We start from the raw sequence: 65,214 nt of genomic DNA, 5'->3' as shown, positions 1-65,214 counted from the left end.
TGTCTGTGATATAAGCTTGTATGACTTTCTGATCAATTATCAACTTTTTCTGTCTCAGAATCTATCTTAGAATTTTGATAATGTATTATGATAAATATCTGTTACCCATTTTATTTATTTATTTATTTATTTTAATTAATTTATTTTTGGCTGCGTTGGGTCTTTGTTGCTGTGTGTGGACTTTCTCTAGTTGCAGTGAGCAGGGGCTACTCTTTGCTGCGGTGCATGGGCTTTTCATTGCAGTGGCTTCTCTTGTTGCGGAGCACAGGTTCTAGGTGCATGGACTTCAGTAGTTGTGGCTTGCGGGCTCTAGAGCACAGGCTCAGTAGTTGTGGCACACGGGCTTAGTTGCTCCGCGGCATGTGGGATCTTCCCCAACCAGGGCTTGAACCTGTGTCCCCTACATTGGCAGGCGGATTCTTAACCACTGTGCTACCAGGGAAGTCCCCCTGTTACCCATTTTAAACTTAGTAGACTACACAGAAGTGTCTAAGAATGCTTTTGAGTCATCGCAGGGACGTGACTGCTAATAAGGACTAAAACATTGAGACACAGCAGCTTCTGTGGCTATCTCATGAGTTTGATCATTGAACTCATTAGGTGCTCTATCTTCAAAGAACAGCGTTGTTAATTGTGCTTTTAATGACATAGGAATAAAACAAGATGCATTTTAACAGCTATTGATACCTGCTAGAAGAAACGTATGTTAGGCAAGGAAGTGCAGGTAATAATAAAATGTCCGTGTCAATGAATACTAAAATTGCATACAGATTAATGAAATAAGACTTTGTATCTTCTGATGTTAATCTAAAATTCTGATGATGGAAAATGCTATATTTAGGTGAGTTCAAAAGTGCATAGTCACTGACAGTCATTCTAATAAACAATATCATTTGGGGTATAGTACTGGAGTTAATACCTAGAACATTTACTCATCTTTGAAGTTTTGAAAAATATATTGGTGTTCCAAGTAAAATCAACAGATTAATCAGGAGGGAGGGGAATTTGCTGAGTTCTTTTTTTTAGCAGCAAAATAGTACAGACTCATGAAAGACTATGAGGAGTAGGGAATGTCCTTAGTGAAGTAGGATCCAAGGTGTTGGAAGCAGCTGAAAATGCCCCGTTTGGGATTGGTCTGTGTCAGTATATGACTGAGGACAGGAAACCTGGGAATCACAGCTCACTGAAGCTCCTTGGCCTCAAGCTCCTTATCACAAGGGAAGGAACTTAGTTTGAAGTGGTTTCTGATGGTGTCTCTCCTAAATCTGGGTCTGTATTTCAAGAAAGGGGTCTAGATCTCTTCAAAGAACCAGTTACTGTCAGCCTCTATATCTCAGTGTCACTCAGATATTTTGTAACAGGGCACCTTACTGTTCCATTGCAGGTATGAATTTTAAAATGTTCAAAAGTGAGAAGTAAATCTCTCTCTCATGCACTCTCTGAGTCTGTGTCTGGGCTGTCTCTCATACTTCTCTTTTACGTTTGGAGCTAAAATCCATATGGAATTGATTTTTGCTTATAGTGTGAGATGGCGGGGTGTCTCTTTTCTTTCCCTTTTCATAGAAAAATCTAATTAATCCAGCACCACTTTTGTAATGACACCTTTATCATAAACCAGGTGTCTATATAAGGACTCTACTCCATTCCATTGGTCTATTTGTCAATATTTTCACCAATATCATACTGTATTAATTACTGTAGATTTATATCTTAATATTTAGTAGAGTATGTCCTCACATATTTTTCTTTCTCAGGAGTGTCATGGTTATTCTTGACCCTTGACATATTCTTTACTCTTCCACTTTAGAATCTACCTGTCAGGGACTTCCCTGGCGGCGCCGTGGTTAAGAATCTGCCTGCCAACGCAGGGGGCATGGGTTCGATCCCTGGTCCGGGAAGATCCCACATGCCGTGTAGCAACTAAACCCGTGCACCTCAACTACTGAGCCTGTGCTTTAGAGGCAGCGAGCCACAACTACTGAGCCCATGTGCCACAACTACTGAAGCCCACGCACCTAGAGCCCGTGCTTTGCAATGAGAAGCCACTGCAGCGAGAAGCTTGCAAACCGCAACGAAGAGTAGCCCCTGCTTGCCGCAACTAGAGAAAGCCCGTGCACAGCAACAAAGACCCAACGCAGCCAAAAATAAATAAATAAATAAATAAAAGAATCCATCTGTCAATTCCACAAAAATTAACTCACTGCAATTTTGATTGGGATTACATTGACTCTATAGATAAACCCAGAGAGTAATGACATCTTTACTATTTTGAGTCCTCTAATACATTGACATAGTATATCCCTCCATTTATTTACGTCATTTTCAATTTCTCTAGAAATGTTTTTAGGTTTTCTGTATAGAGATATTGCACATCTTTCTTTAGATTTATTACTAGGTGTTTGGTATGTTTTGATGCTATTGTAAACAGTATCTTTAAATTTCATTTTTTAATGGTTTGATGCTCAACAAGGGAAGTTCCATTGATTTTTGCATACTAATCTGTATCCTGTAAACTTGTTAAACTCATCTAATAATTCTAATATCAATCTGTGGATTTTATTTTCTAAGAATGCAAAGAATTCAATTTTTTTAATATAATTGTCCCCTTTTATTCTTTTAAATTTATTTATTTATATTTTGGCTATACTGGGTCTTCGTTGCTGCGGGCGGGCTTTCTCTAGTTGCGTCAAGCAGGGGCTGCTCTTTGTGGTGGTGTGCAGGCTTCTCATCGCGGTGGCTTCTCTTGTTGCAGAGCATGGGCTCTAGGCGCATGGACTCTGTAGTTTGCAGCAGGTGGGCTCTAGAGTGCAGGCTCAGTAGTTGTGGTGCATGGGCTTAGTTGCTCCATGGCATGTGGGATCTTCCTGGACCGGGGCTCAAACCTGTGTCCCCTGTGTTGGCAGGCAGATTCTTAACCACTGAGCCACCAGAGAAGTCCCAAGAATTCAATTTTATTTCCTCTATCTTTAACACTGTTTTCTATTTTTCTTGCCTTATTGTATTGGCTAGGATCTCCAGTGTGTTCCTGATTTCAGAGTGAACAGTTTTAACATTTCACCATTAAGTACCATGTTTCCTGTAGTTTTGTTTTCCGTAGATACCCTATAACAATTTATAGATGTTTCCTTCTATCTATAGTTTGCTAAGAGGTTTTTTTCATGACTACATGTAGAATTTTATCAATACTTACATCATTAAGATAATCATGATTTTTCCTCATTTCTTCTGTTACTGTAGTGAATTGCACTGATTAATTTTTATATGTTGAAACAATCATATTCCTGAAATAAACTCAACTTGGTTGTGATGTATCCTTTTATATTTTGCTGGATTCGTTTGTTTAATGAAAACCTTAACTTCTCGGTAGGATATATTAATTTGCAGTATTCCAATGTTTTTGTTGCAACAACTAGAAAATAACATGGATAAATTGCAAATTTATATTTGTAAAGATATCAGAGAGTCGTGGAACAAAGAGGAATGGGTGAACTAAAATTCCAGAACAGTAAGAACCCATCCTAGGTAAGCTAATGATTGTTTTCTTCCCTGGTGGGCTTGACTTAAACAGGGAGACTGTACTAGAAGAAAAAGAAGCCAGAAGAATTTTTGACAATCACACAGAGCTGTTGTGACCTATTAGAAACTGGAAGAGCCCAAATGCAAGGCTGGTTTTCCCCATGAGACATTTCCTGAGGGTGATGTGAGGCTGGGTGCTGGCCAGAAAGGCAGATTGTGATCTCCCATTGTCTTGTGGTGCTTGGGGAAAAAAAATCCTTCTAGGGAAAGGAGGCTTTCACAAATTCACAACTAGTCTCTCCCTCAGGTATACATACATGGGTGAATAAGCTTGCTAGGGCTGCCATAACAGAGTACCACAGACTGGGTAGCCTAGAAAAGTTTATTTTCTCACAATTCCTGAAGCTATATGTCCAAGATCAAAGTGTCAGCAGGGTTGGTTTTTTCTGAGGCCTATTTCCTTGGCTTTTGGGTTATGGTGGTCTCCCTGTGTCTTCACATGGTCTTCTTTCTATATATGTGTCTGTGTCCTAATTCTTCTTATAAGGACATCCATCATATTGGATTAGGGCCCTCCCTAATGAACTCATTTTAACTGAATTACCTCTTTAAAGACCCTATCTCCAAATACAGTTACATGCTGATTACTGGGGGTTAGGACTTCAACATGTGAATTTGGAGCTGAGAGGGGATGGGGGATACAATTTAGCCCGTAACAATGGGGTTGTATGCAAAGAGCTAAGCTCAAACCTCTGAAGGACAGAACTACAGGGCTAAAGAATCAGAGACTATAAACTCTCAATTAAAAGCCCTGACCCAACTCAATCACTGATTGGATTGAGGTGATCTGTCCTTCAGTCTATCTGTCTAACTGAGGAAAGGGGGACCCTCCACTAATGGAAGATATCAGCTGGAGCCTTCTTCTTTTACACATAAAGTCTGTCATATAATAAAAGATTATTAGACGTGTAAAGAAGGAAAAGGTGACCAATGACAAAGACAAAATACTAATAATAGAAGCAAACCCTTCCTTTCATTGAGAAGGCTTTAAATTACAGATTCAATTTAGTTAAGAGTTACTGAATTATCTGGTTTTCTCTTTCTTCTTGTGTCAATTTTGGAGAATTGGGTCTTGCTAGAAATCTCTTTCATCTAATTTTTCAAAATTATAAAGTTTGTTTATAATATCCTTTTGTGATCTTTTAATATCTAAACGATTTGTAATAATGGTAAGCACATGTAAAACGCCAGAAAGTTCAGTTCACAGCTGATCCAGGCTGAGGTAAGGTAAGATATTTTCTCTTTTTTCCTGATCAGTCTCACAAGAAGTTTATTATGTTCCTTAGCTTTTTTCAAAGAACTATCTTTTAGCTGTGTTGATTTTCTCCATTATATGTATGTTTTTATTGCATGAATTTCTACGTTTATCTTTATTTTTTCCTTTCTTCCACTTTCTTTGGGTTTTATTTCTGCTCTTTTTCTTTCTTTTTTTTCCCCAGATGCTCAAACTTTTAATTCTTACAAAATATTATAGAAATGAACCCAAACTAAACAGATATGTAAGTAATTACAAAATTTTACTTCTGAAAAAACACTATAAAAGTAGACAGTTAAAAAAACCAAAAAGATTTAAAACCAGTACTATGAAATTGATTTTCTCAAAGTAAAGTAAAAATAATTTTAAATGGCTGATTGTAGTTGGTTTTCTAGGCTTATTTACATAATTTATTGTGGTCAGATGTATAAAGGAGCTTTTTTTTTTAAGAATATCTTTGGTTTCATTTTATTTCATCAAATAATCCTGAATTTTTTCCCTTTGCAAATCTTTCAACATGAGGACATAGCATTTAAGGTACAAATCAACTTTGGTCTTCTTGCTATTGAGTCACAGGTTAAAGGGCAATGTGATTTGTCCTCTTTCAGGATCAGACATTCAAAGAATTCTAATCAGTTTACTTGACAGAAGTGAGCTCGTGCTTTGAGGGGTAAGCAAGATAAATTGACTGAAACATTGGGAGTCTGCTGTCTTGAGTCTCATGTTCATTGCAGTTCTTTGGTTAACCATATCATGTAGACATCAAACTCATCCAGGCATCTGAGAGGAGATTCAGTAGTGGACCACAGGGAAAGAATGAAGCAAGCCATGGAAAAAACAAAACACCACCACCAACAACAACATTCGCCTCTGGAGAAGGCCCTCATGTTATTGAAAGGAGCTTTGTTTCCCTCTCCAGGCTGAACTGATATAGTAACAGTTTCATTCTTGTGGTCAAAATTCATTTTTCCACAAATAGGCTGGCTGAGATAATAAGTTGTCAAAGTACAATTTGCATTGTAAAGTCAAAGACCTTCTAAATTGTTGATATGTTTCATATCTATGGGTTCTTATTTTCTCCAGTAATTTAATAAACCTTTCAAAAGTCCTTACTTTATTATCCAGATCAAGACACCTTTCTTTTGCTTCTTAGTACTGCCTCATTATTTCCTCTTGATCTCCATGACTAGCATGTTCTGCCTATATCTTTTGTCTTAATCTATTAATTTCTTTATCTAGAATCGATGCAGAATTTTTTTTCTTCTATCTGCTCTGGGCAGATTTATCTTCCTTTTTTGTGACATTTTCTCTTCTAGTTCTTTTTCTTTCATATCTAGCTCTTATTTCTTTTTAGTTAAAGTATCCAAGTGTTCTTTTTGTTTTTCTTCAAAATGCCATTTCTCTTGTTTTTGGTTATCCACTTCAGAATCATCAGGGTTTGATTCATCCTTAAGTGGATCTGCTAGCTGATTAATTTTCAGTTTAATTGCATCATCATACTTGTTTTCTGCTTCTATTTTCAGATTTTAAGATGCTCCATGTTTTCTTTTTGTTGTTCCATATTTTTCTCAACTATTTTCATTTTCATTTTATTTTCTTGAGGCTCATCTTCCAAAGTTGCAACATCTGTAGACTGGAGTTCTTCTATATTCTCAAGTTCCCACATTTTAGAAATACTTTTTCTTATTTTTATCTTAACTCTTTATAATGTAGTTGGCACCTTCTAAGAAAATTTTCATTGTGTTTAATATCCTTTCCAAGGATAGACAAATGTTGCTGAAGATTTAATATCTGGGCTTACTTATTTTCATCCTCCTCCAAGTCAGTTTGAAATAAATCCACATCTCTGCTTAGAAACTTAGGTCTTATATTTTCAGATAAATAATAATGTCCCACAAAAACCTGATCACCATCAGCAGTAAAAGCTACAGTTCTTGGCTAGCTTTGGGACTGCATTACTGCACAAGCTACACAATTATTTTTGACTAGTAGCACTGTCTCTATGCCTCTCATGTCAGGCTGTTTGCAACAACTGCATTTTCTATTTCTAAATCTGTCAGAACTGTTGGAAACTGGATGATAAGCAGCTCTGTGTCTAACATCATACGTCTTATTCCAAAACTCAGAAAATATTATCTGTGGCTTGGTGAATAAAACCTTTTCATCAGTGCCTGAAGCATTCTTTCATCAGCATGATTATGGCAACAATAGCTTTGCAGAAGTCCTTTTAAGCAAGGTTCAGTAGCCAGAGCAAGCTCAGGGTCCCAAAGATGAATGCAAGCTCCTGAAGAGCCTATGGGTTTATAGGTAAAATGTCCACATCTATAAGCATCATCTCTGGCTTTGAGAAGAGTTGGACCATGAGGGTCAAATCCTTTTAGTCGATCAGTATTACTTTCAGTTCTTTCAGTTGTTGCTGATTATAGTTCAGCATATACTTCACATCTAATTCTTCTCTCAATTCTGGTATGTTCCTCTTTGTTCTTTTCTATGGCTAAAACTGTTCAATCTCTTGATTGAACTTTCTTGATCCTGTAAGGCCTTTACACTCTCTCCTTTTTAATATATATAATTTTTATTTGATTATAGTTGATTTAAAATGTTGTGTTTCTGCTGTACAGCAAAGTGAATCAGTTATACATATATCCACTCTTTTTTAGATTCTTTTCCCATATAGATCATTACAGAGTATTGAGAAGTGTTCTCTGTGCTATATAGTAGGTCCTTATTAGTTATCTATTTTATATATCAATCCCAATCTCCCAATTTATCCCTCCCCCTCTTCCCCCCAGTAAGCATAAGTTTGTTTTCTACACCTGTGACTATTTCTGTTTCGCAAATAAGTTCACTTGTACCATTTTTTTAGATTTCACATATAAGTGATAGCATATGATATTTGTCTTTGTCTGACTTACTACACTCAGTATGACAATCTCTAGGTTACACTAGGTTACACTCTCTCTTTTTTTTTTTTTTTTTTTTTCGGTACGCGGGCCTCTCACTGTTGTGGCCTCTCCTGTCGTGGAGCACAGGCTCCGGACGCGCAGGCCCAGCGGCCATGGCTCACGGGCCCAGCTGCTCCGCGGCATGTGGGATCTTCCCGGGCCGCGGCACGAACCCGCGTCCCCTGCATCGGCAGGCGGACTCTCAACCACTGCGCCACCAGGGAAGCCCTACACTCTCTTTTAACTAAGATAATTTTTTTGCCTTTTCAGCTGCTCCAGTTCCAAAGGTTGATTAGTACTTTTTTTAGTTCTTCAATTCTTTTGCAAAGCTACTCATCATCTTTCTTTAATGTTCAACATGCATTTAGGGAATGGTTATATAAAACTTCAGCTTCATTATAGGCCCTTTTCTTAGGAGTAACATCTCTTTTCAATACCATACGTTTTGGTGTTCAGGCAGTTGTCTCTTGACTAATCTTTTCTATTTTATCTTGAATATCCTTGTATTTTTTCTGCTTCATTAAGTCTGACCTGCTGTTTTTCCATTTTCCTGTCAAGTCTAGCAGCACGATCTTCTCCAATTTTTATATTATCTCTGATAGCACTCACTTGCTTTTCAGTTTCATTGACCACTGCCCAAGGCATTTCACATTTCAAGTACGTTAAATTAGCCTTCATTGTACTTACACTAGCAATACTTTGTACACGTCTTCTCTCTCTAAACACTGGCACTTTAGTTCAGTAAATTACTCTTCCTTGATTTATCTACTCCTTTGTTCTTTGTTTCCATAATGTATAAATAATCTTCCTTCATCTGTTCAAGTGGGGTTGCTTTCATGAAGAATTTGTATTTGTCTCCCTCAATTTTAGACAGCTATAACTGGTTGCTCATCTCTTGTGTTAAAACAGAAACTGGATTAACAGTCCTAATCACTAGGATGTAAGCTAGGATTAACTGCAATTAGCTCTTCTTTCCTAGTAGAAACCACGTTTCCATTTCACTTTTTAGTTTATAAGATCAACTTCCGTCCATGCTGATGAGACCTCGCACAGCTGTAGAGTCACCATACGCATTTGTTTTATAGGCATCATCTCCACTGTTCCTTAATGTTATTGAGACAGCTGCTGAGTTCCATTGTTGCCAGCAACAAAGTTGATATTAGAACCAAATTTAAAGGGTGTAAGCATGGAATGAAGTTTCTTAGCTGAATACTCTCAATTATCCCAACTTCTCCTGCAAAGTAGAAGTATCATTAATGAAAGAAACTGTACATTCATCTTCCTCACTTTATCAGAATCTTCCAGCTCTTGTCTCAGTCTTTTGGCATTTTTAGGAGAGAAGTTTTCTTCCTCTCTTTTGGCCATCAGGTCTCAAACAAGACGAAGTCTCCTCAAGGAACCAATCAGTGGGACTGTCGCGGTGCAACCCTATGCTAAGGCTACTCTGGGAGCGTCCTGGCCTCGCCTGGCCGCCATTGGCCCCCTGGAACCGCGTGCTGCCCGGTGCTCTGCACCTGCCTCTGCTGTTTTTCTAATTTCATGAGACATATTTTTAGATCATAAGTTTTTCCATCTTCCTTCTTTCCTAATATGTGCATTTTATATGCTGTAAATTTCCCTCTCAGCATGGCTTTTACTGCATCTCCCAACTTGTGACAGGTTGTACTTTCAAGTGTTAATCTGCTTAAAATATTTTCTAATATCCTTAATGATTTCAATGTTTGAACAATGCACTATGTAGAAATATATTTCTTAATTTACAAATGTGTGAATTTTCTACTTAAAATTTTATTTATTTCTAGCTTAATTCCACGGTGGTCAGAGAATATGCTCAGTATCATTTCAGTTCTTTGAAACTTGTTGAGACTTGCTTTGTGGTTCAGCATTTGGTCAGTTTTGCTTAATTTTCCATTTACACTTGAAAAGTTCTACTTTCCCCTAGAATTTGCCTGTTCATTCCTGGCACTCTCTTGTGGCTTGTTTATCTTAGTAGTGATTTCCTTTACTTCCTTTTTTGAAAGGTTAAACTGTGAAGTATAACATGCATCGTGGAAAAAAACATAATTCAAAAAATAACCAGAAAACAACAAAACCCATCCTCCAGGTCAAGATATAGAATATTATTAGCACTCGAGAAACCACATGTGTGTGCCTTTCTGCTCACAATTGTATCTCTCCCCAGGATGTAACCATTATCCTGATTAATTTCCTTGCTTTTCTTTATAAATGTACTACCTCTGTGTGCATTTCGAAACAAAAGGGCTTACTTTTGCCTCTTGTTGAACTTTAAGTATATAATCACATCGTATATACTCTTCTGTGTTCTGCTTTTTTACTCAACACTAGGTATATAAGATTCATTTATGTATCTCCAGCTTGTTCCTTTTGTTGCATTTCAGTTGATTTTTATTACTGTATAACGTTCAGGTGTGTCAAAATTTACTTACCCATTCTACTGTTGATGGGCTTTGGGGTGATTTCCAGTTTAGGCCAATTAATAACAATACTGCTGCGAACATTCTTGTACATACATCCAGATGCACATCTGCATGTATTTCTCTAAGGTATAGATCTTGGATTTAAATTGTTGGGTCGGGGGTACATATATGTTCAGCTTTATTGGATGCCACATGATATTTTCAGGAAGAGTATACCAGTTAACAATCTCACCAGCATTGTTTGGATGTTCCTGTTGTTCTGTTTTTCTCTCCAACACTTAATGTTGTCAGACTTTTAACTTTCTTCCCAATCTGATAGGTGTGTATCCCATTTTAGTTTTAATGTGTACTTCCCTAATTACTAAGGAGGATGTCTGTTTATTGATCATTTGGATATCACCTTTTGTATAGTACCTGTTAAAGTCTTACCCATTTTTCTGTTTGATTTGTGCTATCAGTTTGTAATAGTAATGCTTACTAGGCTTTGCTGCTTATATGTATTGCAAATACCTTCTCCTATATTTTCTTTTTCTTTTTCCTCTAATACCTAATAATAATGGAGTCTTTTGAGGAACAGAAGTTCTTAATTTTAATGTGGTTAAATTTATCAATCTTTATTTTATAGTTGTTACTGTTTGCATCTTCTTTTATAAATTCTTTACTGTCCTGGGGCTATGAAGATACTCTCCTCGATTCTTTTCTAAGAGCATTATAGTTTTGCCTTTCTTATCTAGGCTTTAATCTATCTGTAACTGATTTTTGTGTAGCCAAAGAAGCCATCATTCTGGGATCACTTCAGGGTCTTGGCTCAGTTCATCCTTCCCAACCTTGTGTTGGCCAAAGCCTCAGTATCCTGATAGCAGTGTTACCACTATCCTCATTTACCTCAGAACAACTCTGGTTTTATTTTGATTTTTGGAGTGAGAGGGCCTTCAGAGACCTCCCCTATCTCTTGAGAGACCAACAATGCCTCAAAGAGACAGGTCCTATCCAAGGTCTAGTTGTTCCTTAGCAGAAGGGCGCCTCTGTGAACCTAATCAGTCACCACACCATTTGGAAATCCTTCACAATATATTTTGCATATTGGTCCAGGTCAGTACATACAGAGCATTTTCATTCTTTTAAAAGGCTGCATAATGATCTATTGTATGAAATTTATTTAACCAGTCCCCAATGGTGGACCTTTATATTCTATCCAATTATTTATTTTTACAATACTGCAGTGTCATTTCACACCTGAGTATATCTGTATTATAAATTCCTAGAGATAGACCTACTAGATCCTGTACCCTCCCTCAACCCCCAGCATAGAGTTTGTATCAATTTAAACTCCAGAAATGTAGGAGCATGCCTATATTTCCACATTCTTATCAAATGCATTGTAAACCTTTTATACTTATCCATCTGATAGTTGAAAATAATATCTCATAATTTCAATTTGTATCTTTTACTGTTGGTGAGATTGAGTGCCTTTTTATACAGCTAAGAGAAATTTGTGTTTCCTTTTCTTGGAACTATAATGTTCCTAGTCTTTGCCTTTTTTTTTTCTGTTGCGTTTTCCAGGTAGTTTTTAAGAATCCAAAAGTTTGCAAGGTCTTGTACTGAAATGTACATAGAATATTTGCTTTATGCAACTTTAAGGAAATATACCACAATGTTCTTTGACAAAGTATATAGATGCAGTGTTGCAATTTAGATATTTTACTGAACTCATTAAAAAGAAGATTTTATGGGGTTTGGAGAAAAAGTAGAACTTTGTAAGTACACGGGGAATATTAAGCAAAACTGTTCAGTGCTGTACCATAAAGCAAGTCTGAACTGCCCCAAGCGTTATTCTTTACATATGAAAGATTATCTTGTTTTTCTTTCTCTATGAAGAACCAAGCTTTACAAAGATTTATTACTGCTGAAATTTTAATCTACTTAATTAATTTGTGAATTTGTAAATTAATTTAAATAAGTATGCAAATCTGAAGTCCTTTAATAGATTAGATGTCACGGAATTGAAGGTCCACAGCTAAAATGGGCAACAGATTCCGTTATCTTATTTCCTCTGCACGTAAAGCTAATTGCACTTTCAATGACATTTTTATGATATAATATTAGCCCAGCTAATAGCATTCATAAACTTTAATATAGCTGAAACTTAAAAATATAAACACTAATCATTAACTTAGTACACTGTTAATTGAAACTGAACTCTGTTCTTGTTTTCGAATAATAGTAGTAAATTCCTTTGGAAGCAAACAAGGGAAAAGGATTTTCATGTCATCCAGTTTTTCTGATTTAGGACGCTAGCATATCTAATGCAAAGTATCTTCAAAGTAAAGCAAGTTCACACTCTCACATTACTTCAAAGACTTTTGGTGTCTTTGGCAACTTGATAATTTATGTGTATTTGACCACTTCCTATTTTTGAGCCACTGATTAAATTATATTTAATTAAACTGCACAAGCATTTAACAATTCTCCTGTAGAGTATATCCAAACTAAGCATATAGCCTTAACACTATGGTTAAAAAATCTGACAGTTAATCTAAAATTATTGACTTTGCAATATATGTACTCCTTAGCACTTGCCCTTGGAAAACACTAACAGACATTTTAAACATTTGGGCCACAGGTAAATACCATTTTTTAAAGATGAAGTTATTTTAAGATTGGAGGAATTGCAAAGAATACCTGGTTTATTCCCCTACTTCATCCTAGATAAAAAGTGAGGCACAGAAAGACTGTGGCTTGCCCAACAGATAAAAGCAGCTCAAATGTACAAAACTTTCTGATTAAGTCTGCTTCCCGGATATTAGTAGAATTATCATTCTGTTCTAAGTTTCACTTTTGATGTATGAAAGATGCAAGTGATGGAGACCATCCAAAGAAACTAGCCCCTCATTCTTTGGAGCTAGATTTTAGTAATAAAGAGGACATTCCGAATAACTATAATAGTCATTCTAGTGCTTACAGGGAAGCATCACTTAAAAGGTTCCCACCAAAAATTTAAGTTTGATGGCAAATATCCTTGCCCTCCAAACCATACCACTCTAGAATCAATGTATACTGTTCTAAGTTTAATCTTGGAAAACTACTGAGGGACAGAGTAAATGGAGTTATTCTTCTCAGTTTTAATGTCTATGTCAAACTAGAGAGCTAAGGCTGGACTTCCAGATCCTTATATATTTCCATAAAACACCTTCCCATGAGTTTAGCCTGGGTGAATCATGCAAATTAAAAGAAAATTATTAGTACCTAATTGCCCCCCCCCCAATAAAGACTGTTCCCACACAGACAGATATGGGCAAAATTTGAGTCAGAGCAAACATGAGAAACATGAAAAAGAAATACCATACTCATTTCATCGTTGGCAGGTACTGTCTTTGCCAGAAATTGCTGTTATAGTGGAGATTGCCCAAATCAAAGTCCTCAAACCCAGTGGCTTTTATGACTCTGTACATAAGCAAGGAAAGCCTTTATGATGTCACAGGAGGGGAGCCAGGAAATTACTAGAATCTTGTTTTAGCACTTTAGACTTAAGTAATCGTCTTGATGTACCTCAAATGCAAATTTATTACCTAAGAGATGGGTTTGGAGGAGCTTCTAGAAGCTAAGTTTGTTGCAGCTTGGAACACAGCTGGACCTGGAGTGGCCTGGTCCACGATGGTCTGGGATGCACTGATTTTTATAGTTGCTGATTCCTAGAGTTAATCTGCCTTCCTAGCTGGGGAAACACTGAGGGAACTGACCTGATGATGGCTATGGGTGGATGTCCAGCCAGCAGACAGAACATGTTATCCAAAAGCTATGGCCACAAACTACAGAAAGATCAAGTCAGCAACAGGCAGATGCAACCTGGGGTAACGTAAAACTCATGAATATAGCTGTTCAGATCATGCACTGTATAAACCTAGATGATACCATTTGCATCGATAGTATGTCCCAGCAGGTGGACCAAACATAGATATTGGTAATGCAGGAAAAATAAATAAATGGTTGTCCAAATAGGTATATGGAGACAGTTGGAACAGGCAAAGTCTACCAATGGTTAAGGATTCAGAGACAGGACTCCAGCCTAAGAAGATAAACCATAAAGGAAATTGTCATGTCTTTAATGAAAAAGAGAATCTTAAAGGTTTTGTCACCTTGGGGTGTCATCAGGAGGTGATTCAGCAAGTGGGTCTGGCCACCTCCTTCTGAATTTCACCTCCTCTGGATTCTTGCTACTGCCATGGGCACTGTAGCCCACTGGTCCAGTGCTTTGCCATTAAAGTTCTGGTACAAGTGTGGACAAAAATACCTTATTTTGAGTCTTCCCAATAAAGTAGAAACAAGCTAGAATTTTTCCAAAAAAGATTTCACTAAATAAAAAACATGAACCAAAAAAATATTTAAGGAACATAAAAAGAACTATCTCCACCCGGCTTTTGCACTTCTAGGAATTTATCCAAAAGAAATAGTTATGAATGAGTGTCAATTAGGGTTTGATCAGAGAAGCAGAACCACTTATGAGTGACATAGTGAGATCTGTATAGAGATTAGACCTTATACAGTTGTGGAAGCTGATTGTGCAGTCTGTGCAAGACTGCGGCTCTTCACCTGGTGCCAAGCCTGAAGTCGGCAGGGCAGCAATTAGGACAGGAAGATGCATGTAAAGTAGGAGAGAGTGGGGACAAACTGGAAGCCACAGGATGAGCTAAAATCAAAAGGCTGGAACCAGAACTTGCACCTGCCTCTCACTGCTTCCAAACATCCAACTTCAGTGATGTGGAAGACTTCTAGAAGATTGAGTGCACTTTACCACAGGGCTGCACATGTGCCTGGGCCAAGATTTGGAGAGGTTGAAAGAGGAGATCTGGTGGGAGCTGGATCTGTGAGGCCCAGGTACTATCCCATGAAGAACTAGCTGGAGTTGCCACAGGCCTGGCTGCTGGCCCCTCTAACAAGATGATCCACGATGATGTACATGAGCTCTGACAGTGCCTGACCCTACACCAGTCTTCCAGGTATAAGTATGACAGCTGCTTCATTTCCACCATCTAAATCTCATGCAAAAAAAATTTATGGCTCTCATTAACTCAGAACCATGCAGGGCAGGGGGTTCTGGGAAATGTAAGTCCAGATTACTTGACACAGTACAAAGTCATCATAGAATATGTGCCAAAAATTAACTACATAGATTTTCACTGCAGTGTTATTTATAACGATAAAGAATAGACTATGACCTAACTGTCTAACAGTACAGAAATGGTTAAAATTTTATGGTATATCTACACATTAGAATATATTACAAAGGATGTAAAAGAATATTTATGTCCATAAACCTATGTTCACAACACAATTATCATTGTACCCGGTTGTATAAATACAAAGTTTTGATTAAAACACTATGGTGGGGGCTTCCATGGTGGCACAGTGGTTAAGAGTCCACCTGCCGATGCAGGGGACGCGGGTTTGTGCCCCGGTCTGGGAAGATCCCACATGCCACAGAGCAACGAAGCCCGTGTGCCACAACTACTGAGCCTGCGTGCCACAACTAGTGAGCCCGAGTGCCACAACTACTGAAGCCTGTGCACCTAGAGCCCATGCTCCGCAACAAGAGAAGCCACCGCAATGAGAAGCCCGCACACCACAACAAAGAGTAGCCCCCACTCGCCGCAACTAGAGAAAGCCCGTGCACAGCAATGAAGACCCAATGCAGCCAACAAATAAATAAATTAATTAAATTAAAACTGTGGAAAGAAAGCAAGAAAAAGAAATCACCTGAGTTTATACAATAATGATCCTACCTACCTTCTGAGTTCACAAGCCTCGTCCCTATCACATTCTGTGAGAAGGCCTGAGCCCAAAAGGATGGGTATAACTTGCTAGCGACCTGGCCCAGATTCCTCACTCTCTGGTCTCTACTCTGTACCCACATGGAGGGTGCTGTCTTGTGACCTGCCAGATGGGAGCTGGACTCCAATATAAAACTCAAGAATCTATATCTTTGAATATGACATTGTCTGCTTGGGACTGCCTTACAGCACTAACCCTGGCTTTCATCCAAGAGACTGACCTCTCTCGAGGTATTTGGCAGGAACCTGGAGATTAACATAACATATTTCACTCTTCAGGGGAAACCTGCACTCCCTCAATCCTAGTCACTAGGATGTAAGCTAGGATGTAAACTTTAAAAGGGCACTGGACTGGTTTTGGTTTTGTTTTGCTTTGTTTTTTTGGTTCACAGATGTGGTCCCTAGGTCCTGGCACATAATAGACTCTTAGAACATTGAACTAATTTTTTTCTGTATAGCAAATGGCTTAGTCTTTTATTTATTTTTTTATTTTTATTTTTTTTTTGCGTCATGCGGGCCTCTCACTCCTGTGGCCTCTCCCGTTGCGGAGCACAGGCTCCGGACGCGCAGGCCCAGTGGCCACGGCCCACGGGCCCAGCCGCTCCGCGGCATGCGGGATCCTCCCGGACCGGGGTACAAACCCAGGGTCCCTGCATCGGCAGGCGGACTCCCAACCACTGCGCCACCAGGGAAGCCCTGTCTTAGACTTTTATAGACAATACAGCAATCTCTTATTTTTAAATTCTAGACAAGGACGTCTCCTATGCTTTCTCCCTCAATCTCCATCTTTATCTCATCCCCTAGGAGTTGCTGATTGGTTAGTCAGAAACCTGGACAATGACTGGGCTGAGTTTTCTAGGGATAGAGGTTTCATGTGTTTAAAGCTCAGTAAAAGGTCAGTTCTTGAGGAATGACCCTTGCCCGAATATCTCCCTTCCACATTCTCTCTCACTCTGTGGCTCCATTCCCCTGCTGCTAGAAGCAGGCACTGGATCTACTTTTCCTCACAGCTGAGATGATTTCAGGTCCAGAATTCAAGTTTAGTATTTGGAGAGGACTGTGAGTTCCATGAGGACAGAGACCTTTGTCAATTTTTGCTCAGTTATATTCTCAGCACCTACCATAGTGTCTGGCATCTCTCTCTTAGATAGATAGATAGATAGGTAGATAATAAATAGATGATAGAGACAGGTCGATGTAGATAGGTAGGTATAGACAGATATACAGAGAGAGAATCTCTAAATCTTTCTATAGAGAGAGGTTATTTTGATTGAATGAATGTGGAAAGAGCTCAAAGCATACTTTAGGAAAAAGGAGACTTTCACATGATTCTAGCTCAGCATACCAGATTTCTACTTTGAGGTGTTGGGTCATAATCAGCTTATTGTAAAACGCCATTTTACCTTCTATGTGTTGGTCATCGTCCTGTGCATACATTTTCACTAAGAACCTTAAAGTTTTACCAGGTTCTCCAGTGATGATAAAACCATTTAAGAACCCCAAATCTCACCCTGTTTTCCAACATGAGTCAATTTTTTTAAAAAAGCCATAGCATTTATACAAGAAATATAGTCAGACTTCTTAAAGGAAGCCTATCAGGATAGCTGCTAGCCTTCCTAAAATCTCACTGATTTGAGATACAGATCCTTAGAGAAACACAGACCCCTGTCCCTGGCATTAGATAAGCATCTGGGAGAGTCACAGCTGGCCAGGCTGTGGTCATTAGGTTGTGATTGTCAGGTGTTAAGCATCTTGAGGTAGTGCTTTTGTCCTAGGATAATGCTTCTCAAACTTAAATTTCTTACTAACCACCTAAGAAGCTTATTAATACGCAGATTATGATTCAGGAAGACTGCAGTAGAGTCTGAAGTTCTGCATTTCTAACAAGCTGGTCCAAAGACCACATTTTAAGTAGCAAGGACCTAGAACACTGACCTCTCTTCTTTCCACATGCAGGAGGTGCTTTTGTCCCATGATAGTGGAGAAAAAGTAATTTTTGAAAATGGTAAACTATTTAAACATTCTGCGCCTCTGTTTAATCACTTTTTTGATAAAAATAATATTACAGGTAAAATCCTTTTCTTCAGGAGGAAATGAGTCTTCCAAATGTCTCAATAGCTTATCTACATAAGGTACTTTTCTCCACCCTATGTGGTAAACAGAAATCACAAAAGGAAACGGTAGGAATCAGTCTAATATATCAATAATCACAATAAATATAAATAGATTAACTCACCTATTAAGAGATAAAGGCTAGCAGAGTGACTTTTTCCCTAACATTTTATTATGAAAATTTTCAAACGTGCAGAAAAGTTGAAAGACTTTTACAGTATACACCCATAGACCCAGCACCTAGATTCTGCAATTAATATTTGCTGTAATTGCTTCATCACTTGTCTCTCCACAAACTGACTTTTTAAAAAAAATCCAGTTATATGCTGCTTACAAAAGACACATCTAAAAACAACAGAAATTTGCAACTATGTGTGGTGATGGATATTAACTAAACTTGTGGTAATCATTTTGTAATTATATACATATATCAAATCATTCTATTATATACTTAAACTAATACAATGTTACATATCAATAGTAAATGAATAAAAAATAAACTATAAATAAATAAATAAAATATAGAACAGAAAAGTTTAAAAAATGGGATGCAAAAGTCATTTGCTGGAAGGCTAATGATGCTACCCATCTTGTGAAGTCCTATCCACGTGATCAGCTGGATATACTAATTGATCAAGGAAAAGATGACCAGTTCCTTTCAGATGGACAGTTACTACCTGAAAACTTCATAGCTGCCTGTACAGAAAAGAAAATCCCTGTTGTTTTCAGATTGCAAGAGGGTTATGATCATAGCTACTACCTCATTGCAAAGTAGCTTCATTGCATAGCTACTACTTTATTACCAGTCACATCAGATATCATGCAAAATATGTGAATTCCTGAAAAACTTCAGATAAGTGAATCTCTTCAGGATTACAAAATTGTAATAAACAGAATTGCAAGGAAAAAAGATTTTAAAACATTGGATTTCTTAATGCTAAAAATGCTTTATTCTGTAGTTGATTCACCCTTTGGATAAATATAACAAAGCTGAAAAAAAAGTCATTTGCAATACCATATGATATCACATATGTGGAAATCTAAAATATGACACAAATGAATCTATCTATGAAACAGAAACAGACTCACAGACATAGAGAACAGACCTGTGGTTGCCAAGCAGGAGGGGAGGTGGGGGAGGGATTGACTGGGAGTTTGGGATTAGCAGATGCAAACTATTATATATAGAATGGATAAACAACAAGTTCCTACCGTATAGCACAGAGAACTATATTCAATATCCTGAGATAAACCATAATGGAAAAGAATATGAAACAGAATGTATACGTATTTATAACTGAATCACTCTGCTATACAGCAGAAATTAATACAACAATGTAAATCAACTATACTTCAGTTTTTAAAAAGTCATTTGCACATCATTTTATCTTTATCAGGAGTTCTAGTTCTATGTGTTCAAAATAATGGGGAAATACTGAAAAATAAAAAAGTATTAGGTTTATAGTAAATAATTTGAAGATTCTTCCTTACAGTATCCATTGTCACTACTGGCCTTCTCAATCTTCTTTAAAACATGGGATTACAAAGAAACCAGCTATACTGAAGAGTTATCAAAATTTTAAAAAAGAACAATTTGTGGTACAATGGTATATGTGCTTCATTCTTGTTGCATTACAAGATCTAGCTGCAGGCTTAATAACTGTTGTTACTCTGAAGAGGTGCTGAGCACAAATGGAAAGTTGAGATACCTGCAACAGCTCTCCATGGGACATGAGAATATCAGTGATTTTATTGGTGACAAAATCACAGCCACTGCGAATAGTAGTGGAGCTTGTCTGCATTCATAATTATAGAAATTGCTAAATTTCAGTTACAAAGTTAATGAAAATAGAGGTGCAGTTTTTCTCCCATTCAGGTTTTATCCATAGACATCCGGTTAAGAACCCCAGACTAGTCTGAAGCCGTCCTGTCACAGATCAGCAAACTGCCTCCCAGTTTTGGGCCCATGTAAATTGTCTGATTACACAGCAGATTGAAATCCTGGAACAATGTATGTTCACTAATTCCAAACTGCTTCGTGTTGACTGGAATCTCAAGGCTCTAGGCTTGGAGCAACATATAAATGACAGAAGCCATGCTAAATTTATTTTGGTACAAAAGTAAAATTTGGACTTATATCATTTGGGTTTTCTCTTTAAAAAAGAGCTTTACCTGCTACCAGAAATTATAATCAAGGTTTTGCAAGATTTTTGAGGTCTAAGAATGTTTGAGGTCTGTCTAAGCTGTTTGCAGATAAAATTTGTTTAGTGAAATATTTGGCCAATTAAGAAAGCCTCTCTGGTCTGCTTTCAGAGTTCTTTTTTGGACACGATCCCTTCATACTTTAATAAAATCCTGACATCTGTGAGCCAAAATTCTGGAAATATATTTCTGAGACACTCCGTCTGTGAACACCCTTTAAAAAAAATGCATCAGTGACAGAGAAGACTGTAATTAGAGCACTTATTCCTATTATTACACAGCCAAACAAGGAAGCATCCCATAAAAGTTCTCCAAAAGTAAACAATGTTTTTGGCTACTCGTTAATAATAGTATAACCCAGTTCTTCACGTACTATAAAGTCCCATCCAAATAGTCCAATGTGCTTGTAAAATTTGATTTATGTGGAAGAAAGCTTGGTTACAAGAAAAGTGTTCCAGAGCATTCTTTCCTTTGCTAATTCTCTGACTTGATTTTAGGCTCTCTATTCTAACCTTGTCAGTCTGTCAGTCAGTCCAGGAGTGTGTTTTGTTTTTGTTTTTGTTTTTGTTTTTGGTACGCGGGCCTCTCACTGTTGTGGCCTCTCCAGTTGCGGAGCACAGGCTCCGGACGCGCAGGCTCAGCGCCCATGGCTCATGGGCCCAGCCGCTCCTCGGCATGTGGGATCTTCCCAGACCGGGGCACGAACCCGTGTCCCCTGCATCGGCAGGCAGACTCTCAACCACTGCGCCACCAGGGAAGCCCCCCACTTAATTTTTGAAATCGCTTCCATCATCATCCCATTTGAGTTTGGAGAAACAGGAAGCACTTAGGAAAGAGATTCGTATCTCTTCCTAATCACCTTGCATCTCTCTAATCATCTGGCAAGATAAAATTACAATGGCCCTATCTCCTCAGCCCAGACATTAGGAGTGGCATTTAGCTCAGGCATTCATCCAGACAGAAGAGAAATAGGATAAATTCCTCAATTCCCCAATTTTCATCTACCACCTTTATTCCATAGGTTAGCAGGAAATAACCAGGTGAAGAAGAAAGGAAAGGGGCTTGATCCCACCTAGGTTCTCTTTATTCTAGAGCACTCCTCCCCATGCAAATTTATAAAGCCAAGGTTAGAACATAAACTCCTTCAGGGTGAGGATTTGGTCTTATTTGTTGCTGTTCTTCCAAGGTCTGTGTTCTAAAAATGTGCTGGGATTTGTTTTGAGCAGGTGTAGCAGGACACACAGACACAAAAATGACTGCCACGAAGGAAGAAGTTATTTTCTTGTATTCACAGTGCCCTAGGAGCAAGAGGCACAGTGCGCCATACAGGGCCACACAGGGCCACACAGGGAAGCACCACAGCAAGATGAGCAGGCAGAGAAGGGAACTGCGGTCAGTTTTTGTTGTGGTTTTCAAGGGAAAGAATGGGCGAAGCAAGACAAGCAGGTGGAACAAACTTACCGTTGGATAGTTTGAATAATGTCGGCGGGCTCTGCTTGTAGGGGTGTCCTCAGTTGGCTGGCACCTGGCCCTGTAGTGATGGGGCAGGGGATGGTGTCCCTAGTCTGGTAAAGTCTGGAAGAGAGTTACTTCCTGCCTCTTCTCACACTGGGGCTCCTCAGGCTGTGCCAAATACAGATGAAATCTTTCCTTGCTGCCCTCTTAGGGCGGCTGGACTCTGGGACCTTCAGGTGAGGGAAGTGGTAGAGGCGGGTTCCACCGCCAGAGCGGGGGGCCAATCTCCTCAGCAGTTCCCTCGGAGGAGAAACACCTCAGCAAAGCCGACATTTGGTTTTTGCCCTGAAGACAACACAGGAGGAAAGAATATTCCTCCCATTAACGTGGAGTTGTGTTCTTTTCAAAACTGTAACCCTTGTTTTCTTTCCCTAAGGAGCCTTTGAGCACTGCCTGGGCTTGGATTACAGCATGAGTCCCGGCGTGAGCTGTGAGTCACTTTATCTTAGTCATCTGAGAGCGCTTTCTGATCCCCAAATCTCTGGTCTAGTAGAAGAGAAAAGAGGAAGATGTGTGAGCTCACTTCTCCTGCTTGTGATTTTTTTCTTGCTTCATATATTCCTCCTTTCATAGTATGTCCTAAGAAGGCACAGACAAGGCTGGGGAAACAGTAGTATTAGGCAAGAGTATTTTTCCACTTGTCTCTGTCACGGTCCTGCAGGAAACAGCTGGTTTGCACAAAGTCTTTCATTCAAGAGCGTTTAATAAGGGGACTATTTACAGGGGTGCAAACAGACTCTTCTGTCTGTTTGGGTTACGAACCCCACAAGGAATGGTGAGGACCAAGGACAAGTACGAGCCGGCAGCCGATACCACGCGCAGGCCTGTAGAAGGGAGTGCGCATGGTGTTACTGGTCCCAGGGGGAGCTGTAGCTGGGGAAGAGGGGACACTAAAAAGTCCCCATGTGTTCCTCCAAAAGAGGAACACAACCACTGTAAAATCCATGGTCTGGCAGGGCTTCCCTGGTGGCGCAGTGGTTGAGAGTCCGCCTGCTGATGCAGGGGACACGGGTTCGTGCTCCGGTCCGGGAAAATCCCACATGCCGCGGAGGGGCCGGGCCCGTGAGCCACGGCCGCTGAGCCTGCACGTCTGGAGCCTGTGCTCCGCAACGGGAGAGGCCACAACAGTGAGAGGCCCGCGTACCGCAAAAAAACAAAACAAAACAAAAACCATGGTCTGGCAAGGGGGCATGGTGGGATAAATAGATCGATGACTCCTCTTTCTTCCTGCTCTCTGACCTTCCAGCACCACCCATTGACCAAAGTCAATTGGAAGCCAGAGGACTAGAGTCTGTCAGGGCACAGGGCAAGACCAAGAAGGGTGGAGAGTAGAGGGGCAAACAGAGTAACCAACACACAGTCAACATTTGAATATTTAAAAAATGGTCCACTTACTCCAGACAGCAAACACTAAGTACAACTTATTAGACTTTACATTAGAATACTGGACTTCTGTACGTGCCAAAGAAATGCAACACTGCCTCGTGGAAGATCAGCAGATAAATGGCAAACAGGGCCCCTGGTTCCTGATCTCTTGATGAGTGGGGTTTAGATTTTCTCTCCCTGGCCCTTCACAACCCTCCTCACTCTGCATTTTGTGTCTGTCAGGGACAATAAAAATCTGTGCCAATACATACATGTTTCTAGAATCATAGGTTTTTCGGAAGGCTATCTTGTTCAATGCCCTACCCCATCCCCACACATCAGGCAGCCCTTTGATAGCATTGATGTAAAAAGTACTTGAGTAAAGTAACTTTGTAAACTTTACAAAGTACTTCACAAAGTATCTGAGTAAGTACTTTGGTGGCAAATTATTTACCACCCCCTGAGGGAAACTTATATAACAAATCTGTTTTTAAAAGTTGTTAATACCAAGCCACAACAAACTTTATTAAAAAGTTTCCTCTTTCAAGTGACAAGTTTTATCAAAGTTAGGTCCTTAAAGGACAACTTAAAAGTTGAAATTTTTCTCAGTTTAGCTGGTAACTTCAGGATGATTCAACATCATCCATACTATTTGGCCATGTTTTCATTCTCCTGAGATGTTTTGTTAAATGGAGTCTGGAATCCCACAGATTCTTCTTTGCTGCTGCTGCAGAGTAAAATCAACTCGAGAGTGGAGTGAAGGTGTTGGGCTAAGGGGGTGAAGAAGTTACCTGGGGACAAGAACTAGATACTTTTAGGGAGAAGAATAGGGACACAATGATATTGTTGTTAAAGAATTACTAGTTAAAGGTCGAAGAGGAAGAGAAACAGCATAAAATTAAACAGGGAATCTTTGTAGCACTCAGGAACCCAAAAGGTCTGAAAAAATAAAACTGGAAGATTCAGTGATAGTGTCTGTTTATTCCTATGGATCTATTCTCACCCTTCTCCACTCTGCTGTGTCCTGGAGGCTGACCTATATGGGCTACATCATCTTCCCTCTGGGTTTCAGATTAGCTTCAGCCATTTGGGACCAGGCAGGAGATTGGAGGGGAAGAGAGTAAGGCTGGAATATTCATGCTGCCTCCCATTCTTCCTCCCTGTGGGGTCCCTGCCGGCTGACTGCATCCCTCAAACTCAAGGCCATAGCCTCAGTCAGCCTGCCCTTTTTACACTGTTCTCTCTCTCTCTCTCTCTCTCTCTCTCTCTCTGTCTCTCTTTCTCTCTCTGGATTTCAGTAACCCTCTCCCATTCAGGCCTGGGCACTGCAAAACCCTTGTGGTTTCCCACACCCTGCCCACAACTTTGTAAGTAGCCCTGTTCGTTATAAAATTGCCCAACTGGAATGAGCCATCTGTTTCCTGCCAGCACCCTGACTGACACACTCAGTCCCATTCTTCTCCCAATAGTTACTGAGTAGCTACTATATTTCAAGGAAGAATAAAATGATAAATTAGACAGTTACTAATCTCAAGGAGGCTGTCTGGGGAGTGGAGACAGCCACAGGAACAGATGGTTATATCACATCTTGATAAGTGATGCAGAGAGGCACTGGATGGGGAGGTGGGTAGAAGTGTAAAATAGGGGCATAGGCAGACTCAGGGAAGGTTTCTTGGTGGAGATGGGGTTGGACAGTTTTAGAGGCAGGGACATGGGTAGGGAGTGGTGAGGAGTTGGGAGAGAAGCCATGGACATCAGGGCCAGACCGTAGAAAGCCTTATACTGTGGGTAGGGGTCCTTCTTTTCCACTTGTTTACTCTCTTTCTTTTTCTCCCTTTCTTTTTACCAACAAGGGAAAAATAGTGACATCAGTGAAGTCTGCAGCCCCTTACTCTTAGACCTCAATCTTGCCCCACTACCAGTGCTTGACACTCCTACTTCCTTGCCTAAAACCTGTCTTTTCCATTGAAAATCACTCCCATACATCTCCTGCATATTCTAAGGCCTTTCAAAATGGCAGGATGATAATTTGGTAAACTAGTCCTTGGAGGTGAGCTACAGGAGAGAGCTAGAAGTGAACGTTCCCAAGTGCATTCTAGGAGCCCTAACAGCCAGAGCCCCATTTTCTTTAACAGCAGTTGATAACACTGACACTTTTCTTGTCCAATGGAGAAGGGTAAACTTAATGTTGGAAAGAAGGCAGGGAGTGAGTGAGCTTCACTCCACCAAGGTGGGGCTTTAGTTCAAATAGGTTTGAGCAGGTGGCACTTTTAAGATCCATTTTTATCACATACGGACAAGTCCAGGGTCCAGGAGGTATCTGCCTTCTCTCTCTTAGGTGCACACTGCCAGTAGTTTCCTTGCTAGGTAAGGCCAGGTCCACACAGTCCCACAGTTGCCTCCTTGGCATCAAAGACAGCCAGTCCTCTAGAACTGCGGCTCATGAGGCTTCGTTAGTCAAAATCACACACACACAAAGCCACCCAAAGGACCCCTCTCTTCTGTTAACCGAGAGTGCGCACCACTGCCTCCCCTCATATAAGGAAAGAGACTCGGGAAGAGCTAAAAGAAAGTGGTGGGTATGGAACCCCAGCACTCTCGCTCTCAACAAGTAACCGGATCGGTTATTCGAGCTCTCCGCAAGCACGGACGCCGGGCCAGGGTCAGCCACCCCGCAGCGAGAGCTCTGGGCGGCCACTAGAGCCCGAGGGTGGGGCTAGTCTCTGAGCACCGGCCAGCTGCCCGCCCCCTGGAGGCCCCGCCTCCCAGACAGGCATGCGAGAAAGCCCCTCCCCCGGGCGCTCCTAGAAGTCGACGCCGCGTCCCGCTGCTGTGCCAGTACCTAGAGGCCTCCGCCGCCGCTTCGCGGGGTTCCTGTGGCTACCACCGCGCGGAGTATGGGGCGCTGATGGCCATGGAGGGCTACAGGGGCTTCCTGGGGCTGCTGGTGTCGGCGCTGCTCGTCGGCTTCCTGTCTGTGATCTTCACCCTCATTTGGGTCCTCCACTACCGGGAGGGGCTCGGCTGGGACGGGACCGCGCTCGAGTTTAACTGGCACCCTGTACTCGTGGTCACCGGCTTCGTCTTCATCCAGGGCATCGGTACTGGCACCTCCTGGGAGGAGGCGGGGAGGCAGGGGCCGGGAGTTCCCGACCGAGTTCCAACCGAGTGGGGTTGGGCGAGGGAGGGGGTGAGGGAGCAGCGCGCGGCGGCCCGGGAGCGGAGTCGGCGGGGCGCGGCGCTGGAGGGAGGTGGGCGGGCTCCGAGGCCCGGGGGCCGCGGGCCGGGCCGACTTGGGCGAGCGCTGGGGCGGAGCGCGCGGGGCCGGGGTTCGCGGTGAGACGCGTGGCGGGGTCGGCTGGGCACTGACGCGACGCGGAGGGCTGGCTGGGCGCGCTAGCCCGGCTTGGTTAGTAACTCTTTGCTGCGAGTGGTTGCGACGCGACACCAGACGACACCAAACGCGGGAGCGTGGTGCGGCCCGGCAGCCCACAAGCCCCCGAAAATCGCCCCCTGTGGACCGAGCCTGCGCCATCACAGGCGCGGAGATCTCTTTAGGAGACGCCTTTCGTTGAACTTGCTTCAAGGCTGCGGGTTAGGAGAGGAAGGCAACGGGGGCGGGGGGGTGGCAGTGGGAATGGAGGGGCGAGAATTTGCTGCTTCTTGTCTCATCCTCAGCCCTGAGCGAAGGGGCCCGTCAGCGGGTAGCCGGGGTGAGTGAAGGAAGCATCAGCTCTGGTTTCACTCCTAGAGCGTTAAACGCAGTCGAGCCGAGAAGCTGCCAAGACTCTGAAGGGTGTTTCGCTGCCCTGCCTGGTTATTGGACAGTCTGGAGCCCGACTTGTTTTTGTGGCTGCTGCCCAGAGAAAGTTCCCCTGCGGGGCTTCCTGTTGGGCGCTAGCCCGGAATGCGGGACCAGAGATGCCCGAGGGGGCCTCGCGGCTGCTGGGCTGGGAGAGATGCTTCTGCTTGGAACATCTTTGGGGTTTGCTGCCTCGGCCTGCAGCCTCTGGGATGAGGCTGGCACGGAGGGAGCGCTCAGCGGATGGCAGTTTTTGTTCTTGTTTTTGAGATATAATTGATATATTAGTTTCCATCACCTCACGTAGTTACAATTTTTTCCCCCCTTGGGATGAGAACTTTTAAGATCTGGTCTCTTTAGCAATGTTCAAATCTACAGTATAGTACTATTAACTGCCGCCATCATTCTGTGCATTACATCCCCAGAACTTATAACTGGAAGGTTGTACCTTTTGACCACCTTCACCCATTTCCCCCCTTACCTCCTCTCTCCGTCAGTGTCCGGTTTTGTTGTCTTTGTCTAGTGCTGCTCACAATGTCCTGACAGCTTCCTTTCCTTCAGCTGCTGTTGAGCTGGAGGAACCTCTAGCGAGTGGTGCAAGCGCCATTTGTTTGTAACCACTTTCCAAAAAGTGAAGTCAAGGCCTTGGCAGAGAAAGTATTTAGAACAAGGCAGAAAGTAGCGGACTGGAGTTATGTCGTAGAAAGTAATGGAGAGGAGTGGAAAGGACTTGGGAAGGAGGTGTCCACCAGCCGAAACCTCTAGCCTTGCCTCTGAGCAAGCTGCCTTTTCTCCACCAGTATTTAACTTTCCACAAACAAAGAAGAGAACAAAAAAGCGCCCACCTCCTTTCTAAAGAAAAGATTTTTGTTTCCATTTAAAACGTGGGCAGCAGCCTTGGCCAGTGTGGCTGGCGTGGCTGGCATCCTCCCACTCTGGGAGGTACTGGAAGCTGTTGCCAAGGCCCAGCTGTGGTTCTGAGGCTTCCCTGGTGTGAGATGGCACCCGGGTGTGAGTACCACTGGCTGGCTAAGTTATTCGTTGCGTATTTTGCCGCTAAACTAAAATGAGAAAAACACACTCAAGTTCCAAAGTCGCTGTTGGCAGAAGCACTCTTTCCTTTGTGGTGGAGCCCTTAAGTTTGGCCGGAGCTGTCAACACCTTTTGTTTGCTCACAGCAGTAGGAACAGTCTCTTCATCTCTTCAAACCAACTCCTCAGAGCAGCTTCTAATACTAAGAAACTTTCCGGAGGGGCTAGAATATCTCCTTACCATGGAGGGTAAGGGAAACACAGGTGATAATACTTGTTTCTTGACTTCTAAAGAGGAGACGCTCTAACATTTACTTAGTGCACTAAGTGCACTATTTCACAGATATATAAGGGTAAACTGGGCTTCCCTGGCGGGGCAGTGGTTGAGAGTCCGCCTGCCGATGCAGGGGACACGGGTTCGTGCCCCGGTCCGGGAAGATCCCACATGCCGCGGAGCAGCTGGGCCCGTGAGCCATGGACGCTGGGCCTGCGCGTCCGGAGCCTGTGCTCCGCACAACGGGAGAGGCCACAGCAGTGAGAGGCCCGCGTACCACAACAAAAAAAAAAAAAAAAAAAAGAGTAAACTGAGGCACAGAGCAGGTGCTACTTCTGTGTAGCACTACTACACAGAAGTAGTGTGTTTTCAGGGGCTTTATTTTCAAGGTTCATTTCTCTGCTTTTATGGCAATACGCTTATTTTCTGTAAGATATTCTGTTTGAGAAGCAAAAAGCTTCATGTAAAATACACTTTGAAACTTTTCCTTCATGTTAGAGTCCATTACAGTTTTCCTAAAATAATTTATAATTTGTCTAAACCTTGGACTTTTCTTAATCTGTTTATATTCACTTTGGAGCAAAAATATGTACATGGATATTTTGGAAATTTTCATCTGCTGCTTTTATTTAAGCTTAACTCCTATATTTGTATTAGTTTTGGAATGTTTGTCCTGTCAACATTACCCATCCTGTTTACTATTTGGATTCCAGATATGAAAAGCACTTTAATCAGATAACACACTTATTTTTAAAATTTATTTTATTGAAGTATAGTTGATTTACAATGTTGTGTTAATTTCTGCTGTACAGCAAAGTGATTCAGGAATACATGTGTACATTCTTCTTCATATTCTTTTCTATTATGGTTTATCACAGGATATCGAATATAGTTCACAGTAGGACCTTGTTGTTTATCCATTCTATATGTAATAGTTTGCGTCCGCTAACCCCAAACTCCCAATCCGTCCCTCCCCCACCTCCCCTCCCCCTTGGCAACCACAAGTCTGTTCTCTATGTAGGTGACACATTTAATTGACATGCACGTAAGCTTTCTCATACATACAGGCACATGCATAGCACTCATGAGTTCTTGCAAGTCTTGGCCCACCTGCATGTCCTCACATCCAGCAGTAGGAAGCCTCCAGTAGAAGGACTAGGAATAAATAGTTGACTTCATAGGCCGGGGGAAACACACATGTTACAGACCAGCCATGTTATAAAAGCTTTTTTACTGTGTATAATTGCTTCAGGGAGCAAATTTTTAGGCTATGTTATTTCAGATCTCTAATAGTGAACGTGATGTAATTGAGCTCTGTGATACACAAATGTTCAGCGATGAGGAGGGAAGGCCAAAGTACAGTTTTTACTCTAAGCATAAAATGCTTTACAAATGCAAACAGTAAATGATATTTAAAACTATGTGAGAATAAATATGTGTCCTTTGAAACACCTTTAAGAAGTAAGCTCTGAAGAAAGCAAGGGTAACATAGAAGTTACAAAATAAATATCTATGTGTCTTTTGGAAAATATATGTGTTCTAAAATAAAGTGTAAGAGACTACAGGATAGTTAAAACTGAAATAAAATTTTAAACTAGTAGGAAATCCAGCAAACATGAATGAGGAAGTTTCAAAGAGAACTTTTAGAAGAGCTTTGTGCTTCTCTGAAGGGACTGTTTCCCATGAAATAAGTATACTGCCAGGAAATCAGAGAAACAAAACTTGAAAAGGCCACAGAAAAGACTGAAACAAATAAATGCTCTCAAAGTGGCTGTTGATCTTTTAAAAGGTTCAGCAAGGTGGAATGTGTTCTTTAGTAAAAGGTAGAAAATTCAAGTATATAAATTTAGTGAAAAGAAGCCTCAGCAATTATATACGCCTTACTTTTCCACGTGTAGAACTCTTTTGACTGTATAAACTGAAGGAAGAGAAATTCAATAGTATAATGATCTCAGGTTGGTTTTGTGAGAGAATATAACTTCATTTAAGTCACATTTAAAAGAATAACAAAAAGAAATTAAGGGTAGTTCTTAAAAGGCAGATGGGATATCCTATTAATGTATCTAAAAGTGACCAAATTCGAAGACCACTTAAATATATTTGGAAAGGCTCTTGGGGTAAAACCTGGCAAAGAATAGAATGGAGAAAGTGCTCCAAATACCTACTCCAAAACCAGCCTTTGGGACACCATAGATAATTAAATTTATGTCATTCATAAAGAAATGTAATTAAACCTGTCATTCATAAAGAAACGGGGTTTTTTAAAAGTATAAAGACACAATTCAAGACAACAATTCAAGACAACCACAAGCACATTTCAAGACACAATTCAAGACAACCACAAGCACATTTTTTTTTGTTATAAATAAATACATGCAGATCTCTTTGTAATACATCTAATAAAAATGTTTTAGACATGATTATTTTGCTCACTATTGCATCCCCAGCATCTAGAATAACACCTGGAACTGGCACAAAGTAGGCCAGTAAATAGTTGTTGAATGAATGAGTGATTATTTCAGTACCATCGCCAATTGTTAGTAACAAAATGCAATTTTACAGCCACTCATTTGTGGTGATAATAGTAGCATCCAAAGAAAAAGTGCCCTCCCTTCCCCTCAGTGATTCTGCTGTTTACAGCCCGTTTGGAAGCACTGCTTTAGTCAGCCTCAGGGGAGAATGGGCATCATGTTATATTGGAAGCGCATCTCTACTCTAAAGGCCTCAAGCTCATTAGAATGTTACTGCCTCATTAGAATTGCCTACCACCTGTGCCTTCTCACTCCATCAATTCTCCCCTTTTCCTTGTGCATCAAGTTTCTCCCCCATTGGATTATTTTCAATGTGTTACAATTTCTGTCATCTTTTTAAAAAGATTAATTAATTAATTTATTTTTGGCTGCGTTGGGTCTTCGTTGCTGCGCACGGGCTTTCTCTAGTTGTGGTGAGCAGGGGCCACTCCTCGTTGCGGTGCATGGGATTTTCATTGCGGTGGCTTCTCTTCTTGCAGAGCACAGGCTCTAGGTGTGTGGGCTTCAGTAGTTGAGGCATGTGGGCTCAGTAGTTGTGGCTCATGGGCCCTAGAGCACAGGCTCAGTAGCTGTGACGCACAAGCTTACTTGTGTATCTCTTGCAAATACTCTATGGACCTGGTTTTCTTATTCCTGAAAAAGATATATAGTGAGTTGAACAGTGGCTCCCAAAAGATATGTTCAAGTCCTAATCGCAATGACCTGTGAATAGGGCCTTAGCGTCTTTGCCGATGTAATTAAGGATCTCAAGATGAGATCAGCCTGGATTCAGGATGGGCCCTAAGTCCAATAACTGGTGTCCTTATAAGAGAAAAGAGAAGGAGATTTGAGGCACAGACACACAGAGGGGAGGCCATGTGAAGATGGAGGCAGAGATTGGAGTGATCTGTCTACAAGTCAAGGAATACCAAGTATTGTTGGCAGCTACCAGAAGCGAGGAGAGAGGTATGGGATGGATTCTCGCTCAGAGCCTCCTGAAGGAACCAGTCTTGCCAATACCTTGATTTTAGACTTCTGGTCTCCAGAATTGTGAGAGAATACATTTCTGTTGTTTTAAGTCACTCAGTTTTGGGTACTTTGTTATGGTAGCCCTAGGAAACCAATACAGGATATAACAGTTACCACTGCTCTCTGGGAAGCCCAAAGTATGGTATTTTCATAAGGTTTTTACAGACTTTTTGTTGTTCTTCCCAGTCCGGACACAGTTTACCAATCAGAGGCCAATTTTATTATAAGCAGTGTTGCGCAATAACATTGGTGAGAAACCTCTCTGTTTACTAGCGCATATGACCAAAGGTCAGATCCTCGTGCAGCAGGATATAGGTAGAGAATCGGAGATTGCCTACTCCTGGCAAAATAGGAACCTCTTAGCTCCAGCAGATTGTGGCTATCTGGGGATGCCCACAGTGACCAGAGTTTCTCATTATCCAGGAGAATCTAGATTTTAAAAAACTGGTTCAGTCTAAAAGTAAACAAGCCACAAAACCAAAATATAACCCCCAAATCATGCTGATCAAACAAAACACATCTGTGGACCAAATCCAGTATATATCTTCCAGTGACTTCTAGAGTTTTCTATCTTGACTTGGTGGGGTTTTAAACTTTTCCCTTAAAGAGTAGAACAATCTTCCCTTTTAAGAAAGATAAACCAGAAATATTTGTTATAACTGTTTTTCTTCCTATAGAAACTTTCTTAAAAGATCAAAACAGGCTTTGAAATGACTGCAGACTTCAGCTGTACTTTTCTTTTAATTAATTAATTAATTATTTTTGGCTGTGTTGGGTCTTCGTTGCTGGGCATGGGCTTTCTCTAGTTGCGGTGAGCAGTGGCTACTCTTCGCTGCGGTGCTTCTCTTGTTGTGGAGCATGGGCTCTAGGTGCGTGGGCTTCAGTAGTTGTGGCATGCGGGCTCAGTAGTTGTGGCATGCGGGCTCAGTAGTTGTGGCTCGCAGGCTCAGTAGTTGTGGCACACAGGCTTTGTTGCTCTGCAGCATGTGGGATCTTCCCGGACCAGGGCTTGAACCTGTGTCCCCTGCATTGGCAGGCGGATTCTTAACCACTGCTCCACCAGGGAAGTCCCAGCTGTACTTTTCTAAGTCTGTTCATTCATTTATTCATTCGATTTCTTCATATATTATCCTATTTATTTAATTAGCATTTATTAAGTGCATTTATTAAGCACTTACTGTATGCCAGACAGTGTAAAATAAATGAGTTAAGATGTAGCCCTGTCTACAAGTTGTTCTCATTTGTTTTGTTAGAGGCAAGTTATGGTTTTCTTTTAGAAAACCTAAGCCCTAAATATTTAGAGCTGTCTAGGACTTGAAGTTCAACTCCTAATTTTAGAGATCAAATGCCTAACCAGGGTTAGACCACCAATGATATCAGAGCCAATACTAGTTCTAATGTCATAATATTGATATGAGGCATAAGAAAATATAACTGGTGTTTCTGGGTATTTGTAAACGTCTAGCCAATTAATTGAATTTTTCTCTTTTCATACACTATTTTGTACCAAGTAGGTGCCTTTGTGAGGGTTTTAGTCACTTCAAAGAGATGCTTCTAGTGCCAAGTTGCTAAAACAAATCTTCCAAATCATCCAGATCACTTCTTTCATTTGGATTCTCCAAAGGTTTTCAGTTTCATGGTATTCATGCTGTGAGACAGTCTGAGAGCACAGGCATGTTTCAGAGCTCAGATTCTCTTTGGTAGCCACTGCAGGAATCTTTTCAAGAAGTGTATTTAAAGAGGATTTTCTGCTTTTACATTTAAACTTGAGGTCCTTTGGACTGTGTCAGGTGAATTCTTAGGTGAACAGGGAAATAAGTTGTAAATCTTGATAATTGTGCTCAGAACATACTACCAAGGAGGTCAAAGTAATACGTTATTCAGAGTGTTAAGAAAAGTGTAATGGGCACACCATATTTAAGTAGAATTTATAAGTGTCTTAAAATTCCAGTGTACTTCAGTCTCAATAACTTACTCTTATTTTATTTTGGGGTTCACTTAAAGCTTACCTAAAGCTATTAGGTGGGGCCGAGTGCAGAATACTTTTTACTTATTTGAAAGGACCATTTTTTAAAATATAAATTTATTTTTATTTATTTTTGGCTGCGTTGGGTCTTCGTAGCTGCGTGCAGGCTTTCTCTAGTTGCTGCAAGTGGGGGGCTCCTCTTCGTTGCAGTGCGCGAGCTTCTATTGTGGTGGCTTCTCTTGTTGAGTAACACAGGCTCTAGGCGTGTGGGCTTCAGTTGTTGTGGTGCATGGGCTCAGTAGTTGTGGCATGCAGGCTCAGTAGTTGTGGCTCACAGGCTCTAGAGCGCAGGCTCAGTAATTGTGGCACACGTGCTTAGTTGCTCTGTGACATGTGGGATCTTCCCGGATCAGGGCTCGAACCCGTGTCCCCTGCATTGGCAGGAGGGATCTTAACCACTGCGCCACCAGGGAAGCCCAACTGTTTGGTTTTATATGAACTAACACTGGGGTCAGCAGTTGAGGTTTTGATTTGTGCGTTTTTATTTGTTTGTTTGTTTGTTTGTTTTGGTACGTGGGCCTCTCACTGTTGTGGCGTCTCCCGTTGCGGAGCACAGGCTCCGGACGTGCAGGCTCAGCGGCTATGGCTCATGGGCCCAGCCGCTCCGCGGCATGTAGGGATCTTCCCAAACCGGGGCACGAACCTGTGTCCCCTGCATTGGCAGGCGGACTCTCAACCACTGCGCCACCAGGGAAGCCCGATTTGTGCGTTTTAAAAGAGGATCTGCTCATTTTCTGGGAAATATTAAATTACTGTACTTTATCAAGATTTGTATATTCAACACATACTTACTGAATTCCTACTATGTGCTAGGCTCTGTGCTAAATGCTGGGATCTGACAGTGAACAAGACTGACGTACTCCTACCTTTGTAAATCACAAGATTTAAACACAGAAGAACTGGAGTCAAATTGTTTTCTATGTCTGGGGACATTTCTCTCCCTCCAAGTGCCCTTCTCCCCACATTCACTTTGACAGATTCTAAATTTGCATTGCCTGCTATGAGACAAATTTGTATATGTGGATAGTTTTGTAATGGTATATGGATAGAAAGCTGGTGTCAAACCAGAGATTACATCTTGGAGAATATATATTTCACATATTCCTGAGTTGATTATGCTGCTAGGAACTGAGAAAATTTCTAAATAATTCAATTCAATTCAAGTTACTTCATTTTTCCCTTCATTGTTGAAAGAATAATTGTACACAGGTATTGATTTCTTTTCCCCTTCCTTCCTTCCTTCCTTCCTTCCTTCCTTCCTTCCTTCCTCCCTCCCTCCCTCCCTCCGTCCCTCCCTCCCTCCCTTCCTTTCTAAGTTTATCACAATAGCATGTTCCACCACCAATAATTTTTCTTTTAGAAAGATTTAAAATGTATTTTTCACATTATATGTGTTCACGTTTCCCTTCATTTTCTGGGCGAAAATGGTTTTGCCGACTAGGGCCTCTAACAGAAAAACCCTTGTTTCAGTCACAAGTAGCTGTTTGATAGCATTTTCCCTCTTCATGGGCTTATGAGACCTTTTTCTTCCTTCTCACTGAACCTCAGGAATGGTGTCTAGGTCAGTGCCAAGCCAAAGTAGCAAGAAATGTTTAAATTCCACTCTCCAAGGCAGTTTATACTACTGTTGAGAAGAGCTACTTGTTTAAGAAATGTGGTTGATTTGCTAAGATTGCCCTTTCTCCTGAAGTCCACCGTATTTTGGTTACTTATGCATTTTAAAAAGCATGTAAACACCTTATGCAAATGCGGCATTTTGCAGTTATCCTCCATCTATCTAGAGAGCATTTTGAAACATAGTCAGCTACCCCACAGAACTTCTCTGTTGCCAGGATAGGTGCTGAAAACTCCATGCCTCACTTCTATGAGAGCCGCTGAGATTTCCACAAGCTGCCTACTTAGCAGTTGAGACTAATTGGCTATTGGGTTTGCAAGCTTACAGAAATATTGTTTTAACTTTAAAACTATTATGAACTCTTTCAACCATACAGAAAATAATATAACAGATCCCCATGTACTCATCTCCCAGATTTAACAGATGTTAAAATTTTTGCCATCATAAAAATTTATAAACTTAAATAGAACTTAAAACAGGTAGGAATAATAGATAATGCAGGCTGATGGAGGGGAGAGGCTGGAGGCAGGCACCCTAACCTGAGCAAGAAACTAAAAGAGGAGATAGAAAAATTCTACACTAGACCCAGGGACTAAAAGAGAAACGTTAACTGTCTGGGCCCGTTTGGATCAGAGGCAAGTACCTCTCCTGCTTCGAAAGTTCCTAGGGACTTTCTCTTATAGTAATAGGGCAGTGTGTTTTGTTGATAACCCGCAAACTGTCAATAAAAGATTAAATTGTGTTCCACTCATGCTAGTGCTAGAGAAGGAAAGCTAGTGTGCAACCAATTTGAAGAACATTTGAGTAAATGTGAAAAGTTTAAAAGTCAAGTTTGGACACTCAAAGAGGGTAGACTTCAGTTTTTTGGAAAATTTGACACATTTCTCTGTGGTGCCCGTAGTATTGAGAAGAGTGAAAATTCTTCATTGGGAGCATAGTTGTCTATGAATTTTGGGCAACGTTTTTAAGGTACTTTTAATTGAAGAACCACATACATGCAGAAAAGTACCTAAATCATAAGTGACATGTTTTCATCACATGAACACACTCATGTACCCATCATGAAACAACATTCCAGGCACCCCAGAATCCCCTTGGTTACCCCTGTAACTCTCCTCAGTCATGATAACTATTCTTGATTTCTAACATCCGAGGTTAGTTTTGATTTTGGAAGTTTTTGATATAATATGACCCAGATTGGGGAGGAAAAGCTGTTGTGATTTATTGCTTATAATTTGCTATTTGAGCAAACATCCTGAGTATTTCCTTTCCGCATGTGGATGTTCAAGTTCCCTCATCTAAGATTCCTTCCCCTGGGGTGGTGCCTGGAGGATATAATGATGGTGACCACAATGATGATAACAACAGTGATATTAATTTAAAAACACTAAGATATTGAGCAAACTACTTCACATCTCTGTGCCTCTGCTTCCTGCTCTGCATAATGGTAATAATAAACATACCTTCCTCACACAGTTGAGTCGAGGATTATAATGTAAACCTGTAAAGCACTTAGCATGGTGCCTACTACCTTGCAAGGCCTCAGGTGTTTGTGTGTGTGTGTGTGTGTAATAAATGAGACTAAACCAGGAGAAAGGGAAATGCGTTACTAGGTTTTTGGGTTTTTTTAATAAATTTATTTATTTTATTTATTTTTGGCTGTGTTGGGTCTTCGTTGCTGCGCGTGGGCTTTCTCTAGTTGTGGCAAGCAGGGGCTACTCTTTGTGGCGGTATGCGGGCTTCTCATTGCGGTGGCTTCTCTTGTTGCGGAGCACGGGCTTTAGGCGTGCGGGCTTCAGTAGTTGTGGCTCGCAGGCTTAGTAGTTGTGGCTTGCGGGCTCTAGAGTGCAGGCTCAGTAGTTGTGGCGCACGGGCTTAGTTGTTCTGCGGCATGTGGGATCTTCCTGGACCAGGGCTCAAACGCGTGTCCCCGGCATTGGTAGGCAGATTCTTAACCACCGCACCACCAGGGAAGCCCCACGTTATTAGGTTTTAATATTTTGTAGATTTTTATTTTACTGCTGCCTGATCACAGATTGATTGCAAAAAACTCGATTGTGTAGATAAAAGGTTACTAAGTCTGTGGGTAAAGAGGCATTTGCTTTCCTTAAAAACGAAAGAATCATATAATTACGACAGTGAAATTTATTTTACTTCAACTTTTTGTTGAAGTTAGTAAATATTGGAAATAATCTATATGTCAATTGTATGTCAACATACAATTGATTATTACCTAGAAAATCCAATATGTATGAGAATATTGTACAGTCCTTAAATTCATGTTTTCAAGGATAATTTAATGATATGTGAAATGTTCATGATATAATTTTAAGTATAAAAATAATTTAAAATGCAAAAAACAAACCAAAACCAAAAAACCCATTAGATCATATAGGATGTGCCGCTGAGTCACCAGAGGAGGAAAAGCATGAGAAGGGGAAACCACAGTGTTAGAGTTGACATCAATTTGATTTCTGGACTTTGATCAGTCTGCAGAAAGTGCTTTACATTTATTTATTTAAATAATACTAGGGCTTCCTTGGTGGCGCAGTGGTTGAGAGTACGCCTGCCGATGCAGGGGACGCAGGTTCGTGCCCCGGTCCGGGAGGGTCCCACGTGCCGCGGAGCGGCTGGGCCCATGAGCCATGGCTGCTGGGCCTGCGCGTCCCGAGCCAGTGCTCCGCAACGGGAGAGGCCGCAGCAGTGAGAGGCCCGCGTACCGCAAAAACAAAAAACAAAAAACTTAAGGGTCATACACACAAAAATAAAACTACTGAAATTCAAAAAAGGTTAATGGATTATATTGACGTCAATTTCCTGGATGTAATACTATACTGTAGTTATGTAAGATGTTACCACTGAGGGAAACTGTGTGAAGAGTATATGGGATCTCTCTGTATTATTTGTTACAACTGTATGTAAATCTACAGTATCTCAAAATAAGTTAAAAAAAAATACTAACGGAGCTGCATACATATTTTGAGCCCAGGGCTGTCCTAGGCTCTGGGGATACAAGGAGAAACAGCAAGACACATTTTTGCCTTCAAAGAGGATGAAGTAGGGATGAGAAGGGGCCTTGAACTAGCTTTTATTTTTAATTAATTAATTAATTAATTATTTTGGCCATGCGGCAGGGCTTACAGGATCTCAGTTCCCGGACCAGTGATTGAACCCAGGCCATGGCAGTGGACCTGCTGAGTCCTAACCACTGGACCACCAGGGAATTCCCTGAACTAGCTTTTAAAAGTGTACCTTTTGGGATTTCCCTGGTGGTCCAGTGGTTGGGACTCAGGCACTTTCACTGTCAGGACCCAGGGTTCGATCCCTGGTCAAGGAACTAGGATCCCGCAAGCTGTGCGGCATGGCCAAAAAAACAAAGTGTACCTTTTAAGGTGTTGTGTTAAATGGTTTGAAAAAATTTGTTGAATATATAAATGATTGTCTACAAAGTTTCCATATCCTTCAGGAAATATAATCAATCATTTATAAGATAGACATATATGCACTAAAATTAGTACGTGGTAGTCCTTCAGAATTTGTATTACATAAAAGGAATACTGTCCTAATGGTGAGGCCTGTCAAGTGTTGGAATGGAACCAAATAATAGGAAGATTGACATCTTGTGCTGAAAGCTCTAAAGAGGCTGAATTCACATCTATCTTTGTAGGTTTTTTGTGTTTCTGCCTGAAAATGGACAAGATAATCTTACATTTTTATGATCCAATTAAGTTTCATATATTCAAATTATAAATGTCTTTGAAGGGAAAAGGCAGCAGCAGTGTCTGCTTCTTCTTTTCTGGAATTAAGAAATATACATGATTCACTGCTGATATAATAGAATCCATTTTCCAAGGAAGTATTCTTTAAACATTTTCAATCCGCCATATATTTCCAGATATCTAAATTTTTCCTGACATGGACTGAAGGAGTGGAGTGAGGGTGGGTTGGGGCAGGATATTGTCTTCAGAACAAAAATTAATTGCATGCTGGGTGAGGTGGGTATATAACCTATTGCTTAAGCCAGGACACTAAAAATAAAAGCTTTTTAAGTATCTTTTTGTTAAAGTTTAATCTACATGCAGAAAAGTATACATATAAATATATAGCTTAATGAATCTTCCCTCGGTGATTACTTATGTAACCAACACCTAGTTTGAAAATCAGATTATTAGCAGGAGCCCAGAAATCCCTCGTACATTCCTTTCCAGTTGCTATACCCCTTCCTCACAAGGGCAACCAATATCTTGCCTTTTCTTATTGCAGAGATGAGTGTTGCCTGTTGTTATACTTCATATCAATTGAATCATACAGTATATACTTGTTTATGTCTGGTTTCTTGGCATTGACATTATATGTTGGTCCATATCATTGGGTGAAGTTCTAGTTTTAGTTCATTCATCCTCTTTGCTGTATATTATTCCATGGTGTGAATATATCACAGTTTATTTATTCAATCTCTTAATGATGGACATTGGGAAGTTCCCAGGTTTTGGCTATAATGAATAGCGCTGTAATAATATTCTTATACTTGTCTTTTGGTGAACTTATGTACAAACTTCTTTGGGGCATATACTCAGGAGTAGAATTACTAGATCATAAGGTATGCATATATTTTGCTTAAGTAGCTGCTGCTAGTTTTCCAAAGTGTTTGTTCTCATTTAAACTCTTATCAGCAGAACATGAGCATTCTGATTGTTTCACAACCTCTCCAATACTCAGTGTTTTCCATATTGAGCCATTCAGATATGTGGTAGAGGTATTCTCATTTCTCTGTTGACCAATGAAGTTGATATCTTTATTATGTTTATTAGTCACTTGGATATACTCTTTTGTGAAATACTTAGATATACTCTTGGATATACTTTGTCTATTTAAATCTTTGCACATATTTTTCTATTGTTTAGTCTGTCTTTTTCTTGTCAAATTAAGACACTTATATGAAGAAACCAGATCATAAGATTAAGAATTTCATTTTGGACATGTTGAGTTTAAAATATTTGAGAGTCATCTATGTGGAGATGTCAAGAAGCCATTGGATTATGTGGGTGTGGAGTTCAGAAGACAGTTCTGGGCTGGAGATGAGAATTTTGGAGTCCCTACCATGCAGGTAGCATTTTAATGAAAGAGTGAATGAGATCACGCAGAGAGAGAGCAGAGAGAGGAAAAAAATCCTAGGACTGAGCCTGAGAGGCAGCAAGTTTCGTTCATAAGTTGGGAGTAAAGAAGATGCCAGCAAAGAGCCCAAGAAGGAACCACTGAGAGGCAGGGAAGAGGGGGGAAGCAGAAGCCATGAGAAAAGGGTTTCACAAAAGGGAGTGTTCACTGTGTCGAATTGTTCATCTTGTGTTGATTAAAAAAACAGCACCACTACATTCTGTCCACCTTTGTCTCTTTTTAGCCATCATCGTATACAGACTGCCATGGACCTGGAAATGCAGCAAGCTCCTGATGAAATCCATCCATGCAGGGTTAAACGCTGTTGCTGCCATTCTTGCAATTATTTCTCTGGTGGCTGTTTTTGATTTCCACAATGCCAGGAACATCCCCAATATGTATAGTCTGCACAGCTGGGTTGGACTGACAGCTGTCATTCTCTACATCTTACAGGTCAGTATCTCAGTGTTTCTTTTTAATTTTTTTAAAAAGTAATTAATTAATTAATTTTTGGCTGTGTTGGGTCTTTGTTTCTGTGAGGGCTTTCTCTAGTTGCGGCAAGGGGGGGCCACTCTTCATCGCGGTGCGCGGGCCTCTCACTATCGCGGCCTCTTTTGTTGCGGAGCACAGGCTCCAGACGCGCAGGCTCAGTAATTGTGGCTCACGGGCCTAGTTGCTCCGCGGCATGTGGGATCTTCCCAGACCAGGGCTCGAACCCATGTCCCCTGCATTGGCAGGCAGACTCTCAACCACTGCGCCACTAGGGAAGCCCTCTCAGTGTATTTCTAAACAAGATATAAAAAGTAAAACAATTCAGATACTTTCGATGTTTTCCATTCATTCATAGTTTCTTGGAAATCATCTCATTCCCACTAGTCACTGTTCCATTTGTTTCCATTATAAGTATTTCCCCCTGAGGGGGCACCAGAACTGCAGAATTCAGTTATGAGTTTGAATGTAAGGGTTTAAATATGGACATATGTATGTAGAGAAATTGCCATCTCATAATATCTAGGCTGCCATTGTTTGGACTTTAAATTCCATGTGCTGGATCAACTAGCATAGGCAAGAGCTATAGATTTCTTTCTCACGTTCTCTGTCACTTCTATTTTCTAGGTTTAACTTTAAGAGTAAAGAGGTGAATTTTTACGTCTTTGTTAGATTTTGAAGGCTCAGTGATTATTTTATTTTCATTTCATTTATTAAATGTCTTCATTTACTAAAAACACATACTCTTTTTTAAGTATTTATTTATTTGGCTGTACCAGGTCTTTGTTGCCGCATGCGGTCTCTTAGTTGTGGCATGGGGGATCTAGTTCCCTGACCAGGGATCGAACCCAGGCCCCCTGCATTGGGAGCATGAGTATTAACCACTGGACCACCAGGGAAGTCCCCAAAAAACACATACACTTAAGAGCACTATATTTAAATGTAAGTTAATGGAGTGAGATAGGAATTTGGCTGTTCTAGATCACAAAAGTAAAGGTTAATTTTTAATGTTTTTGGTGTTAACCATTTTGTTGAAAAATCTTTGTCAATTTTTTTGACAAACTATGTCAATTCACTTCCCTTGCTTAGTACATATATCCAACTCCTGATTGGGACATCATTGTGAACTTACTTTTCTGTGGATATAGGAGAAGAAACTGGAGTGAGTTCATAAAACCTCAAGGCATATTTTAGAATGTATGAATGTATGACCTCTTTCAAAAAGGATCTCTTAGCAGACATGTATTTGTCATTTTTCTGCTTCTTAAAGTAAGGTTTTTAAAGCCTTAAGCCTTTTTGAATTTTAAGTAAGTAAAAGTTGATATCTATATGGACACTATTAATAATTTAAGTTTGCATTAGCATGCCTGGAGGTAGGGATTGGTGGATTGAAAGGTGCCAGACAGAAGGGGAGCATAGGGAGAACCCTGTATCAAACATGATCTTACTGATCAAGAAGGAACAAGGAGAATATCTCAAATTGGGTGGCTGAGCCTAGCCCAGATCTCCTGCCCTCAAAGTTGATTTTCCCTCAGTGTTCTCATCTGGGAGACAGCGTCCTCCTCTGCTGCCAGCTGGTGGACCCTCTCCCTTCAGAGAGTAGGATGGCAAGAGCAGGGGCCATTGAGATGCTGCCGGTTGCTTTGGGGACCCCCTTGGTCTACTAGCATCTCTTCAGGACTTTCCTAGCTTTCTGTTCTGCTTTCAGCGGTTTGTTCCCCTCCCTTTGCCTCACCTCCTTTGTGCCACACCAGAATGCAGGATATTAGAGCCAGAGCGCAGTGTGAGGCATTCTGCTTACCTCACGTAGTCCTTCAAGTGAGACAGTCTTTACAGATGCTGAGGACGCACAGGTTACACAGCAGGAGGCAGAGCTGGGACTCAGGCGCTGGTCTTTCCAATCCTGAGCTCTCCCCACATGGTCCTGCTGTTTCCACAACATGCCCACCATCACTCAGCCCATGTTTGATCATCCTCAGTGGACGGCCATATTTCTGAGGAACAGAATGGAGACTACCCAAAACTTTATGTAGCTTGCCTGTGAGAGGGTTTATGGTTCTGAGTACAGTAGTTAAAATGCCTTTAGTGCGTTAGTTATATGCCAAGGCATTCTCTGAACATCTGGAAAGATATGCATCAGAATGTTAACAGAAATGATCTCTAGGTGGCTGGATTCCAGTTGATTATTTTTCTTTTCACTTTTTGTATCTTCTAAATACACATGCATTTCTGTATAACAATAAAAGCTTTTAAAGCTAAAAAAAAAAGTTTCCTATACTAGATATACCTTTTAATCTGGAATTTCTAAAAACCAATTTATACTGTGCTCTATATCTTAATATATAAGATTAAGAAATATCTAGGAATTAGCAAAAAAGAATATTTATTGGAAAATATATGGGTGTTAGATAAAATGGTTCTCAGAGGAATATAGGCTTAAATGCCTTTATTTATTGAAAGAAAAACTTAAAATATGTAAATGGAGTATTCACTTAAGAAACTGAAGTTCAATTATATCTCGATAAAACCAGGAGAAAAAAAAAGAAACTAAAAGAGAACAGCAAAATATACAAGGAAAAGTAAACACCAAAAAAAAAAAAAAAATCCGTGAACAGTTGTATTAGTTTTCTATTGTTGCCATAACAATTTACCACAAACGTAGTAGCTTAAAACAACCCAAATATATTACCTCACAGTTTCTCTACATCAGAAGTCCAGATTGGCTTGGCTGGTTTCTCTGCTCAGGGTCTCACAAGGTCAAAATCAAGGTGTTAGCTGGCCTGGGCTCTTATGGAAAGACTCTGGGGTAGAATCACCTCCCAAGCTAATTTAGGTTGTTGGCAAAAGCTAGTTCCTTGTGGTTGTAAGACTGAGGTCCCCATACTCTCACTGACTGTGGGCTGAGGGTTGTCCTTAGCTCCTCTCTCTGTTCCTTGCACATGGCCCCCTCTGTCTCACTGGCTTGGAATCTCTCTGACTTCTCCTTCTTTCTCCTCTTCATCTCTTCTTCCTCCAGCCAAAGTTCTCTGTTTTTGAAAGGGTTCATGTAATTAGATTGGGCTGCCCAGATAATCCAGGGTTTTCTCCCAATCAGAAAATCCATAACCTTAATTACATCAGCGAGGCATCTTTTGCCATGTAACATAACGTATTCATAGCTTGCAGGGATTAAGTTGTGGACATCTTTGGGAGGCGGCATGATTTAGCCTATCACAACCATAAATTAAAAATAGAAGAAATTACAAATAAAATGAAAAGCTGGTTCTTTAAAACAAGTAGAATAAAATAGATAAACCACTGCAAATCTGATTGAAAAAAGCACAATATACAACATTAAGAATAAGAAAGAAATATAGTCATAGATATAAATAATATTTTAAAATTAGGACTGTTTATTAAATTTATTAAATTATTAATATATGGTAATATTCTTAAAAATCTTAAAGAAAGAAAAAAGGATTGTTTTCTTGACAAATATAAACTACCAAATTTGACCCAAGAGGAACTAGAAAACCTAAACAGACCAATAACATTATAAGCAACTGGTAAGATCATTTGAAATCTATCACTAAAAAAGACATCAGGTCCAGATTGTTTTATACCTTTGACCTACAAGGAACAGATACTTTAAACTGATCCAGTGCACTGGGAGAAAACAAACTCCTCTTAGATGTTGCCCCATTGTGCACTCCATACTTCACATCTAAGGTGGCAGCTCTGATGATAAACACCTTTACCAGTATCAAACAGCAAACATCAGCTTAAACTGTGAAATACTGAAGACACTTCCATTAAATAAATAAGACATTGATGCTTGGTACCTTTGTCATTCAACTTTGTTTTAGAGGTTTTAGCTAATGCATGAGATAATGAAAAAAATCTGTATAAATAATAGAAAATTTGTCACTTTTTTCCTGTTTGCAGATCATATAATACATGTTTAGAAACACAAGAGATAGCTAAAATAATGAGAGAATTTGGAAAGGTATCTGGATATAAGATAGCCATGCAGAATCCAATAACTTTTGCCCATTCTAGAAATAACCATTTAGAATAAGAAGTAGAATCCTGTAAATCTTATAGTAGAATACTATAAAAACTTATTGAAAAACAGAAAACATGGTATGAATAGAAGGATACCATGTTACTGAAAGAGAAAAATTAATATAGAAATATCCTTCCCTCTTCAACTAATATTTATAGTTAATATAATTCTAATTTTAAACCCAATGGGAGTTTTAAACTTTATGCAGAAAAACAAGTATCCAAGGATAACCAAGAAAATTTTGAAGAAGAGAAGGGAGACCTGCTTTGTTCAAAACAAGGTACTCACACAGGAATAAACAAAATATATCCATGGCAAGAACAAAGAGGACAGAAACAGCCCAAGTGTGTATAAGAACTTTTTCTATGACACTATGGTATTTCAATTTACCAGGGAAAGAATGCTTATTTAATCAATGTTACCTTCATAATTGGCTATCCATTTGGAAAAAACCAAACAAACAAAAAGACTCTGTACATCACACAAAAGAAAAAAAAATTCCAGATACAGTAGATTAAAGGTATGAGTATAAAAAATCCAAAATCAGTGAAAAGAGAAAAAGAAAATTAAGAAGCATATAATCTGTATAATATTGAGGTAGGGGAGGCCATAAGGTTGACAAGAAATCTAAAAACCATAAAGGAAAAGAAAGACATTTATGACTACATAAAATTTTTTTTTAATTATAGTCATTTCTCAGTATCTTTGGGGGATTGTTTCCAGGACCCCCTCAGACACCAAAATCCAAGGATGCTCAAGTTTCTTGTATAAAATGGTGTAGTATTTGCATGTAACCTGCACACATCCTCCCATATACTTTAAATCATCTCTAGATTACTTACAATACCTAATACAATGTAAATGCTCTGTAAATACAATGTAAATCCTATATAAATAGTTGCTGGTCTGCGGCCAATTCAAATTTTGCTTTTTGGAACTTTCCGGAATTTGTTTTTTTGGAATATTTTTGATCTGTGGTTGGTGGAATTTATGTATGCTGAGCCCGTGGCTATGGAGGGCTGACTGTGTATGTGACAAAAGATATTCAAGTCAGCAGGAACTGCACAAGGAGATATGGGGAATAATCATGTCATGTGTTAAGGGTTAATGTGTTTAATATACAAAACAACTCCTAAAAATTAATAATAAAAAGTCAACCTAATAGAGCAATGAACAAAAGAGTTGAACAGGCAGTTCAAAGAAGAATTAAATCACCAATGAGCATATGATAAAATGTCCAACCTCACTAAGAAGTTAGGGAAATGTAAGTTAAAACAACAATAAAGTAACGTTTTCTCCCGTGAGACTGACAGAACAACAATAGTGATATCCATTGCTATCATAGATGTGAGGTAAGGATGAACTTCTGCCCTGCTGGTGGGAAAGTGAATTGCCACCGAATTAGGGAAGTAGTTTGTTAATATCTATTATTTTTTTAAAAAATATACTTACTCTTACACAACATTGTAAATCAACCTTACTCCAGTAAAAATTTAAAGTATATATATATATATATATATATATATATATATATATATATATATATACCTTTTAACATAGTGATCCCACATTTGGGGAGAGTGGAAATAAAATACTGTCACAAAAGGAGCTCTAAGAAGGATTTTTAGTGTGGCAATGTTTGCAGGAAACGGGAAGCAACCTAAATGTCCATCAACAAGGGAATGGCTAAATAATTTGTGGTAAATCCATGTTGAATATTATACAGCTGTTACAAAGAACGTAACTATGTCTACTGATCAAGAGTGAAATCAGGGACTTTCCTGGTGGCGCAGTTGTTAAGAATCTGCCTGCCAATGCAGGGGACACGGGTTCCATCCCTAGTCCAGGAAGATCGCACATGCCAGGGAGCAACTAAGCCTGTGCACCACAACTACTGAGCCTGCGCTCTAGAGCCTACACTACTGAGCCCACGTGCCACAATTACTGAGGCCCGCAACGCCTAGAGCCTGTGCTCCGCAACAAGAGAAGCCACCGCAATGAGAAGCTCACTCACCACAACGAAGAGTAGCCCCTGCTCACCACAACTAGAGAAAGACCGTGCGCAGCAACAAAGACCCAACACAGCCAAAAATAAATAGATAAATAAATATTTTTTTAAAAAGGAGGAAAGAAAGGGGGCTAGCAACAAAGCAATACAACCAATACAAGCTGAAAAGTCTTCACCCTTCCTCGTGTTTGTCTATGAATTGCAAAGCATTTTAAGTTGTAGGTATTTTTTCTACTTGTGAGATCTAGCCTCTGGGAGATTTCTAAAAAAATAACAAACCATTGTGTGTATGTAGAAGTTATGAATCATAATAAAGTTAACTCATGATTCCACCATCCAACTTAATTTAGAAAACATAGAACACCTCCTCACCCCCAACTTGATCCCACATCTTTCTACCTATCCCAACCCCTGGAGGTAACCATTCTCCAGAAGTTTTTTTCTCATTCCTGTTTTCCTTTATAATTTTACCACATACTGTAAATTCCCAAACAATATGTTTATTTTTTATTTTTTACTTTTTAAAAAGCAGTATCAAATGTATTCAATTACAACTTTTTTTTTCTTTCTACTGATTCAACTATATTGATTCCTCTAGGTGTAGTTTATTCATTTTTACTTGTTTTTTTTCCTCAAAGAATTTTTTTTTTAAATTAATTTATTTTTGGCTGCTCTGGTTCTTCGTTGCTGTGCGCGGCAAGTAGGGGTTACTCTTTGTCGCGGTGCACAGGCTTCTCATTGCGGTGGCTTCTCTTGTTGTGGAGCACGGGCTCTAGGCGCGCAGGCTTCAGTAGTTGCGGCACCTGGGATCAGTAGTGGTGGCACACAGGCTTAGTTGCTCTGTGGCATGTGGGATCTTCCTGGACCAGGGCTTGAACCCATGTCCCCTGCATTGGCAGGCGGATTCTTAACCACTGTGCCACCAGGGAAGCCCTTCATTTTTACTTTTGTATTCCACTGTATAAATAAGCCATACATTTACTTATCTATTCGCCTGCTATTAGACATTTGGGCAATTTTCAATTGTTTTCTGTTACAAACAATGCTGCACTGAACATTCATATACACATCTCTTGGTCCTCATATGCAAAGGTTTCTCTGGCGGTATACTTAGGACTGCAGTTATATACTCAGTCTAAAAGAGTAACATCAACTTGTTTGCCAAAGTGGATGACCCAAGTGTGTTCCTGCCAGCAGCAAATAAGAGTTCCCATATGGCACATCCTTGCCAGCATGCATCCTCTTCAAACTTAAAATATTGCCGAACTAGTGGGTATAAAAGGGTGTCTTCTTGTGGTTTTATTGTTTATTTCACTGATTGCTTATGGTTCACCTCTAAAAAAATACCTGTTCATGTCTTTTGTCCATTTCAAAAATGAGTTTGTTTTCCTTTTTCTTAAAGATTTATAGGTGTTCTGTGTCAAATTCCTTTTCATTTATATGTATTGCATATATCTTCAAGCTTTTGAAACTTGTATTTTCTCTTTTGTTAGTACTTTTTGACAAATAGGAATTCTCAATTTTTTTCTTTTTTTTTTTTGCACGGGCCTCTCACTGTTGTGGCCTCTCCCGTTGCAGAGCACAGGCTCCGGACGCACAGGCTCAGCGGCCATGGCTTACAGGCCCAGCCGCTCCGCGGCATGCGGGATCCACCCGGGCCGGGGCACGAACCCGTGTCCCCTGCATCGGCAGGCGGACTCTCAACCACTGCGCCACCAGGGAAGCCCAGGAATTCTCAATTTTAATGAAATGAATTAATCATCTTTTCCTTTAAGATTATTATTTTTTGTTTTGATGCCTTGTGTATGAAATCCTTCCCTACCCTGAGGTCAAAACAAACGAGATTCTCAGGTTCTACTCCAGACCTCCTGGATCAGAAAGTCTGGGTTGGTTGGGGGCGGGGGCGAGCCCAGTAGTATGTGCTTTCATAGGCCCTACAGGTGATTCAGAGGCGCACTGATGTTTGAGAGCAATTGGTCTAAGAGAAAAGCCTACAAATAGCCAAGAGGTTACATTACAGTAATATTATTGGAAACTTTAATTTCTCTTATGTTTTCTAAGAATATTAAAGTTTTGTCTTTAAGTATTTAATTCATTTAGAAGTAACTTAGTTCATGAAGTGATATTGTTATCTAGCTTCATTTTTTTCCATAATGATAAACTCTTTCCCTGGCATCATTTATTGAATCGTCCCTGTCTTTGCCACTTATCTGCACTGCCAGTTTTGTCGTATGTCTTTTCCTCTGCGTCTTAGCCAGTGGAATTGAAGAGTATAGAAGTATTGAAGTATATAGAAGTATTTACGAGGTATAGAATAGAGGTAGAGATAAAAATCTTTGAATTGTTCTTATTTTAAAGAGAATACTTCTAATATTTCACTATTCAGTGCAGATGTTTCACATTTCCTCTAATACCAGTTTGTGAAACCATTTTGTTTTTCTTTCGAAATCATGAATGGATGTAGAATTTTTTGTGTACGTTGAGATGAATATGGTTTTTCCTCTTTAATTTGTTAATGTAATCAATCACATCATTAGATTTTCTACTATTAAGCTTGGGTGAATTGAAAACATTTTTAATTGTTTCAAGATTCTCTTTTGCCCTCTGAAATATTCAGATTCTTATCTCCGGTTGTTTTATTTGTGTGCTAACTAGGCTTCTCAGAAATGTCATGTCACAACTTTCTGACTTTTGTTTAGCAGGAGAAAATGTGGTCCCTTGGCTTCTTCCTTGCTCAGATCCAGAGAGCTGGTAGTATTTAAGAACACAGGACTTGGACTCAGGAAGACCTCAGTTTGAATCAGTTTCATTCATTTGTAATTTGTGACCTTGGACATGTTATTGAACTTTTTCGGACTTAGTTTGCTCACCTAGAAATTAAGATTTTCATACATCCTTCACAACATCATAAGAACCAAAGACAAATAATGCATGGAAAGGCTCAGCCTAGGGCTTAGCGTACTGGAATGACACAAGTAAGCTGTTGTTATTAGAAGTGTAAGTCTTGTGGTAGGCTCCTTTATGACCTGAAGATGGCATTTTTCATTTCAACTATAGATCATAGACACCTTCATGGTTGAGAATATGCATTTTATGTCATTGAAGTTTTATTCCTAAATCCATCCATTTATTCAACAGAGTTAAATACCTGCTATGCGTCAGATACCTGTCTAAGTTATGGGGCATACATTGTTCCACAAGACACGCATGGGCCCAAAGAGACATGCTCTCTGCCCTCATGAAGCTTACAGGGGAAGACAGGTCATTGAGTATTTGGTAGATTGGGTGGGTATGGAGTGTTCTAGGAGAGCTCTCATATGGTATAGAGAATAAAGGAAGTCAGATCAAGAACTGGAGTCATGAGGTCTGTGGTCAAAGCAGAAAGAGTATTCTATGAATGGAATAGTATATGGGTAAAAATTTGCTTTATTTGAGAAACCAGAAGGAGTTTGAGCTGCCTGGAGTGGGGTATGGAAGATGAATTGGAGGCTGGACAGGGATAAATTTAGGGAGACTAGGTTGAAGATGTTTACAAAGGTTCTGATGAGAAATGATGGTGGCCTGGAGGAGTAGCAATAGCAGTTAGCAAAGCATATGTTCCTAAAGATATTTAGGAGGTAGAATTAATGAGATTTGGAAAGTCAGTGATACAGGGGATGAGAGAGAGTCACTTTCAGGCTTGAAAAAGTGGGGGTGGGATGAGAAAGGGAACATTAGAGGGGGAGGAGAGGGCTTTAGGAGTGCCAGATGCTACTGAGAAGTCAAGGAAAATAAGGTCTAAAAACTCTCCATTGGATTTAGTGATCTGGAAGTCACTGATGACCCTGGAGAGCAGTTTCCTTGGTGGGCAGAAGCCAGATTTCAGTAAATTGAACAGGAAATAGAAGGTGATGTTGACTGAAAGAAAATGCACAACATAAGAGCTGTGAGTTTAAGTTTTATTCAGGGTCTTACTGAGGACTATAGTGTGGGAGACAATCACTCAGTAGCTCTGAGTAAACTGCTCCAAAGAGGCAGTGATTTGGGGCTTGGGAATACATGCAGTCAAGTAACATCTTGGTAAAAGATTACTGCTAGTCCCAAAGAACAGATATCTCAAGTTTATGACTTTAGTGTTTTTCTAATGTATGGGAAGATGCAAGAGTCTGAGCTCATTAGAATTCTTCCTGAGATGTACATCTAACTATCTAAGGGGCCTATTTGTCCAAAGAACAGAGCATCCTGTTTATGTCTTCCTTTCCTCTGTCTGTTGGTCAGTGACTGCAGCAGGTTAATCCTTGTAGAATTGGGTATTGAGCAAAATTCTCTTTTTTCCTCCTTTGTTTACAGTGAGAAAATAGAGACAACTCAATAAAGAGGTTTGGGTAAGAAGGGGAAGCGAAAGAGAGGTTGGTAACTGGTCAGAGACAAGAGTCAAGTCAGGTGCTTGGGTGCTTTCTTTTTTACTTCATTTTGTTGGGAGAAGCTTGGGCATGTTAAAATGCTCACTGGATAGCACCATAGAGAAGGAAAGGTAGTGAATACTGGAGAGATGCAATAATTTATAGCTATGTCTTCAAGAAGTAGGTTGTGGAGACTGCTGGAAAATTGGAGGACACCAACTCCATTGCAACTGAAGAAGGAAAGGAATTGTTCGCTTGGGATGGTTTTTTGGTTTGTTTCGTTTGGTGGCAGAAAAATGAGGCTCTTCTCTGAAGTTGCCTCTGTTTTCCCACGAGGTGGTAGTAGGATCATCTGCCAATAGTGGGGAGGCACACAAGAGAGCCAGAGGTTTGTGTCTGGGAGAAACATGGAGGACCAGTTGATAAATCATACAGTAGGAGGATTGTTGAGCAGCACGGAAGTGCTTATAGCCATGAGCATCATAACCATGAATTTATAGTGATGCTAGTCCCCTTGACTGCATGATTTACTCCAGTGGGACCTAGCATACCAGGGGTAGTCCTGAAGATGTGAGCCAGGTTGAGGTATTGCCAGGTGGACTTGATGAAAGACAGTGTAGCAAGAAAATGTAGGATATTGACAGGAGACTTCAATTTGAATGTCTGTCATTTCTTTTTACAAAAAACTATGGATATATTCTAGTTGGTTCTGATTAGGTGTTTTTACCCCTAGAAAATATGCTGTTATGTTTGAAAAACACAACTTGCAAATAACCTAAGACAGAACTTCTCAAAGAGTGGTCCCTAGGACAGCAGCATTAGCATTACCAGGGAAGTTAGAAATAGATTCTTAGGCTCCACTCCAGACCTACTGAGTCAGAAACTCTAGGGATGTGGCCCAGAAATATGTGCTTTAAATGAAGGAATGAGTGAATATAGTTATCCTTCAGTAACCGCGAGGGATTGGTTCCAGGACCCCCATGGATACCAAAATCTGTGGATGCTCAAGTCCCTTATATAAAATGGTGTAGGGACTTCCCTGGTGGCACAGTGGTTGAGAATCCGCCTGCCAGTGCAGGGGACACGGGTTCAAGCCCTGGTCCAGGAAGATCCCACATGCTGTGGAACAACTAAGCCCATGCGCCACAACTGCTGAGCCTGCACTCTAGAGACCGTGTGCCACAACTACTGAAGCCCACGCACCTAGAGCCTGTGCTCTGTAGCAAGAGAAGCCACCACAATGAGACGCCTGCATACCGCAACGAAGAGTAGCCCCCGCTCGCCACAACTAGAGAAAGCCCGTGCGCAGCAACGAAGACCCAATGCAGCCAAAAATAAATAAATAAATTTATATTAAAAAAAAATGGTGTAGTATTTGCATATAACCCATGCATATCCTCCTGTATACTTTAAATCATCTCTAGGTTACTTGTAATACCTAATACAATGTAAATGCTATGTAAAAAATTGCCTGGCAAATTCAAATTTTGCTTTTTGGAACTTTCTGGAAATTAAAAAAAATATTTTCCATCAGGGCTTCCCTGGTGGCGCAGTGGTTGAGAGTCTGCCTGCCGATGCGGGGGACACGGGTTCGTGCCCCGGTGCGGGAGGATCCCACATGCCGCGGAGCGGCTGGGCCAGTGAGCCATGGCCGCTGGGCCTTTGCGTCTGGAGCCTGTGCTCCGCGATGGGAGAGGCCGCGGCAGTGAGAAGCCCGCCTACCAAAAAAAAAAAAAAATTTTCCATCAGCAGTTGGTTGAATCTCTGCTGGCTATATATACAATAGCAGAAAAATGAAGAGGAGCTGGGAGGAGCCTCCATATAATAATCTGTAAATCACTTGATTCACATTAAATCCACCTGTACCCTTAAAGAAAAGCAAATCAAACCTAATACAAAAGCTAGCTAAGCAGATGTTTCCTCGTCTCATTAATGACTTTTGCAAATAAAAGCTTTTATTATGTCTAAAAGTTTACACATATCTTTTTTTAAAAAACTCATCTGTTTCATAAAGTGAGATAAAACTGGCATAGTAAAATACATTTGTATCTTTAAAGGACAATAATAATCAACTGAGAAAAGCCCAGATATCTAACACAGGAACTTTAAAAGTAAACTTTCATTGTATATTTCTAATTATAAAAGTAATATACATTTATTTAAAATTTTATAAAATCAGAAAAATCCTCAAATCACTGATAATGCCATAATCTAGAGATATCATTATATTTTGGTTTATTTCCTTTAGGCTCTTATTATGCTCATGAATATATAGTTAAGAAAAAAATTTAAGCATAATTAGAATCATACTACATCTTCACTTTCATATCTAAATAATAACTTTTTAAATGAGATTTTACTCTTCTTTAGCTCTCCTAAGAACTCCATAGTGGTGAAGAGCAGTTTTCTGTAGATGATGGTTCCTAAACTCTGGAGCACTTCGTTTGCACTTAATAAGTGTTTGTAGACTGAAGGTAGCAGTCTACTGCCTTCACTTTTAGGGATTTTCCAGAATGCACTTAACTCATATCTCTGAAATAACTTGAGCGAATCAAAAGCAGTGGTCTTCAGACTGCAACATGTAGCAAGAATCACCCTGGCATTCCATCAAAATGCAGATTCCTAAACACTACTTCCAGAAATTCTGATTTAGCAGATTTGGATGTGGCACAGGGATCTCTTTAAATAAACACCTTAAGAGTTTCTGATACAGGTCTTCTATGAACAACATTTCAAGAAACACTGACTTAAAGGAACTTAAGGATTTTGTAATATTCAGTCCACTAGGATTTAAGTTGCCCTATTACTTGTAAGATAGTAAGGCTAAGATGGTTAAAAGGAAATAGAGAATGATTAATATAAATTTTAACTTTTTATAAGCTATTATACATTTGCATAATTTGGAACCCTTTTAATCAAAGTTAAGTGTTCTGTAATTTTTTCCTTTCCTTTTAAAAGTAATTTTCTGTTGTTGAAAAAAAAATGTTTTCATGGGGAAAGTAAGATTTAGGAGAGTTAAATCGTCCTGGGGTCCTGTATGCAAATTTCTGGTGTCCCATCTACTTAGATCATTAAGCTTTATGGGATTACAAGAGACACACATGATAAATCCTGAAAGAAATAAGAGAAAACAGTAAGAATCATTCAAAACAATAAGAATCTTAGGAATAGAAAGGCAGGATAACAGGAATATGGAAAAATATATATATTTACATGGATAAGTCACAGAAAAGATATGGTGACTTACTCGTAGAAATGTATTTGTGCTAAATCCTTGACAGTCACTCACCTGAGCCCCATTTTTGTATAGAAAGCACAACCTGTACATCAGGATGCTTACCCTTGGATACTAAAAGAATCACTAAAGATCACTGAAGGAGAATTAGGAACACTGAACCACCAAGGGGGACTCTCTGAACCATTTCTAATATACTCAGGCATCTGTGGTATTAATGGACAATAAAATATGCAAAGCAGCCTATTGCATGCATTTTCAGTTACTTTCCATTCATTACTGTTGCCTTTACTCTGATTCTAAATGTGTTTTAGGGCATCACACCCCTTCTGCCTTCATTCCTCTCTGTCCCCCGTTAGTCCTTTGATATCAATCAGGAAAAATGAACAGTGACGCTAGTGTTTCTCCTCATTCTCATAGTTGTTTTGTTAGAGTGGTAGATACCAAAGAGATACCTGAAAAAGAAGTCTCTTTAAACTCAGTAACTCAATGGTCACTGAGTCATCTTTATTTTCTGGAGGAGAAGAGATTACTTAATGGGCAGGGGTCTGGGGCAACAAAACAAAACTGTGAAAGCATTAACAGACTTTAGTTTATGTAATAATCTTGTTGTCTTCTCTGCAGAGAAGTATCCCACTAGGGATTTAATTATCAAGGAAATGGAGAGAATTTTCTGCAGAACTCATTTCTTCCTCATAAAACAAAATTGCCAGGTTTTTTCCACATAGTTTTTTAGGTTGAACTGAATAAATGTGTTCTATTGTATTTGGATTTAGTGACTTAAAAATCTTTTCCTTCCCTTCCTACTTGGCAACCTTAAGGAAATTGATAAAAAGCAAATAAGTATCAGAATGTTCACTGTAGCCTTGTTAATGATAGCAAAAAACTAGAAACAGAAATGTCCATTAATAAGGAACTGAATAATTTGTTACAGTCTTAGAATGTCAGCCATTAAAAAGAATAAACTAGATACATGCATCGATATGAAAAGATCTCCAAGATACACTATTCAGGGAAAAAAGCAATATGCAGAACAAATATGTATAGTAAAATCCCACTTGTACTTTAAAAAACTGTCCCCCTCTCTCTTTTTTAAAAAATTTTATTGAAATATAGTTGATTTACAATGTGTTAGTTTCAGGTGTACAGCAAGGTGATTCCGTTTTTTATATATATATATGTATGTATATATACACACACACTGTATATATATACACATACACACACATATATATATTCTTTTTTAGATTCTTTTCCATTATAGGTTATTACAAGGTATTGAGTATAGTTCCCTGTGCTATACAGTAGGTCCTTGTTGTTTATCTGTGCTGTTTATACAGTAGTGTGTATATTTTAGTCCCAACCTCCTATTTCATCCCTTTGGTAACCATAAGTTTGTTTTCTATGTCTGACTTACTCTCTTTTTAAACACACATGTGTGCACACACACACGCTTGTTTAGTCATAGAAATTTTCTGGAAGGATACTCGAGAGAGTGAGTGGAACTGGAATGGGGAAACTTCATTTTATGCCCTTGGTTCTATATGAAATGTTTTCTCATTTTGTACATATTGCTTCTATAATAATTTTAAAATTAGTTAAAACTTACAATTAATTGATAACTTTTGTACTTTTTGATGTTTAGCTTCTCCTAGGTTTTTTTGTCTTTCTGCTTCCTTGGGCTCCACTTTCTCTCCGAGCACTTCTCATGCCCATACATGTTTATTCTGGACTTCTCGTCTTTGGAACAGTGATTGCAACAGTACTTATGGGAGTGACGGAGAAACTGATTTTTGCCCTGTAAGTTGCATAGTTTTCCTAATTGCAATTCTTAAGCTACAAAATGTTAAATACTTGTTCATTGGACAAATATAAATGTAACAAAAATTTTTAAATGTTGAAAATAGAAAATTTAAATATTTTAGAAATGTATTATATTATACATGTGATATAACATTAATAATGCTTGGAAGAAAAGCCAAACAGTCCAACAAATTGCACTACTCTTACAAAACAACTATTGAAGTTATGCATGCCCTTTCAATCGTTTTGATGTGTATGTTTTTATATTAACTGTAATTATGATATACCTACATTTTTGTATCATTTTAAAAATTTTAAGTGATACAGGTGTTTTAGATGCTATATTATTTTCATACTTATGATTTTTAACAATTTCATACTAATCCATTGAGTGAATTATAGCATATCTTAAATTTCTTCTTAATGTCAAGCTTTAAGGGAATTTACATTGAAGCTGTACCAGTGTGCATTTTGAGCAGATAAATTCAAGACTGTTTGGCATGTTGCTGTATCACCCTAATTTTTTTAAATTTAATTTTATTTTTTTATACAGCAGTTTCTTATTAGTTACGTATTTTATACATATTAGTGTATATATGTCAATCCCAATCTCCCAATTCATCCTCCCCCTCCCTCCCAGCTTTCCCCCCTTGGTGTATCACCCTATTTGTAATTGGACACACTCTCTCCTTTTTTGCAGGAAAAATCCTGCATACAGTACATTCCCACCAGAAGGTGTTTTCACAAATACCCTCGGCCTTCTGATTCTGGTGTTTGGGGCGCTCATTTTTTGGATAGTCACCAGACCACAATGGAAACGTCCTAAAGAACCAAATTCTGTCCTTCTTCAGCCAAACGGAGGCGCTCCAGAGGGAATGGAAGGTTCCATGGCAATGAACTTTGGCAATATGGACAAATCAGATTCAGAGTTAAACAGTGAAGCAGCAGCAAGGAAAAGAAACATCACCCTTGATGAGGCTGGACAGAGATCCACCATGTAAAATGGGCTAGAGATGTAGCCATATAACTTCCATTAGTTCTACAGTTTAGCTTCTCTTATTTAGCTGTAAGATGATTGAGCTCCACAGACTCAATATTTATTCTAATCGTAAAGTAGGATTTCTTGAAAGCATTTGTATTGGTTGAGGCCTATGAACTTACCTGAATTGGAAGGGAGATGATCAATGTAAATAACAGCAGGTGTAAACTGTGGTTATATTACCTTGTTCTTGAGGACCAAAGCATTTAGCACAGTGCCTTGCATAGAACAGATGATCAAAATGTATCTATTGGTTGGTAAATTTGATAAACTGGCAGCTTCCCTGGCCTCTTGTCATGCCGTCATTTTCTGTTAATTCTGGGAGTCCAGTTGTAAAGTTTTGGAATCAGATCATGCATATGTGGGACAGGGTTAATGCTACACAGATGTCATGACTAGAGCACAGAAAAAAATTAGGAAAGTAACTGGTTCCCTTTTCCCTGTGCCTACCCTTTGCTCCCTCCCCAGCTGGTTTATCCTTAGATTGGCCCTGGAGACCAGGGTTTGTATTAGGGCATTTTGGAGCAGTGATAGGGCTGTAGGTAGCTGAAGATCTTGCCTGGTCGGACCTGGAAGTTTTTCCAAAACTGACTTAATCCCAAGGCTTCCTTGGGTTTGGTATACTTTATGATCCAGATTCTAAACTTAATTAGGATGAGAATATGCCTGAATGCTTAAGCAGTATAAACGACTCCACAAACCTTAAAGAGCACTTTTCCCCAAGTTTCTGGGTTTTTTAAACATGGAACTTACTAAGTGTCAGACACTATTCTAAGCACTTTATAAATCTTAGCTAATTCAACCCCCAGACAAAACTTTTGCGGTAGGCACCATTAAAAGCTCCATTTTACAGATGAGAGATCTGAGGCTTGGAGAGGTTAGTAACTTGCCCAAGGTCACACATCTCATAAGTGGTGAAACTGAGATTCAAAACCTTGGCACCTCAGTTCAGTCCATGATCCTAACCACCTCACTATGCTGTTTTTTCTGTTACATGCTAATTTATACCTGTTTTGACCCACCCGTGGATAAACTTCATTTGGTGGAATGCAGTAGAGTTGTTAAAATTTACCTTCTGGCTCTGTTTCCAAGGCAGATTTCCCAAATAACCAAGGAGAAAGGCCTACCCTTACCTGGAAATTCATCATGGGCACCCTGCCACGGGCAACAAGCCATGGCTTACCTTGATGCCCCTTTGATCTTAAATCTGTCTTGGTAGCAAAGAAAGGTTTAGGCAACAATATCGCTGCTGAACAGCTTTGGGTTTGGAGATAGGAGAGATGGACTTCATGGTCTGCCCTTCCCCAGGGGCAAAAGCTAGGGTCCCTCCTGATTTGGGTGGAATTTTAGGGGACATCTTGTGCTTTGGTTCTCAGTAGCGAATTAAGACTCAGAGATGACAGTTTTCATGCATGAGGCCTCTGTCTAGGCTCTGGGCTGACTTAAATTAAAACCTAGAGTGGCGCCTATGCTGAAATGTTGCTTTTCATTTGGGATTGATTTTTGGTTTCCCTGCAATTTTAAACCATACAGTTTACACCAAATAAACTTAACATTTTTGGTGCTTAGTGAATTTCCTTTTAGGGTAACTGGTAATTACTTCCATAGACTGAGTACAAACTATATTCCATCACATCCCTGAAGCTTCACAATATCCATTCAAGAGTCCCTCACCAAAACACTGTTTTCTTAATTGTTTCCAAAATTGGCAATAGTGTTGTAAGAATCCCTAGTGCCCAGCCCAATGCCTGGCACGTAGTAGACACATAAATTCAGTATAAGTAGAGCATGCTACAGTTAGGGTGCTAAGTGGAAGGAATAATTGCATTGTCACACACAAACATATTTTGGTGAATGGATATTTCATTACATAGAGGTGCACAAAATTCCAGGGCTTTTTAGGGGGAAGGGGATAGTGGCAGCCCCAAGGATTGAAGCTGCCATTCCATTTCATATAGGCCAAGAAAGAGGTTATTAGTTAAAAGTTAATTATGGATTTGGCACTAGACTATTCTGCTCCATTGAGAAGTATCTGAACACCCCTCATCTCAGCCCTTTATTTTATCCCTCTTGTGGGCTAATGTGAGGGTAATCTTACAGATATTATAGGAACTTCTTCTCTTTCTTTCTCAACCTTTATGAAAACAATGCATAGTCAAATATATCTAGAAAACCTTTCTGTTTGAGACTCTTCTTTTAATGGGCTTTTTATTCTAATGATAATTGTACCTTTATCTTTCAAAAGCTGGTTTGTCCTGCCTAAAGCATCTCCCCCCAAAATTTCTCTTTAAAAAGCCCACAAAAAGAACAGGGGAGAAGAAAGCCTTAGGTATCGGTTCTAAAACAGTGATTGAAATCTTCCCAAATAATTATAGCTTATATCACCTGCAGAGATAGTCTGGCTTGGCTTACCCCATAATCTAATTTCAGAAAAAAAACGCTTTAACATTCATCTAAATCAACACTAAAGCCTTTTGTCTCAAAGGGTTTATTGAGAAACTCAGATGAATATACTTTTTGAGTTAATGTTATCAAAAGTGTACAGCTTCCTGTGCACCTTGTGTCAAACTGAATCCACCCTCCAAATCACCTTCTTCCCTTTCCTCTCGTGGTTTCATTTAAGCTGTGTGGGTTGGAAACAGCATCTCAGAGCTTACGATCAAATGACAAAAAAGGTAATTGTACTTTTTAAGGAATACTGACAAGTGGTTTCTGTTTTCTAAAGCAGGGGTCCCCAACCCCTGGGCCGAGGACCAGTACCAGTCCACAGCCTGTTAGGAACTGGGCTGCACGGCAGGAGGTGAGCGGCAGGCGAGTGAGCGAGCGAAGCGTAATCTGCCACTCCCCATCGCTCCCCATCGCTTGCATTACTGCCTGAATCATCACCCCCCCACTTCCATGTAAAAATTGTCTTCCACAAAATCGGTCCCTGGTGCCAAAAAGGTTGGGGACTGCTTTTCTAAAGGACAAAAATTAAGAGGATGCCTTGTTTTTAATTAGGCTCTTTTCCCTGCTGAGTTGGAAATTCCAGTGCAATACCGGTTGACTACAACTGCCAAATCTGAAAGCCCAAAGTAAAGTTTTTTGCTAATTTTATTGCAACATGATGGAATTTTTATCTTTGTATGTCCTTTTTTAGGTAACTCTGACAGAAAGCTGTAACTGCTATGTCTTAGAGCTACACATAGGAAAGTAGAAGAAAAACTATTCTTTATCCCCTACAAGGTACCTGAAAACTTTATGTGGAAAAGATTTCTATGTTTAAATTTGCCTTTTTATCTCAACACATTTATGGAAAAATATTAAATAGCCTGAATATTTTATAATTTTGTAGAAAAAAATGCATCTATTTTTTCTTGACTTTGTTTTTATATAGTAATAAAAGTTATTTTGGAAGCTATTTGTGTATGTTACAATTTGTCCAGACAAGAAGTTGAAGAAGTTGTAGTCATTGTTCTTTTTTTTTTTTCGTCCACACCACATGGCATGTGGGATCTTAGTTCCCTGACCAGGGATTGAACCCATGCCCCCTGCATTGGAAGCACAGAGTCTTACCACTGGACTGCCAGGGAAGTCCCTGTAGGCGTTGCTCTGAAAGTCTCTTTCCCAGGTTTTTTTGTTTGTTTTTCAATGGGGAAAATTTTTTTTAAAAGTTTGCTTATTGAAAACGCTGTCAGATTTCTCTATAAATTGTACTCTGAGTACCATACCTTTTACATTGCTAAAAGGATCAGAGGACTGTTTCAAAACTGTCATGGTGTCCTCCATAGAGGATCTGAGCTGGAACTATACTCTATAGTGTGGAAGGGAGCCAAGATGTAAGCAATCAAAGCAGACGCAGTTTAAGTTGGGAAAAAACCTATTAAAAGTGCTGGTTATTACAGAATTCTGTGTTCATAGTAATGTATCCTTGAGAAAATACATAATTCATAATGGATGAATTGTTGGATTTTTTTTCCAAATAAAAAAGGATAATTAGCATCTAAGTAGTGCCAATACTCATTGAATCTTAATTTAACTGTTCATTTAGTCTTTTTAAAATAATTAATTAATTTATTTGGCTGCATTGGGTCTTAGTTGTGGCATGCGGGATCTTTCATTGCAGTGTGGGCGTCTCTCTAGTTGTGGCTTGCAGGCACTAGAGTGTGCGAGCTCAGTAGTTGCAGCACACGGGCTTAGTTGACCCGTTGCAAGTGGGATCTTAGTTCCCAGACCAGGGATGGAACATGCATCCCCTGCATTGGAAGGCGGATTCTTAACCACTGGACCACCAGGGATGTCTCTCATTTAGTCTTTTTTTCACCTACTTTTTGCCACCTGGGAAATGTTAATGGTATTTTATGATGTGTAGGTATAATCACACCATAATAGTATATGTCCTGTTATGCAATAGAGCCATGATATTGTGTGAATTGAATTTGTATAAGTTACATCATGTTTTGTCACTGATTTATATTATTAATTTCAGGGGTACTATTTCATTTCAGATTGATATTAATTGGCAAGTACTTTTGACACTTTTTAAATGTATGGCTCAAGCACATTGTCATATAATTTTACATATATCAGCTCATTCAGTTCAATTTGCAGTTGTGCTAGACATGTAATAGTGCCCACCATGCCCCGATCCCTCCAGGCAGCTCCATTTTACTGACTACATATTACCTGCATTTCCTCAGTCACAGCTAATTGGATGAGGCGGGGACAGAACACGTTGCCCACATGCAGCCTCTCCGTAGCTGGCCAACACACGATGGAGTGGCCTGTCATGAAATGGGAATGTCCTCTTTCATTTCATTCCAGATTGAGGAATAAGCATTTCAGAGGATTTTGGTTTTCTCTCTTCTAGGAACTTGAACTGGGAAATATTTCAAGAATAAGTCAGTGAGAATGGAAGCTAAATGAATGCCTAGAGACAGGAGCCATAAGGGATCAGGAAAAAGTCTCTAAAGAGCCAGATGGATTTTGTGGACCACACAGTTTCTGTTGCAACTACTCAACTGTGCCATTGTAGCCAGTAGAGACCACAGACAATAGTGAATGAATATGACTGTGATCCAATAAAGCTTTATTTACTTATTTACTTATTACTTATTTTGTATTTACTTACCAAAAAGATTTATTTATTTATGCAGGTCATATTGGACCCATAGGCCCAAAGTTTGCCAATCCCTGGTCTAGATCATGAGGTAGGGCCATGATATTTCGTGGCAGGCTGAAATGATGAGAAATCAAGAACAATGTGGTAAAGAGACAATGCTGATGGTAGAGAGGAAGAATTGATAGTAGATGACAGGAAACACAAGTAGACAGTGGAGGAGTCTTAGGGAGATGGCCAACTCAAATTAATGGTAGGTACTAGAGTGAAGATCCACAAACTCTTACTGAACTCACAACTTCTGTTTTCTTTTCTCGGAGTTGAGCCATTATGCTATTGAGGAAGGTTAGACTAGACCACCTGAAGGCTACCCGAAGAGAGACCTTGGAGGGTGAGAAGTCATCTTGGATGTTCAAGCTTCAGATGAGCTCAGATGCATGAGAGATTCCAGGTGAGATCAACAGAACTACCCAGGTGAGCTCCAGTCAACCCACAAAATCATGAGAAACAACAAATTGTCCTCATTTTAAGCCACTATGTTTTGGGGTGGTTTGTTACAGATCAATGGATGTGAAACACCATTCTTATTTTAAAAAGCTAAATGGGTGTAAACTAAATTTAAATAGGAAGTGTTTTCCAGAGTACGTTCTGCAGGGCTTATTACATTCTCCTTAGGGGTTTTGTTTATTTTGTTTTGTTGAAAAAAGAAGCTTGGGAAACAGAGTTAAACAAACAAACATATTTCTCTAATGTAAGACTTTGCAGACTTTCCCTCAACATTTATTATGAACATTTTTTTGCGGGGGCAGGCAAGCCAACATTTATTGTGTTTTTTTTGTTGTTGTTGTTGTTGTTTTTTGCAGTATGCGGGCCTCTCACTGTTGTGGCCTCTCCCGTTGCGGAGCACAGGCTCCGGACACACAGACTCAGTGGCCATGGCTCACGGGCCCAGCCGCTCCGTGGCATGTGGGATCCTTCCGGACCGGGGCACAAACCCGTGTCCCCTGCATCGGCAGGCGGACTCTCAACCACTGCGCCACCAGGGAAGCCCTGTTGTTGTTGTTTTTAATTGAAGTATAGTTTATTTACAATGTTGTGTTAGTATCTGGTGTACAGCAGTGATTCAGTTATTCATATATATATCACGGGATGTTGAATATAGTTCCATGTGCTATAAAATAGGACCTTGTTGTTCAACATTTTCAAACATACAGAGAAGTTGAAGAATTACAGAGTGAACAACATTCACATACCTACCACCTAGAGTCTATAATTAACAATTGCTATATTAGCTTTATCATATTTCTATGTATCCATCCCTTTATTCATCAAATACTCGATCTTAAATTTTTATACATTTCAAAATGTTGCAAACATCAGTAAATTGGTGTGGGGGACATTCTTAGTTTGTTCACTATCATAAAGGGAAAGTATTCAATATTTTATCATTAAATATATCATGTATGACCTTCATCCAGTTGATGAACTTTAATTTGCTGAATTTTTTTTGGAAGTCATGAGTGAAATTGTTAAATTGTGTCAAATGATTCTTCTGCATCAACTGAAATAATCATATTACTTTTCTCCTTAATTCTGTTAACATGGTGAAATACCTTGATGAATTTATGAATATTGAACCAACTTTGCATTCTTGTCATCTGTATTACAACTAGATATATTATAAACCCACAATATAGTGTTAAAAGTTTTGCTTTATATAATCGTAAGTATTTTAAAGAAATGAAGACATACTACACTCATGTTGCTCAGACCATATTTCAAACTAAAAATCTTCTTACAAAAAAAAAAGAAAGAAGAAATGCAGAAGTAAAAAAATAACCTTTTAAAACTTACCCACATATTTTCTTTTCCAGTGTTCTTCATTCCTTCCTGAAGTCTGTTTCCATCTGGCATCATTTATCGTCATCCTGAAGAACTTCCTTTGGTAATTCTTTTTTTTTTTTTTCCTTTGGTAATTCTTTAGTGCAGGTCTGTTGATGATAAATTCTTCTTTGGTTTCATTTTTCTAAAAATAGTCTATATAATTTTCATTTTTGAAGGATGTATTCACTAGACGTAGAATTCTGGGTTGACAGATTTTTCATTTTGGCACCCTAAAGATGTCATTCTACTGTGTTTTGGCCTCAATAATTTATAATGTTAAGACAGTAGTCAGGGGAATTTCCTGGCGGTCCAGTGGTCAGGACTCGGCACTCTCACTGCTGGGGCCCAGGTTTGATCTCTGGTGGGGGAACTAAGATCCCACAAGCCAGGAGGCGTGGCCAAAAACAAACAAACAAACAAATGAAGACAATAATCAGTTGTATTATTGTTTCCTTGTAGGTAATGTGTCTTTTGTTCCTGGCCACTTAGAGTCTGTCATACAGAGTGAAGTAAGTCAGAAAGAGAAAAACAAATACTGTATGCTAACACATATA

The 65,214-nt window shown here is 39.7% G+C and overlaps 1 protein-coding gene and 1 pseudogene across 3 annotated transcripts; one reads left to right on the top strand and one right to left on the bottom strand.

Moving 5' to 3' along the window:
- Positions 1-5,163: 5,163 nt before the first annotated feature.
- On the bottom strand, positions 5,164-9,332 carry LOC101330012 (structural maintenance of chromosomes protein 6 pseudogene; annotated as a pseudogene).
- Positions 9,333-22,267: 12,935 nt separating this feature from the next.
- CYBRD1 (cytochrome b reductase 1) lies at positions 22,268-58,528 on the top strand. 3 transcript variants are annotated; one of them, XM_033860024.2, is made up of 4 exons: positions 22,268-22,301; positions 40,922-41,130; positions 56,482-56,636; positions 57,340-58,528. In XM_033860024.2, exons 1-4 carry the CDS (start codon positions 22,283-22,285, stop codon positions 57,638-57,640), a joined length of 684 nt encoding a protein of 227 aa, XP_033715915.1. In that variant the 5' UTR covers positions 22,268-22,282; the 3' UTR covers positions 57,641-58,528. The 3 variants fall into 3 exon arrangements, with proteins under 3 accessions (XP_033715915.1, XP_019778070.1, XP_019778069.1); XM_019922510.3 differs by lacking the exon at positions 22,268-22,301 and adding an exon at positions 26,029-26,337; XM_019922511.3 differs by lacking the exons at positions 22,268-22,301; positions 40,922-41,130 and adding an exon at positions 26,016-26,337 and having other exon boundaries at positions 57,340-57,603.
- Positions 58,529-65,214: the final 6,686 nt, after the last annotated feature.

Source organism: Tursiops truncatus, chromosome 7 (genome assembly GCF_011762595.2).
Source record: "Tursiops truncatus isolate mTurTru1 chromosome 7, mTurTru1.mat.Y, whole genome shotgun sequence".
Classification (NCBI taxonomy): domain Eukaryota; kingdom Metazoa; phylum Chordata; class Mammalia; order Artiodactyla; family Delphinidae; genus Tursiops; species Tursiops truncatus.
The sequence above is the reverse complement of the archived record's forward strand: the minus strand, read 5'-3'. Positions and strand labels throughout refer to the sequence as shown.

Bases quoted from the DNA above. Each gene is read 5' to 3' on its own strand.
- CYBRD1 (XM_019922510.3), top strand. From the start codon at position 26,145: ATGGCCATGGAGGGCTACAGGGGCTTCCTGGGGCTGCTGGTGTCGGCG. The intron at 26,338-40,921 runs GTACTGGCACCT...GTCTCTTTTTAG, and splicing joins CGTCTTCATCCAGGGCATCG to CCATCATCGTATACAGACTG. The intron at 41,131-56,481 runs GTCAGTATCTCA...TTTGATGTTTAG, and splicing joins TCATTCTCTACATCTTACAG to CTTCTCCTAGGTTTTTTTGT.